Here is a 72,089-nt window from a genome sequence, read left to right on the forward strand (position 1 = left end):
GCCGAGTTTTCAGGCTGATGAAGAGGGGTGCAACGTAGACTACTAAACTAGCAGGTTCTAGTGTGAATGTGAAGTGCTTGAGGCTACGTAACCTCTATGTCTGGTTTACACAAATGTGAGGGGAGGATGACAGGTTCAGGGAGAGCCCTCATGGAGAGTAGTTAGCCTACTGGAGGGAAAGAAATATCCAGCTGCATTTGAACCTCAGCTTCAGATGTGCACCACTGAGAACATGACTTGACTGACCCTCAGTGTCTTTGACAGTTAAATGCAGATTATAATGTCTTACTCACTGAGCTAAAATTCACGTGGTTGGATTACATGATAGATATTTACTAAAAAAACTAATTAATAGCATCCATCTGTCTGAACTTCTGTAAGAACCCCTCAGGCCATGTGCTGCCATATACAGAACAAGGACCTGTTATTCCTGCCCAGTTGGATGTTTTTGAACTACATTCAGAAGTAATATTGATGTCTGAAATAGTTCATCAGGTAATATTGACTGAAGGCTGCTATATGGCCTTCAGCGATCTCAAACTATTAGAGGAGGTGGAAGGAGAGAAAGAATATACTAGAATGTAACCTACAAGGAGATGAAAGGTACCTGTTTGTGGTTTTATAGAGATAGAGAATGAAAAACACCTTCCCCATTGTGAAAGAGGTCACTCTTCCAGGAAGGTGTGGATTCTGGAGGAGGCATAAACTTTGAGCAAAAAGGAAATGTGTGTTTGTTGGGTGTGAGAAGGAACAGCAGATCAATCCTGTCTTAAGCAAAAGTTAGAAAGTAAGAAATAACACAACTGAAGCCTCCTTGGTGGCATAAGGGGTTAAGCACAGCACTATGAAACTATCAGCAGCCACTGCAGCACGAGTTCGATCCCCAGCCAGGGAGCTGACCCATATGGCAGCAGACCTCTCCTGTCTCCTTGCTTCTCCCCTCAGCAGTGTGTTTCAGTCAAATCTGCCTGTCTGCTCCTCACTCTGTCTCCGGTGAGTCCTCTTACCACAACCTACCTGCACCTCTGGCCAGTACCACAGTTCTTGTAGGCATGAATAAATAAATCTTGAAAAAAAATAAGCAGCATGTTTTTTGGAAAAGTCACTCCTCGTGGGTAAACATGAAGGAAAGGACCATGCATGCGAATGTTGGCAGGACCAGATCTTGGCAGCCCTTGCCTATCAAGGATGGGTGCTCATGAGATCCTCCTCCATGTTGGGAGGCATCTGTGCCAGCAATGAGGCCTCTAACAAGCAACAAGTTGCTTGATAAGATCACAGTCTCTGGTGCTGCAGTCTCTAGGTAGAAACTTGTGGGCAAGGATAATCTTGAAACACGTATTCCTTCCCCATGGCGTGATCCTTGCCTTTTCAGGGGAGAAAATACACATGCCCTTTATGATCATTAGACCCAACCAGTCGGTCTTGGCTCTATGAGAGCCCATTTTGGATGGTAATTCCAGGAGAGAATGGGCTGAGCATGAGACATTCACATTCTGTCCTGAGAGATGGCAGGCATGGTGGGGTTTTACAGTTATTTTGGGAGGAAAGTTTCATAATCATAGCATGGGGGTTGTGCTGTGTGATTCTGAAAGTTGTTCTTGGACGTTTAGTTGAGTGTCTATTAACAGTCTTCCAAAATCCCCATGTTACTGATTCTGTGGATTAGATTTCTTGCTTTTGAATGATCTTGAATGGATTCTGTTGCTTACAATCAATATCTTTGGAAGATGCTGTGATTAAACCCTGCACCTAGTTCCCTTATATATAAACTGAGAATTCTAAGTGAGTCCTTGGAGTAATTTAAGAAACGAACAAATTAATTCATTAGCTTCAAGCATACCAAATTGTCTTGTATTGTAACTTGGGAGAAAAGGGAAAAGGTAACTGATGTATTTTGTTGGTAACTGGTCTAATACTTATTTCAAATTCTAAGCACTAAATATATATCTCATCTGCATGTTGAAATGGTCCTTTTAGAAGGCAGACTTTCATTTGACTCAGCTCACTCCCACTTTTCATTAACCTCATCCTCCTCTACTTTGTCTCCCTAAAAGCTGGTACATGTGTTTAGAGAGAGGGTGCTTATATAGACTTATCTGCTGAGGGAACAAGTACCTGGTCTGACTCTTGCTTGTTCTCCATCAACTTCTCATAGTCCTTAGAATACTTGACTTATAAAGATTAGCAGAATGCTGGGGACGAATAGGGACTACAGACAGTAGGCTTTGATTAGTGGGAACTAAGGCGCCCCCAGCAATCGCCCCTGATCACACCACCAGAGATGACAGCAGACAATAATGCACCCCAAGAATGTACCCCCACACATGTACATTCTTCCACATACTTACCCATCTTCCCTGAACCTGGTTCTGAATAAATATGAGGCTTTCATAGATCAGGGCTGCAATATTTTAGGTGTAAGCCTCTCTAGGCTTCTCTCTACTTGGACTTTGATTATTCTTGCTCTCTTCCCATTCCATGCCCATCACTGCTGCCCCACACGGCAACATGGCAATGACATAGTCATATATAAATTATAAATAATTCTTTTGGGGCCCTCCCTGGTGGTACAAGGGGGTAGAAGACAGCACTATGAAGCTGTCCGCAGCCTCTTCAGCGTGAGTTCGATACCCGGCCAGGGAGTGACCCACATGGCGCAGAGGACCTCTCCCATCTCTCCACTGCTCCCCTCAGCAGTGTATTTCAGTGGACCCACCTGTTCCGTTCCCCACTCTGTCTCTGGTGGGTCCTCTCAGCCCCTGAATCTCTTGCCTGCACCCCAGTTCTTATATGCATAAGCAAATAATTTTAGATAAATAAATAATCCTTTGGTAGTATAGCAAAAGATGATTTAAATGGCCTTGACATTAACTGAAGATACTCTTTTTTTTTTTTTTAAGATTTATTTTATTTGTGCATACAGAACTGGGGTACAGGCCAAAGGTTCAGGGGCAGTGAGAGGCTTCACCAGAGACAGAGTGGGGAGCAGAACAGGCAGATCGACGAAGTACACTGCTGAGGGGAGCAGCAGGCGGGTCAGGAGAGGTCTGCCTCGCCATGTGGTCACCTCCGGGGCGGGCGGGAATCGAACTCATGCTTTAGCTTCTCAGTGCAGTGCTTTAACCCGCTGCGCCACCAGGGAGGGCCAACTGAAGATACTCTTATGAGATATGGGCCGGGCAAGGAAATGGGGGGCAGCTTTTCTTTTTGTCCCTCTGGTCTATCAGCCCCAGAGATGAAAGAGTGCTGTGATTTTGGATATTGTTGGACAAATCTCCTTTGCAGCTGGTCATTGTGAGAATTAAGAAGCTAATGTGTGTATATCTGGATTTCTGAAATAGCCTGAAGGCTTCCCAAACCTCATTTTCTTTGTTTTTATTAATTCTACTTATATGCACCTACTGAGAAATGTGGAAAGTGTAATTTTAAAAATAGTCAGAAAAGGGCCTCCCTGGTGGTGCACAGGTTACAGCACAGCACTAAGAAGCTAAAGCCACTTCAGCATGAGTTCAATCCCTGCCCCGGAGGTGACCCACATGGCGCGGCAGACCTCTCCTGACCCTCCCGCTGCTCCCTTTAGCAGAGATCTTCATCAGTCGGCCTGTTCTGCTCTCCACTCTGTCTCTGGTGAATCCTTTCACTGCCCCTGCACCTCTGGCCTGTACGCCAGTTCTGTGTACATAAATAAGTATATCTTAAAAAAATAAAAAAGTCAGAAAAATGAACAAGATGGCAGTGGAAAGTGTTCTGAGTTTCTAAAAGTGTCTTGAATCCTAAGCTATGATTGATTTGTTTTTAGATACTGAAGTTAAATTGTTCACGTACATTTTGGTCAAATTTTGAACTTTCCAAGTGACAAAGGCTCTTTCTATACTGTGTTACCTACTGGGCTAGAGGTTGAATCCTATGACCAGGGATTCCTATGTTGTGGAGTCAGAGATCCAAGCAGGTCTCAAATTTAGTGATTCCCTAAGAGAATCTGAGAGTTATTTGAGACTACTATCAGTAGTCATTTACCTTATTTATGCCCTTTGAGAACCTAAGATCTGCAAACAATGGGAGTTGTCTGTCATATCATCGCTGACAGTCCTCATTCACTCTGAACCAATAAACGTGAAGGGGAACAGGGCCAGAAAATTGAAATAGAAAATCAAGTGTTTATTGAGTGCCTATGACAAGCCAGGTGTTATGATGAATCCTCTCATTTGAGGAACACAGCTCACGTGGGCAGTTTGCATTATTATCCGGCTTTAAAGCTGAGGAAGCTGAACTCATCTCCCATCACATCACTTGGTGGCCAGAATGTGTCTAGATCAGACTGTCTATGATTCTCTACTCTGTGCTTCTGAGTAACCCCGTCTCAAGATGCCTCCACTGAGACCTCAACATTTACTCACAGGTTTCCCTTCTTTGACGAACAAAGGATTTGCCTCCTATGTAGAAAGGGACCATTCAATACGGGGAGTCTTTTTCAAGGTCCCATTCCCTCGGCACCCCGAAGGGTCTCTTGCAAGTCAGAGTTTTCATTTAACAATGTTCCATAACAATCTGAGAGAAACTGTTACAGGATCAGCAAAGATTACAAACTCAGAAATATTTGCTCAGTGAATAAATTAATAAATAAATGATCCCACCTATTATGTCTAGAAAATAAATCACATAAATGTCTTGAAAATGACTTGAGCTCATCAGTTTTATCCCATTAAGGTAGCAGAGATAAGGGTTCTCTGAGGTTGAATGCTGCCATCAACATCACTGATTTTTACGCTCTCTACCCCATGTCTCTGTCCTGAGGGCTTAGCCTGGACTGCTCTCTAAAGCTAGAATGCTAATTTCCAAGCCCTTCACAGTGCTTTCCCTTGTGATAATTTCAACATTAACATTCCTCCTTAGAAAGACTCTCCCTAGTCCTCCCCCCAGACACTTACCATTTCCTGCTCTTCAATGTCATTTTATTTCCCCCATATTTACCATTTTAAAGGTCATCTTGATGGCTTAATTGTCCACTCCTCTACATGGAAAACTTCAGATAATTAGATCAGCTCTGTCTAACTTTTATATTTCAAGAAAGTAGCTTACTGCTTGACCTAGTTGGGGACCTATGAATAAATGGTGAATTAATGGGTCAATATATTTGAATCAAGAAAGTCTTTCCATCTATACTATAGCCAGACACTTGGAAGAAATCTTAAAATCTAACTAAGACAATGGATTAACTGCCATTTTGACCAGTTTACTCAAATCTATGTGGGTTTATTTTTGATGTTTTCTGCATTTTTCCAAATAGCCTTTCCATTAGAAGCCCTAGTAAATACCAAACTTCCTAGTGAGATATTTGCATACTTTTATAATCAGGCCCCCCACTCCCTCAAATGTCAGCCTCCCTGAGTAGTTTGTGTCATCTGGAAGAACAGCTGGAAGAAGGAAGATGAAGAGATCAGATGGAATTCTACTCAAAGTTTCTGTCATTCCAGATGTTAAATAACTGTTTCTTTGTTTACATGAATCTAAACAGCAAGTGTGTGATGAGGTTTTAGAGAAGACTCCCAGACATGGAGAAACAGGATATCAAAATGAAAAAACAGGTGTTAGACTGATGTGACGAAAAAAATAAAGGCAAAATACCGTATCACTAAGTAAATTCTTGGCAATCTGTTAAATAACTAATGCTAGGGAAAGAAAAAACAAAAACAAAACACAACAGGGAACTCCCGAGCTATAGATATTTTTCAGTGAAATATTTTTTTGTCTAAGTTATATCACTTATGTAACTACAAGTATAGCAAAGGTTGAATGCATTTTTATTTTATTTTAAAGACTTATTTGTGCACACAGAACTAGGGTACAGGCTAGAGTTGCAAGGGCACTAAGAAGATTCATCAGAGACAGAGTGGGGAGCAGAACAGGCAGACTGACAAAGTACACTGCTGAGGGGAGCAGTGGGGAGACAGGAGAGGTCTGCTGCACCCCGTGGGTCACCTCCTTAGCTGAGGATCGAAGTCGTGTTGCCGTGTTGAAGCGGCTATGGCTAGCTTTGTAGTGTTGTGCTTTAACTAATTGCACTTCTAGGGAGGGCTCTGGAATGTATTTTTGAAGTGTTAAAATGCTCACAACAGGAGCCAACAGCTGTAGGGTCACAGCTTGTGACTAGAGATGTGTCTCCACATCAGGCTAGAGAAGATGTCTGGGCCTTGTGAAGAGCAACAGAGATATTTGTACTCTCGCTCTCCTCTCTCTTGACTTCTTTTACTAATTCTCTTTTAGTTTCTTTCTCTTCTTTTCTCTTCTTCCCTTCCTTCCCTTCCTTGCCTTCCTTTCCTTTTTCTTCCATCCCTTTCCCTTGTTTTGAATGCTAACTTACCTATACCCTGTCACCGTTTAAGTCCACCCAACAAAATCACTGTATGCCAGAAACACCACATTGAAGACAAATGCAGGCGAGTGTATGGTCATTTGTCCAGCCCCAGTGAATTCCTTTGAGTATAGCTTGCCACTTACCTGCTGTATTCACAGAACTGTGTGTTTAAGATGATGAACAAGCTTTTCATCAGCACTTTTGGAAGTGAGAAGAAACCAAGTATTTACAGAATGGCTTGCAAGTGACAAAGAATTTTCTTCTCTGTCTCCTTCCCCTGTGTTGACCTCATTAGAACTAGAATCAGCAAAATGAAGAAGGAACTCACTGGGCTGAGAAGGGAGAGGGCTTATTTTTCTTCTGCTTTGTGACCTTGGACAAGTTAGCCAACTTCTTAAGTCTCAGTTTCTTAATTTTGACATGAGTGAGGTTTGGGCTCCTACTATTTTCCTTTGTAAATATTCTTTTATTTTCTGGTGCTTTGATAAGTTAGTGATACTATTAATAAATAAATTTTATGTACCAGGCACATAAAAATGTAACATATATCAATTGCATTAATCCTCATAACAAATCTGGTTAGACACATGCATTTTTTTTTTTCTAGCTGAGAAAATGTGAGACAAGCAAAGTTGAATAATCTGCCCAAGGCTACTCAATTCTATAATGGAGACAGAATTTCAACCATGACATCTAGAACAATATTATGCTCTCATCAATTTTTAAGGAGCTTATTTCTATAATATCAGCTTTGGCTCTGATTCTTTAACTTCTCCACTTAGTTCCTTCTAGTTCCACTCACTTCCTTCTAGTTTTGAATAAGGTACTGGAGTGTGCCTCACTTTCTTCACCTGCAAAATAGAAACTGTCATATTTCTTTCCTCAAGGCCATTTAGAACAATTTAATGAGGTGATACTATTATATTAGACAGAACAGCCTGGCTTATGCTTGATTAACAACTAACTTCCAAATATCAGCGACTTAAAATTACAAAGATTTTTGTTTGCTTGCTTTGCTTTCCACTATACCTCCTACCCAATACAGTTGATAGGATTTCTGCTCCATACAGTGACTCTTGGACTCAGGAGAATGGAGGGTCTCACAGTTGAGGAGTCACTCACTATGTTGGGAGAAGGATTCAATGGAGAGGTGTGTGTTTTCCTTGCCTAATCAGAAGTGGACCCAGATCCCAGCCCCTGGTCAGACAAGTCCATGGGTTTGCCTAACTCTGCAAGAGCTAACATCGATGCAGAATAATTAAGATACGGGGTGATGAGCTACTACTCTTTTTATGGAAAACAAAGGTCTTCCGTAAGATTCCTGATAGGTGGTAAGACTCAACAAATATATACTATTGCTATGATCAACCTTGTCATAATCAAAGATCAAAGCAACAGAATTATTTCCCTGATTTGGAGATACTTCAGAACTGATGATGTCATTTGAAAGAGTTTAGGTTTATTATTCTTTAAGAAATACAGAAACATGTGGAAACTAGTGATGATAGAATGGGGGGGGCTTTTTGAACCCCAGCCTAGACGATATATGTTCTTCCACAATCATGGAATAACTTAGAGTAATTATTTATTATTGCCTACCCTATCAACAATAAAAGGGTGGGTGTTGACAAAGGAACACCTTGCCCATCTCATTGGCTGAGGAAATATATATCATCTATACCCTTTTATACCCCATCAGCTCATTTATAAGATATTGCCCTTCATTATGACAGATTTTATGATATTTTGTGATGATCAGCCATGGGGAGAAAAAGGTTTAATGCACTGACATCTAATTTTATTATCTCTGGTACCTATTCACTTCTTAGCATTTCTTGACTTTGTGCCAGTTTAAGCATGACGCTTTAAAAACTAGATGATGACAGGGTCGGGAATTAAACCTTTAAATCAGGACAGGATTGGAGAGACAAATCACAGAGACTTCAGTCATTTAGCATCCCTCTCAGCATGATAATAAGTGGTACGCACAAAACAGAAAGGACATCACATCTCCTGTGTTCCATAATAGGTATGGTATTAGGTGCCATTTCAGAGTTGGATGATGAGTTATTAGCACTGGTCCCAGATAAGGGAGGAGAACAGACAAGTATTGGGGTCTTCCTCTCCTAAGACACCATCCTGGTGCTTTGTTCCTATGATCTCTATCTTCAACAAATGCTACAAAGGACCTACGATTATCTACAAGTGAAAGTGTGGAGGAAAAGTGGAAGAAAAATAAGGAAAATTTAGACTTGCTTCACCTGGCTGGCCCCCTTTTCAAATGCTGCTTCCTCGGACTTAGGATGTGCTCTTCTTTTCGGGTTCTTTCTTCTTTCTGGTTAGAATAGTCTTTACCTAAGTCATTTGCATGACTTGCTTCATGGGCTCAATACATTTCTTGAGGTTGGAGCACAATCTTGGTTTGGAAAATTGCCGCCTCCAGCTGTTCTCTCTTACATCCTCTGGGTTTGTTGGCACTTTGTTTGTGTACATCCCATAAGAAAGGAGCTTGTTTGTATGCTTTGTGCTTATTAAGTCTTGCTCTTTCCACTATGGTTCAAGTGTATGAGGACAAGAGTCCTGTAGATCTCATTCACTTCTTTACCTCCAGAACTTAGGAGAATTACTGGCAAAAAGTAAATGCCTTGTAAGTACTATTTTCAAGGTAATCAATATACTTTATAGATAGAAGTACTGAAACTGTAACAAAAGAAGTCATTTGTTCCAACTCAGGAAAATGGCAGGGTTTGGATCTGGAATCCAAGTAATAGCTATAACACACAGGACATATAGAATGAAATTGCTTTTGTGCCACTTACCATTTCTTAAAACAGTGATTCAGATATATTAGCTCAGTTAATCCACATTACAACCCAATTATTTTTTAATTCCTATTTTGCAGTTGAGAAATTGAAGTAGGACTCATTTTCCTACTCAATGTCACCTCACTCCTTGTCAGCTCTTTTTCTTATACTGAACTTCTTGCGGTGTATTTTGAGCATCATACATTCTTTTGTTCGGCAAAACCTAGTGATCCTCTTTTTTTTTTTTTTTCCAAATTTTGCTGCCCAAGTAAGAGAGAAGGGACCAAGAATACACATTTTCTAATTATGTACAAAGCTTTATTTCACCAGCACCATGAGTGGCAAGCTGCTTAGCTATAGACACTCAACAGATAATGTGTTAATTTGTAGCAGTGAAATAACATGCATTCATAGAAACAGAAAATTAATTTCAGAGTCCTGGAAACTGGTTGATTGATTTCTGTTGATGAAAAATACATGCAATTTCAGGATATTATGTCATTTGAACTTGCCCCAGTTTCTGATAGCTGAGAAATGGATCCATCTTTTCCAGTAGTGGAAACTAAAACCCACAACTATGTGTCATTACACTTGTTAGTTTTCACTTATTCGTGAGGGTTAAGAAATTTAGAAAGAAACGAGACAGAACCAGATCCCCAACCAAGTATTGGTGCTGCCAGTGAAATTAGTACCTACCAAACTTCCATTGACTCGTCTCTACAAAGGAACTACCAACAATACCTGCCACACGGAAAAGGCTTATTAAAAGTCTTTATGTAAAGTTCTTAATACAGTGTCAATATATAATGGGAAAAAAATCATTCCAGTCTTGAGGGAAGAAGATAAGTTTAGATAAATGATAGACTTGACTTCATCTTAAGGGACTCTTGATATAAATAATGTGGCTTGGACAGGGGCATAAATATGGTAAATGGCATAGGTGGTAAATTGGTCACACACAACCACATGGGCACTCTGGATGTGGCCAGCAAGAAGGACCAGAATTGAAGAAGGCTAGACTGAGCTGAAGTCTAGTTCTTCCACTTATTGATCATGTGACCTGACTGATCAGTGACTCCCCTACGTCTTGCTGACCTTCAGATCTTTAAAATGGGCTTAGTGCCTGCAGAATAGATCTGTGATATGAGCCAACATGCTCAATATGAAACACAGTTTATGGTAACATAGTGGGTAAAAAACTGCTAACGAATATCACCAATGTCTTTTAAATAAAAATTCATAAATAAACACAGGTTCTACCTCTCACTTTGACTGTCAAGCAAATGCATTTGCTTGTTTTCCTGGTCCATATTTGCAAGTCTGTCCCTGAAAGACAAACCAAGACCTTATCCTAACAATTACACTCTGGTCATGTTGTTTAATAATCAGATTGACCTGTCACCTATCTTTGATCATTTGAAAGATAGTTTTGACTTGACCATATTGGTGTTTAACTACCTTAAGTAAATTAATTAGCTTTATGGGTCCCCTCGGTGCCATTAATTCATGCTCTATAAAGCCTCACACCTAATTGAACTTTTTAATATTGTATCTTTACTACCTGATATAAGTGTCTTTTAAATTTTAAGAATTGCAGTAGTTAATGCCTTATTAAATAGCTACACATATATGGGAGTATGAAACATTTCCAAGATTGCAAGGTAATCAAAACCCAGATTAAAACAAAGATGGCTTTATATCTCTTTTATTATAACTTAAACATATCAAGAGGTTTGACTCTGTAGCAAGAAGTAGTACAAAGGTCTCGTACTTCTAACTTGCAGAAAATACATATAGTGCTAGAGAAGAATCTGAGAGTTAATTGATAAAAATTCATTAACTAAGGGGCCCTTACTAGTGGCACAGCAAGTTAAAGCACAGCACTAAGAAGCTAAAGCCACTTCAGCGTGAGTTCGATCCTGGCCCCAGAGGTGATCCATATGGTGTGCAGACCTCTCCTGACCTGCCTGCTGCTCTCCTCAGCAGTGTACTTTATCAGTTGGCCTGTTTTGCTCCCCTCTCTGTCTCTGGTGAATCCTCTCACTGCCCCTGCACCTCTGGCTTATCCCCCAGTTCTGTATGCATAAATAAATTAATCTTTAAAAAATTAATTTACTTAAATATATAAACACAAACATTATTTTAAAACCACTAAGAAATACTACACCACCAGAAAAAAGGGTGGCTGTAATATAAAGGACAGATAATCACAAACACTGACAAAGCTGTTCAGAAATTACTGTCCTCACACAGAACTGGGAGGTGTGGTAAGAAATCCCATTCCTAGATATGCACTGAAAAAAGGAAAGACACATGTTAACATAAACTTCCACACAAAAGTTCACAGCAGCAAACAATAGTCCACAGTGAAAACAAAATAATTACCCCATCAAATAATGAATGGATGACTTAGAGGTGGTCTAACATGTAACAGAATAGCACTTCTATTGAATGAAGTTCTGATAAATGTGAAACATAATGAACTTTGAAGGTATTATCAGTTAAAGGAGCCAGTCACAAAGACCATACATTCTATGAGTCTGGCATATGAAATATCTACAATAAGTCAACTTTTAGGCACAGATGGTGGGTTAGTAGCTGTGCCGTGGGGGGGGAGGGGCAGGGCGTGATTAGAATGAGAAGAGAATGGCAGTTGACATGCCATTCTCTTTGGAATGGTAAAAGATGCTGCAAAATTAGATAATGGTGATGGTTCCAAGTCTGTACATAGACTAAAATCCACTTAGTGGTGAACCTATGTGGGTGAAGTGTATGATAGCTAAGTTATAAGTCAGTAAATCTGAGTTAGATTAAAATAATTGACTAAACAGATATTTGCAACTTAAGAAGGCAGGAGTGAAGTAGCCTGAATATCAATATGGAGAATGAACACTGTTGAGTGAAGTAGCATGTGTTTAAAGCCCATGAATTCATTAAGACACCTTAAAATACTTGTTGACTGCATTTTGAGATAATTAGGCAGATAACCATTTTTTCTAAAAATGGATTAAGAGAAGTCAAGTATCTAACCTGCTTTTTCTGTTCAAACAACATCTCAGAGTAATCCAATCATTGATAGAGAAATGTCCCATTGCTAGAAAATTAATCAAGAAGGAAATAGAATAACAGTAGCATTTTACATAGCAAAATAAGGAATGCGGGAAGTGGTTCTCCATGCCTACTAATATATTAAAAAGTGATAACACTACTAACTAAGTGCCCTCGGAGGCAATAACAACTATATATTTTTGTTTCCACAAGAACTTGTACCTGTGAGTTAAGATATACTCAAGCAAACAACAAAAGTCAGAGTATGAAGATTCTATTGGAAAAATAAGACAAGTTCTAAAAATTAGTGGCAAGGAAGGAAAATTTCTTTATTGAAAGAGAACGAACACTTTGTTTGAATTTTGGTCAAAAAAGCAAACTGTAAATACACATAATTGATTATCAGAAAAATTTCATTAAGGACAATATTCTATGATATTAAGTAATTACTGATAATTTTCAGTGGGATAATGATATTATGGTTATGTCTTTCATGAGTCCTTATCTTTTAGAGATACATATGAAAGTATTTAAGAATAAAATTATCTGATGTCTGTGATATATTTTTAAAAAATCAGCTAGTAGTAAGGTGAATTCCGTGGGAATATAGAGAATACAAGAGGATCATGATTTGATAATTGTTGGAGGTGGTTGGTGCTACACAGCAGTTCATTATACCATTCTCTCTCCATTGAATACATTGGAAATTTTTCTTGATAAAAGCTGAAATTACATGCATTTAAAATAGTCTTCATTATGTAAGAGTGCATACAAGTGAGAGAGATGCATTAAACACATTAGAAAAATTGTCTATTTGGAGAACAGGCAAAACATTACAGTGATGTCTAGAATCAAAGGGAGTAGAGTAAAATAAGAAAAAGATTGGAAGGAGATGATGACAACTGTGTAAAATGAAATCAAGAATGAGATTAATGTAACCCAAGTGCACCTGAAGTTCTAAAGGGACAATGCAGCGAGGATATGCCAAGTTGCCTCCATCATCAAGCCAGTTTTATGTGCACTCACATAGACTTTTTCACCTGGGAAGAAAGTTGACGAGGAACACCTAGGAAGAATGCACCCGCTGTGGGTCACTGTGATCTCTCCTATGCGCACAAAAACAGAAGGACACAACAAAACCACCTGTGACTGTGTAGGTGACTCTACCGTTTTCTTTCTCCTTTTCCTAATAAACATGTTCTTTTAAAATATAAGATATAGTAAGAAGTTGACATTGAGTAAGTGAGAGGAGACTGAAGATTTTTATTCACATGACTTAGTGTCATGAATTAGTGAGCTGTGTATTTTTGTAAGGGTTTGGTTCACCATACGTGACTTAGATTTTGCCTCTGAATTAAATTCAATCTGTTAGGGTGCAAATGAGGGGCACCCAGGAAACCCAACCTGTTAAGGGGTGCATGCTTTGAATGGGATTTGACCTACATATCATAGGTGAATAGTGGTACAGGATTTATGAGATAATGCATTTGGAAGCATTTGGAAATACATGACAAATAATAAAATACAGGAGACTGTTATCATCGTCATCACGATCATCATCATCATTTTAGTGTGTTGTGACCTTCTGTAGAGGATCCCACACTGTGCGTGCCCTCCTGGGTAAGCTCTGAAGATTTCTTGAGTTATGATTAATATACATTTGGCAGCTCAGAACTTCCTGCCTGAAACATATTAACCTTACTAATGTAATTGACCTAAAACAACATTCACAGTTAGAACAATGAAGTTCCTTTAGAACAAACAGTTGGTACGCTGACATGAGGAATGGGCAACTCTTAACTCAGCCTGGGGCATCTGGGAAAGAGAAAACATCCTTGTGGCTACCTTTGGGAATCAATCACTCTCTCAGTGGTAGATGGAGAAAGGAGTCACATGCTACCTTGGCCCAATTAACCTATAATTCCAGCATGTAGGGCTGAGAACACTATCAACCCCCAACTCCTGTTTTATTCCAAAGGATCAGTGGCAAACATAATTACTTATGTCTTTTTTGAAGAGGAAAGAGAGAAAATTGTGGAAAACCCAAGGACATGAAGTAGGAATAGACAAACATAATAGCAGTGGAGACAGATTCCGTCTTAATCAGTCATGATTTGTTAATGATGTGAGATAAAGAGGTGAAGAAGGGAAGGCTTTTCATTCATGAAATGAACTTGATGGTGATAGCAATCACAAGTAAGGAAGACCAGAAAGGGCATACTTTCTTCTTGGCTTGAAAAGGACAGCTGTCCTGCAATGCCAGTCTTTTGTCTTACTGGTTTACCTGTTCAAGGGAAGCATAGAAACCTTATCTTACATTAAGCCCTTTGCCTTCACCTTTATAACATAATCATCTTGGAAGTTTTTTTTCTCCCCATACATTTGGAACTACATCAAACAGTTAAAATGTCTGCTTCCACTATCAACACAATCTAGAACATTCTAGAGAAGTAAATTGTGTTTCATTGACCCACAATTTTTCTGTGTCCTTTCTTCTCCATATCCCAGGGCCCCCGGGGTCCCTTCTCTTATTATTTTCTCTCTGATGGGATGACTTCCTTTGGCTATTCTCTATGAGTGTCTCAATAGTGGTAAATTCTCTTACTTATCATTCCATGAGGTGGTCCTGATTCCCGCTTCATTCCTAAAAGGTAGTTTCAGTGGATAATTCCATGTGGTCAGTTATTTTGCTTCAGCAACTGAAAACTCTTGTGTTACCTCCTTCTGTCCCATGATTTCCTCCAGACGTCTACACCATCCTGGAGTTGTTCCACCTGTATGCACAGGGTCAGTTCCTCTCATTGCTGTGAAGATAGATTTTTTCTTTGCCTTTAGTTTTCAAAAGTTTAACTATAATATCCTGGGATTGATTTCTTTGTCTTTATCCTGTTCAGAGTTAACTCAGCTGTCATACGCATGTGTGTTTTGCCAAATTTGGAAACATATTAGCTAACATCTCACATGGGCGAATGATAGTTCATGGGTTCTCCAGCTCCCCAAGATTCTTTTTTAAAATTTCTCTCGCCAATCTGCTATTCAGACTGGGCAACTTCTATCGTTCTTTCATCAACTTAAGTAATTCTTTCAACTTCTTTCTCTTTGACATTTAGTCTATTTATTCTACTTTTTTAGTATTTTTTGTTTTTGAACTTTTCAATTCAAAACTTTTTATGTGGTTCCTCTCCTTGTAGTCTATTTATTTATACTACTTGTTTGCTGATATTTTCTATTCTTTTATAACTGGGTCCTCCCTGGTGGCACAGCACTACAGCACTCTGAAGCTGGCTGCAGTCGCTTCGGTGAGAGTTGGATCCCTCTCCCGGAGGTGACCCACATGGCGCGGCAGACCTCTCCTGACCCGCCCACTGCTCCCCTCAGCAGTGGACTTCATCGATCTGCCTGTTCTGCTCTCCACTTTGTCTCTGATGAGTCCTGTCACTGTCCCTGCACCTTTGGCCTGTACCCCAGTTCTGTATGCACAAATAAATCTTAAAAAATTATATCCAGTTGTAAGCATCTTTATAATGGTGCTTCAGTGTCATTGTGAGATGATCCTGGCATTCTGTTAGCTAGGGTGGCATTTATCAATTGCTCTTTTGCATTCATTTTCTCTGCCCAGTATCCATTCCAGTGATTAGCTCCAACTTATTTTTCAGATTTTAAATGTCATTTCCTGTAGGGGAGTTTTCCTGACACCCACACAAGTTTGGGTCAGATACCCACAGGAGGCATTGAATGTGCTTTCCTTTCTGTCAAAGTTTTTACAAGACTATCTTATTTCACCTCCTCACTTTGCTAGCGCTCCATGATCTTCTCAACTGTGCCTTATGTCCAGGGCTACTCCTGGAAAGTGCTGGGCATTCCCCAGATACTTTGTTGAGTAACTTTTATTTTGGTTTGGTTCAGTTAATTTCATTTTTTATATCAGATAAATTGCTTATGAATTGTGGAGTGAATAGACTTTCAAGCAAAGACTAGGTTTGGTGGAAGGGAGAGAGTAAAAGACATGATCTACAGAATTTTTGTCTATATGTGTTCATCGATGTCCCTCCACCACAATATGAGTGCTGGGGTGAGGGAGGGGTCTGCTAGGTCCTAGTGTCATCTCATGGCCCTTCCTCCTGCCCAAACATCCCACTTTTAAGTCTTATGTCTAAAAGACACACTATAAATTTTGCTTGAATTGAATATCTACCCAAATGTATACCTTGATTCACTGAAGTAGGGAAAAGAGTGGGTGTTTACATTCTAAAGTTGTAACAATTTATACTTGAAATACTTTATAAAGATGTAAATTATTTGCCTAATGTGAATAATATTATCTATGCTCTACCTGACTTATAAAGTCATTGTCCATCATTTGAAGCTAATTTCTTTACCGTCCACTTCCCCATCACACCAAGAGTTAGTTGTCTTTGACCGTACATTTGCTTTTGCTTTGCTATTAGAACTCTTTGAATGATAAGCAGCAGCATATAAGGTAGCTTTGCATGTTTAAAACTAAATGCATCATCACTGTTCATGTTTGTCAGTACCTTTTTCCCCATCTGCCATTCTAACAGGTGTTCCTTTGGTACATGGAACACTGACACATTTATTTTTAACTTTCATATCATACTCCACTGCTCAACTATTCATTCTCCCTCAATAAGCTTTTGATTTCTCATTTTTCCTGTTGTGCAAGAGTGGGTCAGACATTTTCGGGCATGTGATTTACCCAGGTGGAATCTCAGAGGCCAAGAGCTGACTGGGAGTTGCTTACTTCTTTGGCTTATCAGATCATTGCTGAACTGATCTCCAATGTAGCTGGAGTGTGGTGATGTCAGCAACATATCAAAATACCCCTTGTCAGACAGCACACAGCCACTGTGAGGACCTGAAAAGAGAGGGGGTAAGAAGTTTCTGGGACTGACTGCAGAGAAGAACACGGGGCTCCAGCAGAGGACCATGGGAAATCACTGTGGCACCCCCTTACCCAAAGTGGCATTCAGTCTTTGTAAAACTTTGCCACACATACATGTATATATGTTTGCCACGTGTGTGTTTGTAGAGAGAAAAGATGGGGGGCAAGAGATTTTACACATTTTTTTTAGATTGACTCATGCTTCTTGTGTATTAGGGTTTTTATTCTGCACATTTATTCTGTAACTCTTTGCTATTATGTGGAGATATAGTCTTCAATCTATACTCCATCTTTAGACTTTGAATTTCACGTCTTTTGATGAACAAGTTATTTTTAGTGTAGTTGTTTCATTCTTTAAAAAAATAGAGTAATCTGCTTGAATTTTAGTTGTTACTCTAAATCTCTTCCTCAGAGATTTTAGATGGTACTTATTATTTACTCTGTGAACCAGAAATGACCTCATACATGTGAAATGCTTGGCGTGTAATGAGTGTTCCAGAAATGTTAACGACCAGCTTTATTATTGTTATATGGTTTGTTTTAATTTGCACCAGATGTCTCAGTCAAAGTGGGGGTGCAAATTCTTGTGCAATCTCTTAAATTTGGGGGAAATTCCACACCAGCTTCATCTATATGAGGTGTCTCAAGCTTCACATACTGTCAGTTTAGGTTGTGTCATTCTGCTTAATGGACAGCAGTGGCCTTGCCTTTTGGGGGGGATCAGAGGCCTCTCTGGCCTCTGTCACTAGAGACCAGAGCTCTGCTGCAGTCCTGACAGTCGCCAATATCTCCCCACTGCCAGACCCCTGGGGTGTGGGGAGAGCTGTGCTCCCTAGTTCTGGACCTTTGCTCTGTGTAAAGTCCCCAGTCTGAGAATCTCTCTTTCAGATCCAGTGACCGCCCCCCTCCCAGGGGACACATAATGAGTTCCCCACCATTCTCTGACCTTCTCCAACATTCTTGTCTCGGCATGTCCTTCTGACTTGAATGTCACTAAGCCATTGGGGTCAATGGGCAGGAGGGTCTCAGACTACAGCAATCTGCACCCCTAGGATGTCTGACCTGTATGCTTCACTGTAGTGTCTGTGTGTGAGAAAATCTGCCTTCTTTCCCAGCAGTAGCTGGTGGGGTCTGCTTGCTTTGTTACCCCCCCCCATGCACCCCCTCTGGTGTTTCAGTCTGTATTCTGCGGGGCTTTGTAAATGCAGCTGCCTTTGGTTGCGAACCTGATCTTTCAAATTACAGAGCAGAGGTTTTTAAAAAACGGGAACATAACAAATCGGATCGTACTTTGAGATGAATAATGAGGAGTCCAAGGAATGGGTTTCTGGATCCTGAATGACACAATTAAAAATAACGAGTGTTGAGACGAAAGCATTATTCCAAAGGAGCAGCAGAAGGGCCGGTTGGAACACCTCAGCAGGTGCTCGGGTGTGTTCAGCCGCTTTCAACTGCGTGAAACAGGAAAGGGCTTTATTTTGAGGAGGAACATGTGTGGGGGGATGAGGTTCACATGCCTTCTCTGGGCTTGGTTCCTACCGTGTTTTCTTAGTCGCAAACTCGGATTGTGGGGGTCAAGAACCAGGTGGGTCTGGTGCTCATCTGCGCTGTTGCTGAGTCAGCTTCTCCAGCCCTTCATCAGCTCCTCACCCTTGAAAGTCAACAATCATTGAGAAGCATCAGCTCTAGCTGGCATAAGAACGGGCATTGCCTCCCTCCCAGTGCCTCTTCGCACCTGCTGCTGCATCTCCCAGCGTTCCAGTGCTTGGCCCTTTCAGATTCCTGGGTCTTTGACCTTTCTCCTCATCTCTAGCTGCCAGATTCTGCGACAAGGAGGACCTCTTTTTACTGGAAATTTCTTAACAGGCTGCATCCCTAGGTGATGCAGAATACTAGAATAAACTATTCTAAGCAAAGTGCTTGCATGTGTTGGAAGGAGTGGCAAAACCAGACCTGTTTCCTATGCCTGTGCCAGGTGGGGACGTTTCCAGCTTCTCACCATGAAGTGTGAAATTAGCTGTGATGTTTGTAGCTTGTCTTTATCAAGTGGAAGCTGTTCTCCTTTTTTACCCCTAGTTTCTGGAATGCAATTGATTTATTTTTGTCTGCTGTGTCCATATACCTAGGAGTGGATTTTCCATGGCCTTGTATATACATATGCTCGGCTTTAATAGAGAATTCCAGAATAACGTCAGCACGATAATTTTCCCCATTAGCACTCATACACTCATGCCAGCTACAATATTACAATCTGTAAAAAACTATAACTGGCCATTTAGATGATCAAAGTGTATTTCTCGTTTATATACATATTTATGCTCTTTAGCCATAGGACCTCGTTCTTAGCTCCAAACCCCTTGAGATTCCTGAGTGCTGAGAGTGATTGGTGTCTTTTGTTACAAGAATGAGGTGACTTGGAGGTGAGAGGGTGGTGAAAGGGTTGGTGCTTCGAGTTGCACCCCCAGAGTTCCATGGAGGGAAGAATGACTGGAAGTTGAGTTCCGTTGCTACGGCCGGCCTTCTACACAACCATGGTTCTAACGAAGCCTCCATAAAAATCCAGTGAGAACTTCCCGGATGAAGAACATAAGGAAATTTGGGGAGGATAGCATCCTTGGAGAGGGCAGAAAGTTTGAGGCTTTTCCTTTAGGCGTCTTTTCTGTTTCTGAATTAGACCTAATTAATAAATAGGTGACCTAACGGGTAAATGGATCTCCTGAGTTCTGTGAGCTCCTTGAGCAAATCTTTGAAACACGAGGAGGGGGTTCTGGAAGCTCTGCTCTCCAGTCAGTGTGCCAGAAGAATAGGTAAGAGCACGAGCTTGCAACTGACCCCAAGACAATAGGGCAGTGGTGGGAGGCTGAGTGTTTAACTGTGGGGTGCAACACTCTCCCTGGTGGAGAGCGTCAGAAGTTAATTGGATTCTCAGGCATTGAAGTATCAGTGTCTGAAAATTACTTTTTGGTGTGAGGAAACACACACATGGAAGTTGGCCTCAAGACACCAATTCACCAGCTCTTTGTACAGTCACTCTTCAAATTTCAGAGACCTGTCACACATTCATTTCCATTCCCCTCGGGCCAGGGGTGTTGAGACCTTCACAGTACAAGGACAGTGTACTATGTCTTGAATCCCCTCTTTTGTCAAGTGCCTGTTCAGATCTCTTGCTTGGTAGCTCTTGTTTTTATTATTGATTTCTTGTCGATCTTTATATATTCTGGATACATGTTCTTCTTAAAGACAAGTCATAACAATTTTTTCCTCCCACTTTAAGGCATGCCATTTTCTTTTGAAAATAATGTTTGTGATGAACAATCACTTCTTTTAGGGTTGTTTCAGTCTGGTTTTAAAGATCTGTCTACTGAAAGATCATGAAAGTACTTGCCTACATTTTATTTGCAACATTATTTTTAATAGAAGTTTATGAAAACATGTTCAAAACCTAGTCATAAAGAATTAACTTTGAAAATCAATGTATACGGTATGTAATAATCCATAACCACTTAAAAGACAATATAATATTGTGGTGCCAGGAGGAGAATTTACAAAAGTTAGAATAGCAGGTTATGAAACTTGTGATGAGATAAAATCGATGAAAGTTCATGGAGAGTGAAGACTCAAAGGATACATAACATGTTCTAATGTAATTATCTTTCTGCCGCCCTATTTTAAACTATGATTATTTTCTTTTTGTTGAGTTTTATGTTGCTTTATTTATACAAGCATATATTCTTTTTATAAAATAGAGAACATTTGTTAAAACTAAGGGGCAGTTACACTGAATTTGAAAACAAAATATTTTATCTCAGTTTTTAGATGGTGGATGATAAAAACATGTTATAAGTATCAGCTTAGCATTTAACTAGTAAACTGCCTGTGTTTATGCTTGTTTGCGGGCACAGGGGCAGAGAGGATAGTGGGAACAAGTCAACATTTTAACCTCTCAAAGCCAAAGTTTAAATATATTTACGGCGCCAATCAGCAATAATTATCTGCTGTCTGCTGATGTCTACATTTTCATCCACTGGCTACAGTCAGCTTGCAATTGCATATTTAATTAGCATATCAATGTGTTCACATTAGTGAACCTGTGATATAGTAAATAATTCAGAAGTTTTCCATCAATAGACACAGTCACACTAACTCTTCACCTTGTAGGCTGGAAGCCAGAAACCCAATGAAGATTGGATTTCTCTCCAGTGGGTTTTTCTCCTTTGGAAAACCACAGTAAAGATATAATTGATTAGATAATCTGCACTCTGGTGAAGATGAGCTATTCTTCCTAACACCCACAAATTCCAGAAAGTTAAAAAGGTCTTTGCAAATCTTTTGACTGAGAATCCTATCATTTCTAAACTACCATCCTCAATTTTACCTTTGTTGGAATCTCTCAAAACATTGCTCTACTTGCTGTACCTTGGACTTCTGTTCTCCATGTCTGTGGTCTTTAGTTGCTTTTAGAAGTCACCTCAGAAACAGTGAAAACCATGATCTGCACCTTCCCAAACAGGTGGAATCAAGCAATGTTTATGCAGTTAGCAGAGCGATGTGCTAATATCCACATGTCCACTCAAACCACTGAGTCCGAGGCAGATGCTCTTTCCTTTTTTTTTTTTAAAGATGTATTTATTTGTGCACACAGAACTGGGGTACAGGCCAGAGGTGCAGGGGTCAGGGGATTCTCCAGACACAGAGCAGGGAGCAGAACAGGCCGACTGACGAAGTCCACTGCTGAGGGGAACAGCGGACGAGTCAGGAGAGGTCTGCCGCGCCATGTGGGTCAACTCTGGAGCGGGGATCGAACTCCACTGAAGCAGCTGAGGCTGGCTTGTCCTTACCTGTGGCGTCACCCGAGTGGGCCCACAGATGCCATTTCCATGCAGGAATGTGCTGGTTCATGGTGCGCATGGCCTGCCTACCCTACGGCATGCTCAGTAGCAGGCAAAGGTTCTCCTGCCACGTCTGAGAGGGTGTTTCTGGGAGAGATGGGCATTTTACATGGTGGGAAGTGGAGAGATCTGTCCTCTCCTGCGTGGGCAGCATCTTCCAGTTGCTGGGGGCCTGAGCGTTCTAAAGGTAAAGAGCAAGTTCTTCCTTCTTGACTTGAAATGACCCTTTTCTCCTGTCCTTAGACATTGGTGGTCCTGGTTCTGGAAACTTCAGTTTCCAGGACTTATGTCATTGGCTTCCCAGGGGTTTAGGGATCAGGACTTGGTCTCAATGACAACACTGACTTTGCTGGTCCACCAGCTAAGGAGAGAAGCACTTTGCCTGTGTAAGCGTCCAGAGGTCATGTCTATTTCCTAGCTCCTGGTCCCTGCCTCTTCCAACATTATAGTCAACCTCTCTCTCGCTCACTCGCTCTCTCTCTCTCTCTCTCTCACGCACACACACACTCCAGCCTCCCCTTTCTGAGACCTTCTGATCACCTTGGGCTCACTGAGATAATACAGGGTATTTTCCTCTCAACATCCTCACTCAGTCTACCATGACATTTCATTCACAGGCTGCCAGATGAGGATGAAGATGAGCATTCTGCAGGCTCCATATTATTCCTACCACAACACTCTGCTCCCCCACCCCTCAGCATTGTTTGTTAGATGCTGGACCTTCTAACAGCTTGAGTTTCAGAGCTCAGCATATTTTCTAAATCCACACTGCTTTTGAAACTTAAATTAGTTGCCAAGACTTGATGCAGATGCTTTCAATGGAAATTTACCTTCATAGCGTCTCTTGAAGATGTGAAACACTAATTTGGGGACAAGAGTGGGTGGCTGTTGCCAGTGGCTGGTGGCCATCGTCCCGCCACCACCCCCCACTGTTCTACATCAGGTTCTCAGGGTGGGGGCCACATGTCCTGAGCGCTCAGCCCTTATCCTGGCCAAGGGCCACTGAGCTTGCAGTCCTGACCCTCGTTTCACTGTGCTCAGTCTTGTCTTGCTCTTTTCTATCCAGTGGGTTAAGAAAGCAATGTTGGCATACGTGCTCCTTTACAAAGCCATACGGAGACGTCTTTGAGTTTCAGAACAGGGTGTCTGCTCAGTTGGCGGACAGTCGACAACTCGAAGAAGCCGTGTACCAAGCTCCATCTCCTTCCACTGGACACCGAGCAAGGAGATTCTCAAAACCCCCAAACTAAACTGCCCTTATCCCCAGACCGTTAACACGCATGGGTTGTCCTGTCTGCCTTTGCATGTGCCGACAGTTAAGGTGGCCAGCGTCTTAACTGTTTGGCGGGATTGGGTTTGGAGATTGAAGACCCATCCTTGACCACCTCCTAGCCAGAAGCTGGGTGGGCTGTTCCCCGGGGGGCAGCGACCCATTCAGATGTTGGCTACCGAGCGTTGCTCAGGAATAAGGGACATCCTCCCTTGCTGATGGCTTTGTTTTGTACTTCATACTGTGTTTCTTTTCTACCAAGTTCAACTCTGAAGCCAAAGCCAACCTACACTGTGTTGCTGACATCCCAAACTAAGTTGTGTCCCAAGGTCCAAGAAGCACTGGTGGAACAGGAGCTTCACTCCTGCTTTCCTCTCCTTACAGGAACCCTCAGGCTGACCCTGCCCTGAGGACACCTGCAGGCAGAGGCCCAGCTTATGCCTCATCGTCAGCTCTCAATAAATCCTCACCCAGTGTTCGCCTTGGAACCGGTCACTCCAGAAGTCAGTTTTTACTTTTGTTCTCCAAGCCTTCTCCTTTATTCTGGAAACTGGGCCTGCTCTCTCTTGTCTGTCCTGGCCACAGAGGTGGGCATGTCCTCCAGATGAGGTCACTCAGAGTCCCTCCGTCTCACCCCCATGGGAGGAGTCAGGAGTGGCCCCGGAACCGGAGCCTAATGGTCAACGCGCCCTGTATTTGACATGGTTTCAAGTTGAGAAATCTTTTTCTGACTGTGAAGTTGATGACGGCTGGGCAAAGGTGAGTTACAAGCACGGTGCTCAGGGAACTGGACTTGAGGAAGCACCGACTCACCGGCTCACAAGGGCAGAGTCATCACTTGAAAAAAAAAATGAGCACTTCCTTCAATTGTGTCGGGACATCTGCCTCTCTAGCCTCAGCCTGGTCTCAGCCGATGAGATGTGAACCAGTAGCCACTTCTGCCACCTGGAGCTTGCACTCATTGGACTTTGATGAGAATGAAATCAATAAGCAAAGCAGGCCTGACACTAACCTTTGCAAGACCCAAGGCGAGAATACAAGACCGCATTTGTCTAAAGATTGAAGTTGTGTTAGTAAAACAGTAGCCCAGCTGGCATCTCTGCCAGTGAGCACCAGCCACTTCCCATGTCTCCTGTTCAGGATCAAGGGGTCACAGGGCTAAACCCCTGTCTCTGACCTGGCTTCCTTGCTACTGGCAAGCGTGAGCAGAAGCAGACTCCTGGGGCAGGAGCCCCCCAACCCAGTGCCATGCCCATGGAGAAGTAGGTGAGAGGCCAACAGGGGATTGATTCTGTCCCATTCTTGACTTAGAGTTGCAGAGTGTTCTAGAGGAGCAGTCCAGACAAAAAAAGGAGCAGGTGACATGGGACCCGCAGAAGTGTCTTTCTTCAAGAAAACCTGCTTGAGGATTCAGGATTCACATCAAGGCCTCTGGTCTCATCCAGTGTGCCAGACCTGTAGTTTCTGTGGATGGAAATGATCACGCTTCCCAATAAATTCTTGTAAGTCTGAAAAGAAAAAGGATTAAGCCAGCTGCGTCTCACTAGGCAACAGGCCCTGGTCCAGGACCTGAGCTCCAGGCTGTGTCTGAAGGAGCCCGAAAGTCAGAGCTCTAACGCTCAGGGCACCCTAAGGTGAAACAGCCACAGGAGGCCACCAGGGTAGAGGATCTGTGACTGGAGGCTTCTTTTAGGAAGGGGGTGCTGGGTGTGAGATTCTTCAGGCCCAGTTCCCTGAGACTGGGAGCACCCCCTGCACCCCCAGTGTCTTAAGGAATGGGTCCCTAAGCGCAGGGCTTCCTCAGTGCAGGATCCTGCCGAGTGCTGAGAGGTGATGTGGTGTCTCGGGAGAGCAAGCTGGCACAGCTATCTAGTGTTCTGGGCCCTGCTCCTTCCCACCGTGGGCATTTTCTCCTCCGTGCTGCTTTGTTAGCCAAACCGATCGATGTTTTTCACCAAAGTTTTTCAAGACCAATGCTGTTAATTCATATGAAATTATTATCAAAAATAAGGTGGTGTGATTTATAGCTCAGGATATGAGGTAACTTAAAACCAATTCACCAGTAAGTACATATAGGGGTAGGTTTTATTCCAGTTGAGAATATTCTAGAATACAGATTCTGTTTTACTCGCTGCTTTCCCATACAAAAACATTCAAATCTAAAGAAGCATAAGTTAATGAAATGGTCCAAAATTATGAAAGTGTGAATGTCATGTGTTAGAGATATACATTCCTATGTCTATTTGCATATCTGTATAACTAAATATAAATGTACCTCTATTTGTTTTTCAACACAGTTTAATCTTTCCCATAGATAAGTAACTATTTTATGATCAATTATGTCCCATTAAATTCCAGTGACTACACTCAGATTATCATTTACACATTTTCTTTCCACTAATGAAAACATTTACATGAATTCAGTACAAGAAGAACTGTGATTATTATGTAACTAAATCAGGATTCCACAAAGGGTAACAAACCTCAGGGTCATTTGGATCTCTAAAAGGTGCCCTAATTCAGAGCTTGAGAGTGGGTTCTCACTTGAGAGCTTGACCTGGTGCCTGTGATAAGGCATCAAAGGCTAGAAGGGGAGAATCTATATAGTTCTTCCAATTTACTGAAATAATGTAGAGAACAATTTTGGTAATGTTTAGTCATTAAATAACTATCAATTGGTCTTTTATTCTAACATAAAGTTCACAAGTGTTTGTTGAGCAAATACTATATGACAGAAAGTCTAAGTGACACAAGTCACCCTTAACATCAGGGGGTTTTCAATGTATTGAGCGAAAAATAAACAGAAACATTAAGTGCACAACAAGCATCTTGAAAAGTGTGTGGACATGTGATAGCTGTGCATGAACAGACCTCTGGACACTCCTGGAAGCCCCTCAAGAAAGCATCATGGGATCCCCAGGAAATCCCTTTTGGGTCCCTGAGAAGCTCTGATCAAAGATTGTGGTGGCTTCTCCTTAGGGGAGATCAACTTGAGTTTTATTTGTTGTAAAGATCTCTGTGGTCTTTCTCAGAAAAGACACTGAGTCTGCATGAGGCTGATGTTGGAGAAATTGACAGGACCTCCATCGTGTAAGACCTTCCAACATTCTAGCAGAGGGAAGAGTTTGCACATGACATTAAAAGGACATTGTGTGCACCAGTAAATCGTGGGTGGGTTTAAGGATAACTATTAAGGTTTCAGTCAAGCTCATGTTGTGGGCTGAAGCTGCAGTCAGTGGACCCAGCTCAGCTCCAGTTTGGACGAGGGTGGGGAAGGGGTCGTGCCAGAAAAGGAACTGAGCATGTGACATATCACACACCAAGCACACATATGTTATGTTTCTAACAAGTGTGTTGTATTATAAACCATAATACTATGGATGGAACAGATTTCTGCTCCCATGTTTGGGTTTTCTTCATTTTTTAAAATTTATTTATTTGTGCATACAGAGCTGGGGTACAGGCCAGAGGTGCAGGGGTGGTGAGAGGGTTCACCAGAGACAGAGTGGGAGCAGAACAGGCCAACCAATGAAGCACATGGCTGAGGGGAGCAGCGGGCGGGTCAGGAGAGGTCTGCCGCGCCATGTGGGTCACCCCTGGGGCGGGCAGGGATCGAACTCATGCTGAAGTAGCTTTAGCTTCTTAGTGCTGCGCTTTAACCCACTGCACCACTGGGGAGGACCGGTTTTCTTCAATTTTTATAGACTTTCTTTCCTCCCTTCTTTCTCTCTTACATTTAAATTCAGCCTGACTCTACCCACGGCATGGAGAAGGCCGGCTGAGGCAAGAATGCTGTTTTTTTCCATGTGAGATTAGAGGCAGGAAGGTTCCCAGGGTCCCAGAAACGGTCACATGGACTATTGGAGTTTTAAAAATGCCCCTTTAGACTGACTTCTGCATGAGATGAACTCCAAGAACAAAGACAGCATAGCTTTGGTAGATGGGACACCTTCTCAACCTCTCTTCCACTGATGACTGGATTTGAAATGTCATTGTCAAAACAACTCAGGAACAAAGGATGTTTCTGGAGACACAGAAGTCATGTTGAAGATAGTTACCTACCTAAACCAATCCACGGCTCACCAGCGAGGGCAGTGATGCAGAATTGAGTGTTCCTCATAGGGCCTCATCCCTTTCTGGGATCCTCCGACTTCCAGACACACTGGAAACCCCCAAATCATGTCTTTCATGGCTCAGTCATTTTCTGGTCGAGCTTTATACTCTATTCACAGAATGGACTAGAGAGTCCATCCAAGTGAAAGTGTGGTGCTTACCTAGTAGAATTCCTTTGTTCATTGTCTAATCTCTTCAGTTCCTACTGACCTTTTCTCTCTTGCCTCATTGATATTGATGATCTATTACTGTATGTTCACACACTACAGCACTTAGAAACTTCTTCAGACTGTTCATTCCACCCTATGTTCTCTGTGTTGGCTGAGCTCTTCTGTCTGTTTACTTCTGGTTGACTTGTTATGTGTCAGGCCAATGTAATGCTAACTGGTGTCTGGGTGGTCTAGGGTGACTTCACTCATATGGCAGGCAGGTGTCAGGCTGGTGGGTGGGCATCTGTCTGTCTTCTACAGGCTAAGTGGCTTTTGTCAAAGGGTGGTCCCCGTTTTCAAACTGGAAGAGGATAAGTCTCCATAAGCCAGGAATTGCTCAGCCTGTTTTGTGCCATTTTAGAATTTAGTTAGTTTTATGCCATGTTAGCAGTACATGGGCCAAAGCAAGTCATGTGTCCTGTCAGGTTGAAAGACTTAAGAAATAGATTCTGTCTCTTGAAAGGAGGAGTTACACATGGTATACATGGCAAGGGGTACATGGGAGAGGTGGGGAGACCTTTACATTCCATTTTCTTTTTCGTGATTTATTTGTGCATACAGAACTGGGGTATATAGGCCCAAGGTGCAGGGAGTGAGAGGATTCACCAGAGGCAGTGTGGAGAGCAGAACAGGCAAACTGACGAAGTCCACTGCTGAGGGGAGCAGCAGGAGGGTCAGGAGAGGTCTGCCACGCCATGTGGATCACCTCCAGGGCCAGGGCTGGAACTCATGCTGCAGTGGCTGCGACAGCTTCTCAGTGCTGGGGCTTTAACCTGTTGTGCCACCAGAGAGGGCAGACCTTTACGCACTATCAGAAATTTCTTCAAAGTATTTATGAAAACATTGTCCAGTACTTGAGATTTTTCTCGAAGACTGGCTCTGGAGATGCTGTTCCACCTACTGCCAGACTTGTATTTGCTGGGGTTTTAAGCACTTTCTCGGACTACCTAATGTTCAGTTGTGGATTTGCTTATATGGATTTATTGTGGCCTGTGCACTCTTGGGTACTAAATTAGAGCAGAGCATCAGAACAGTGCTAATTATGCCCACCATATGCAGGATACCTTCCCTGTAGGAGATGGTCCTTGACAAGCCTGATTCAAAATCCCCAGAACTCAAGACAACCTTTGCTATTGTGTGACCCCTAATAAAATGTAGTTTCGAGAGATTAGAATTATTTCCAATTTTGCGTTAGATCAGAGTTTTTGTACAATTGTATAATTCAGTTTCTGCTAAAATACAACTGCAATTATATATTCATAGACACAGTGAAAGTAAGATTATTCCTGGAGCTGCATAAAGTAAATTAATCTGACAATGTGAGTTACTACATATTGGGTTGCAGTGTGTTATCTCTTGGTATATAATATTTGATGGGTCAGAATAACTTCTTATAATTTCAAAATAATTTAATCATATTTTAATAAAATTCAAATAAAACATTTACACAATCCTTGAAATACTGCTGCTAAGAGGAGTATCATTTTGAATTCTTTGTTTTGGTTATGGTCTACTATAAGGCCACTGATGTCTTAAGGACAGAATTCATCTTATTTCTAAACCCTGATTCTATACTGATTCTCTTTATCTTCCTTACCTGAAATTTTATCAAAGCATAAAACATTAACAGTGTATCTATTCATAAAATATGTGGTTAATCATGAGATCCTAAATGGTAGTTTATTGTACAATAGACTCCTTAAAACTCTATAAATAGCACTGCTTATTAATTTAGTCAAGAAATGTTACTTTTGTATAGAAGAACTGGAGTGTAGGGCACAGGTGTGGGGGTGACAGAATTCCCCAGAGACAGAGTGGGAAGCAGAACAGGTGGATCTACTGAAATCCACTGCTGAGGGGAGCAGCAGGGAGACAGGAGAGGTCTGTTGTGCCCTGCGGGTCATCTCCCTGGCCAAGGATCAAACATAGGCCACAGGGATGAAAGCTCTGAGACTTAACCCCTAGGCCATCAAGGAGGTGCCAAGAAACATCACTGAGTCTATATCATACAGCTGGGTTCTGTGAGACATTTACTAGATACCATTGTGAACACAGCATAATTTCTCGAACAGGCAACTCATTTCAGAGAAGTGGTGACAAGCACCACAAATAAAATCAACACTATTGTCAAGATGTTACTTTCAAAAAATTCCCAGGGCTTACTTCCATGTCTCTTTTACTCCCATACTGCTGCGATGCTCCCCACCCTTCTGACACCAGATGTATCTGGCCTTCCCGTACCAAGCAATTCCGTCACACCAGATGTGTGTCCTACAGTTTCGCTCAATTCTGACACTAATGTCAACTTAGAAATAGTCAGTTTGCAATATAATCAAGAGAGCACTTTTTGGAGAACAGGGATCATGTTTTGGGTCCACAACCCGGAGCAATTCTGAGGGTTATCCTTTAGAGTCAGAGAGCAGGGGAGTTTCCAGGGGCTGTCAGGGATGTGGTCTAGCTGAGCTTTGTCATATTTGAGGCTTTGAGTCAGTCGACAGGAGTGTTCAGCTAGAAGGCTATAATGTGGGGTCTTTGTAGCCATCAGCAGCTGGCCTTCCTGTGGGTTTCCTAGTCCCCCATAAGGAGAAATCTGGAATGGAGGTTCTTCCACTGTCCCTGATGGGGGCATATGTGGAAAGGAGGTAAGAAAAGTTAACATTGCTGATTCATCATTCAGGACTTGTGTCCAAAGCTGTGCTCACCCCCAGCCACCCAAGTCATTTTAATTCTGAATGCAAAGTAAAATAAAAGACAAACCAGCTTGAGTGACATAGTTGAAAGAGTGCTCTACAAAGAAATGTGGGAATAGGAACGTTCCACTTCCTGTTGGCCAATTTATTAAAATACATTCCTCTAAAACCAAGAAATACAACGCAATGTTATTCAGCCATCATTTCTCATAACCACAATTTATTTAGAGTTACTACTGGATTCATCTGCAGAGACATATGAAGGCTATTTTTCAACTATTTCTGTTGATTGTGTTATCTGAGCATACTTTGCCCAACCAGTTCCAGGCCAGAGGAAAGTAATTCGTGTTGTCACTTGTATGCTAATTATCGCATTTACAAGACAATTTGAGACTCAATATGCCACTATTTGCTTTTTAGTGTGCAGAAATAACATAATTTACTACTCATTATATATTGCCTTACAGAAAGGCTGTGAGCATTTTGGGATAAAAAGTTTCAAAATACAGTAACTCAACATCTCTATAAAGGCATTTCAGACTTGAAAAGCTCATAGCATACATGTCAACATCTGGCTAATCCAGGAGCTTGAATTTGAACACTCTATTATGGGATTCTGGGCACCTTCCTACTTGAATTATTGTTCTGAGTGATGGAGAACTTGACAGAGATAAAGCACCTTTGGGACCTAGGCCCAAAACAGATGTTGTGATATCTTATCCCTTTAATTTTTAGAGTCTATGATTTGCCTGGGTTGGTAAAAATGGGTGTTGGTAAACTGGGGCTGTTTATCCAGAATTTAAGTCACAAATCTGTTCAGTGATTCATACAGGAAAATATCCCAGAGATGGGGGATGTAGTCTGGGACAGCTGTATGTAGAAATGTCAACAGCTGTTCAAAACGCCTGAGCTTCATGCAGCATAAGCCAGAACAGAGCCCAAGCTGATCTGTGTAGGTGAAAGCTAAATTGTTGGCGTGAAAGAGGCAACACAAAGTAACAGAAATTACCCAAAATTAATGACAGCCAGTCTGTATTCTTTGGAGACATCCACATGAGAAATGGTACCGTTGTAATTTTTGGAGCAGGTAACCAGATCATGGAGGACTCACTACTAAAGCAAAAACTTAATTGATGTTTGAGATGTTGGGTTATCGATCTATCATTCACATTTGAATAACAGGTCAGAAATCAAAGTTTACTAAAGGTTTTTGGAACCTTTAGTAATCTTTGATTAGCAAATCCAGAGGCACCATTCACTCTTCCATTACAGAAGACATTGCTAGTCAATTGGATGTTGTTGGCAAGGGACCCTAGAAAAAGCATGATTCTCAATGCCCTCCCTTGAAGCCCACTTACTATCCCCACTAGAAGAATCAGATCACAAGATCCAGTTCCTTTTCCCAAAAAGGGGAAAAGGCTACTGTTGAGTTATGGACATTACATTAACACCCACTGAGGGTAAATAGAGGAGCTTCTCAAACTCTGCTGGTGACAGGAAAGAGAACATTGTCTGGTAACTCAGTTTCTCCAAACAATACAATTGCCATGTCCAAAAAAAGTTCATTATAAAATGGCCTTTGGATTTAAATTATCCTATTGACTTAGATTACTTAGAAAGTCATTTTCTTCCTATTATATTGAATTGTATAAAAATAGCTGGATGGCATTTGTTATTTCAATAAAGGGTGCTTGTAAGTGATACGGGAACCTAAATGATATTGTTCTTCATAAAACCCCATTACCTCTGGACAAAGCATATTCTTCCCCGGGTAGGCTATTCTGATACAGGAGGATCCTGGAGCAAAGATTATTGACAGAGGACATCGTGTCCTGACTAGGCTACATTTTGTCCCTCTGTCTTTCACCAGTGAGTTTCCTTCTCTGCCATCATGTTCATTTGTTCTTCCATGAATTTTTTTTAAAGATTTATTTATTTACTCATATGGAACTGGGGTATAGGCCAGAGATGTGGAGGGTGAGAGGATTCACCAGAGACAGAGAGGGGAGCAGAACAGGCAGGTCGACGAAGTACACTGCTGAGGGGAGCAGCGCGCGGGTCAGGAGAGGTCTGCAGCGCCATGTGGATCACCTCCGAGGCAGGTGGAAATCAAACTCATGAGGAAGTGGCTTTAGCTTCTTAGTGCTGTGCTTTAACTCGCTGCGCCACCAGGGAGGGCCCTGTTCTTTAGTGAATTTTAACACTACCTATACACATCCATGTCTGTTTGAATAGAACCGACTAATTCCAGATCAAATTTTTCACCAGTATTTTAGCTGTATGTAGCCTTTAGGAATCTGTCATTGCTGTGTTATGAATTCAAAGATATACATCAGTAACATAAGACATTTTGTTGAATATGACCTGATCTTCTTCGAGTGTTTTCTTTACATTTCTTCATTTTCACTGAAGAGTAGTATAGAGAAGAGCTAAAAGCACGCATAAGTCATGTTTTTAAAACCTCAGTGGAGAACCTTGAGTGTCACCTTATGATCCCATTAGAGTGCAGAGAAAGATTGTGTCTTAAACATGCTTTTTGCTTCCTTTTTTCCTAAATGTCCTATGATTTTCAAGTAAGTAAATATGACTTCATATTATGCTGAGCCAATGTTTTTTGACTTAGCTTTATTCCATGTAAAATGCCGTGTCCCTTAAACAGATGTGAAAGGGTGATGAAAACATTGTAAGTAGACAAGCTGATGATGATGATTGATATGAATGAAAGTGTTCCTGCCTCCTCCCTTTTCAAGACTGATGTAGTTCTGGAATGGTGGCTTAGCCACATAATGAGAACCTCTCATGTTTTCTGTGATGCTGCCAACTCCTGCTTTAAGAGCTTGAAGATTCATCCCCAGCTGCTCTTTGTCATCAGTGAAATCCGAGGTCTAAAATGTTGAAAAACCTGAAATTGGGGGAGGAAGATGACAACTTCATGTTTAGCTTTATAAACTCTATGAGATAATTCATGGTGAATTTGGGGCTGAAGATGTAGCACTGGAAATCATCAGAAGCGGGGATCATTGGGATGACCAAAGAATAGAACAAAAGGGGACAGACTTGCAGGACAGACCCTAAGGTGGACAGAGGGAGAAGAGCTGGCAGTCACTGAAGTGCCTAGGGGAAAGCCAGGAGGTTGCAGTATCATAAAAGAGAAGACAAAAGCAATATTTCAAGGAGGCAGGGGGAGGAAGTGATTAATGAGGTCGAACAAAATAAGGACTGAAATGGACCTTGAATTTAGCAGCTTGGAAGGTTTCCACACCATCAAGAGAGTGGGGATTATTTATAGAGCCCTGATGGCTATGAATTCATGTGCAATCATAAAGTACTATATGAATATTCGTTACTTTTCCCAACTAAATAAAAAGCTCATTGAGAATAGGAACACATTTATTTATTTGAACCAGTATTTCCTACTTCACCTCATCTCAAATCTATGATTCACAAATATTTGGAGGCTCAATGAGTGAATGCAATATGCTGCATAAAGATTGTTAGGAAGGCGTTGCGTTCTATCAGAATACAGAAATATGTGTGTGTGTGTTATTATTTGACGTTGCATTCCCTGATTCTAAGTCATCTCTTCCAATGAGAGATGTCTGTGCTAGTCCTCATTTTACAATCATAGTTCCACAATTTGGTAACTTATAATTCTAAACAAAGGCAAATTTGAAAATATTGGCTCAAGTTTGCTTATTCACAATTTACAAACTGAAATGTCTACTTCAGAATGTACTTTGCTTTAAAGAAGACAGGTTCTGTGTTATCAGCTAGCTTCATCAGCATCCTATTCTTTTCCTTATGTAAATGTTATCAGAATAGCAGTTGTAAAAATGGAATTCATCATGTCGATAAAACATGAGAACCTTGGTAATTTTACTATTTTGGGACACTTTAATATATTCTTAGTGTGGGGGGCATTGAACACAATTTTAAAAACGAAGTGTAGTCATATTTTTGTTATAGACTTAGTAGAAAATATATAACTGTAAATAATGAATTGACAGAGGTGCTTTTTGCTATTCTCAGAACATTTACATAAAATATTCCACTGTACTTTATAATCTGTCTTTTAAATCCTTTTAACTCATAGTCAATACATTGAGAACATTATATTGGTCAATATATTAAGAACATTTTTCAATCAAGTGATTTTCTATGCAATAGACACACAGAGGCATATATGTATCGTGAATTAATTAAAGAGTCTCATATTAAATGTTTAGATCATTTCTAATTCTTCAATATGAGTATCAGGAAATTTATAGTCTTAAATTTGCACATGAAGTATATTTTAAATATAGAAAGAAGTGGTAAAATCATCAAAATTGTTTTTAATCCCACTCACCTGTCATTTAATGTATAGTTTTAGAGACTATGTCATTAAATATGCCAAATTCTTTCACGTGTGTAACCCTGATGGTAGATAATATATGTGGTAAATGATGCAAAACATGTTTCAAAATATGATATACAACATGTGAGGTAGATATCTAATATATAATAGATTCATTAATGAGCTACAGTTTTCTTTATCAGTATCCTACTATTGATCCTCTGTTCATTTTAAAATGAAAGTTCATGTTTTCCTTCTTATTATGGTAAGTGGAACATTTGTATGTTCTAGATAAATATTGTTACTACAGAGTAGTATATATATTTCATATATTTCATTTGTAACAATTCAACTTATTAGACTCTTTTAAAGCACTTAATGCTTTTCCAGGCAATATTTGTGGACTAGCGGTAAAAAATATTTTTCCATTTTTGTAATCGTCTTTAAGAAGTACTTTCACTTTCCATCATGACTTCTCTAAATCCTTCCATCCATCTCTCCCTCCTTCTCTCCCTGTCTATCTTCTTCCCTCCTCACCCTCCTTTCTTTCTTTTGCTTTGGGTAAAATCTGATGACTAGTGTAAATACTAGTGCTGCTTATGAGCGTGCCGACTTCACCCATTAGTTATAGAAGATAATGAATGTTGCATTTTCATTAAGTGCTGGATGAGAATGACTAGAGAATGACTAGATGAATAATTGTAATTTTTATAATTCAATCACAGTAATTTTGTTACATCTGGTATTAATGCAGTCATATTTAATTCGTGATTTTTTGTTCTAATTTGGTTCTAAGTATTTGCCTTTGGAGTTGCATGCTCCTGTGTGTGTGTATGTGTGTAGTACACATGTGTTTACACATGCACCTACTGTTTCAGATTTTGGTAACATGGAAACAGGAGACTTTAAAGTTTTAAAACCTGAATTAGCTTTTCTTAAAAACGGTGGAGGAGCGATGGTGGAGATGCTAGCCAAGCACTGCCCCTTTGGTTCGAACTGAACTGATGTCTCCGGGGCCGCCCTTCAAGCCTGTGAGCTATTCTCTCAGAGCAGCCAGAATGCGCCCACTGACCTGGTCAGAAGTTTCTTTCCTTTCCTCAGAGACCTCTCCAGAGCTTCCTGTCTCGCCACAGAGGATGAGAACCCTTGTCCCTTTCTCTCTTCTGCTCTCCTGCCCCTCTTGTTTCCTGGGTTGTTTCTGTCAAAAGTCAAGTACTCTGGGGTCAAGTACTCCCTACACCTTTCTCCTTGCTCCTGGGCCTTATTGTGGGTAAGCACCAGGAATCTCACCTGTCTTTCCTCAGGTAATCTGTGCTATCCATCACTCTATGGAGAAGAGATGGCACTCTATGGAGAAGAGAAACTCTCTTTGTTTTCCTTAAGCCAACAGATCTAGAATTTAGCGTGTGCCAGCACCATTTTAGATTCCCGGTGTTAACTCAGACCTTACATACAGGCGCTCCGTGGAACAAACACTGTCAACCCCATGTACAGACATCTGTGTAAACTTGCCCAAATTCACAGCTCCTGGGTACACCTTTGGGTCTGACTCACCTAGCAGATGCACTCGTGGCCTCTCCTTCCTTCCTTCTCTCTTACCCGTGCCCTGTGCCCACTTACCATTTCCTCCCCACCTGTCACATTAGGGTGCTCTAGCTGTCTGAGGAGAGCTTGAGCCCAGCAGTAATCCCAGACTCTGGTGCAACATTTGGCTTTCAGAGATTCCCAGAGCTACAGATTTATTTTTTAAAAGTAACACAACAAATAAAATGGATTAAGAAAACGAGTCGACTGTTGACAATTTTTTGAGGCAGTAATGCTTCTGTAATTTTTAAAGGACTTCACTGTAGTTATTACTCCAGTAATTGTCTATAACCTGAGTCTCTGTAGTCACTTCTTCCAAGGAAAACCAGTCTTCTAGAGCCTTCTCCTCCAAATATATTTGCTAGTATTTCAGAGTTGTCTGTTTCTCTGAAAGAATATCTCCCTTCTCTAGCTTAATATTATGCTTTGCAATGTGTCTGTTCATCTCAATTAAGCTCCAAGACTGTTATAAAGTAAGGATAAAGAACTAGTTTCTAAACATAGTCAGATTTTTTGGTTTCTCTTTTTACTAAAATTCTGTCTAATTGTTGATTCATTTTTTTTCTTGTATTTCCATTTTTATCTCTTTCACTTTTTCCTTAGGTAATAAATGAAATTACTTGATGCTGAGTTTGATTCACAGTGCAGTTTGGGGCACACCTCATAATGCTGATATCTGGTGTTTTATTGTTGTTTCCTAAATAACCTCTGATTATAGTTTTAATTATTTATTGTACATGACAGTTAATTAAGATTTTTTTTTAATTTTCCCAAAGGTTGGCAAAATCTTTTTCTAGTAATCATTTTAGATTAGCTGCTATGTTTGTTGCATGATCATCAGATAATATGGCTGATGCGATTTACGCCTTAGGGAAAGTTGCAAACAGCTTTTGTTTAGGGCTAGAGAAATGTGACAATTCTTCCAACTATTTCAAGAAAATGTGAAATTATTGCTTATTTTAGGGTTTACTCATCAATGTATTTTTTTTAATTTAAAGTTATGCACTGTTTTGTTTTTTATACTACTAAATGCATTATATTATTGAGTAACACCCTGTTATTTCTAGTAGTAATTGTAATGAAAGCTGTGGTACATTGAAAGCCCACTATGAGAGATATTGCTTATATTATTAGTTCTTCCTCCGGTCCCATAATGTGTTGCTATTTCATTGATGAGTGAATTGAGCTTGAAGAGGTTAATAAAATTCAAGATTGGCCTTCCCTGGTGGCGCAGCGGGTTAAAGCACAGCACTGAGAATCTAAAGCCGCTTCCGCATGAATTCGATTCCCGCCTACCCCGGAGGGGACCACATGGCGTGGCAGACCTCTCCTGACCCGCCCACTGCTCTCCTCAGCAGTGTACTTCGTCCATCTGCCTGTTCTGTTCCCTACTCTGTCTCTGGTGAAGTCTCTCACCGCCCTGAGCCTCTGGCCTGTACCCCAGTTCTGTATGCACAAATAAATAAATCTTAAAAAAAAATAAAATTCAAGATTACATGACTGACAAGGAGTAAAGTGACATTCAACCCCATATCTGACTTAATTTAAAATTTAAACCCTTCAATCCTCAATCCTCATTATTGCCATATACGATAGTTTAATGCTAAGTCCATCTTGCTTACTATGTATGAGGTCAACTGATAGGTTGGTAGTGGATTGAGTACTTCTTCAAAGAAGCTATATATTTTGCAAGAATGTTTGTGAATATTCCCTCCAAAATATGTATACATTGTATTCAATAATTAGATAATATCCTATTTGATTAATGCACCCCAATGTTTCATCAATCCCTTATAATTTAATTATATTAAATATTTCCAGCATTTTTGTTATTATTCACAGCCATTTGATGACCATCCAGTAGGTAAGGATGGGCCCTCCCTGGTGGTGCAGCAATTTAAAGCATAGCACTGTGAAGCTGTTGCAGCACGAGTTCTCTCCCCCAGAAGGGAACTGACCCACATGGAGCAGCAGACCTCTCCTGACCCACCCGTTTCTCTCCTCAGCGTATATTTCAGTCAATCAGCCTGTTCTGCTCCCCATTCTGTCTCTGGTGAATCCTCTCACCCCCCGCCCCCACATCTCTGGCTGGTACCCCAGTTCTTGAATGCATAAATAAATACATCTTTAAAACATAACAATAGGTAAGGTTTGCCCTTGTCTGAGATTACTTCACTTGATAAAATATTAGAAGCAAAGAGATAGGATTGAAATTCATAGGCATTGTAAATCTGTTCATTCTGTATTTCTAAACTTCTCTCCAGAAATACTACCCCATGTACCCCGATGTTGTCCACAAAATGACAACTGTTTCTTGCTTTTTTCCCTTTGACTCTAATTTTAACGGGTTTCCAGTAAGTTCAGAGGTAAAAAGTCATTTTTTTTTTTTTTTTTGGTAGATTAAGTCTTTCTCCTAGCTTTCAGTGTTCCCTGTATTTGGCATTGAAGGACACTGTCTTTTTCTCATTGAGTTTTTTTGTGTTCTAGTAAAGCTGCTAAGTCTCTGCATAGAAACTCAGCACATGCAAAGTTCCTGTTACCTTTGGATATTTCATGTGGTAGTACTGTTTAAAGGAAGTTTCCCCTATCAAACTTTCTAGTTGTTACTAATATGTAGGGATTTGATTGTCATTTCATATGTATTTTGAGTCCTGAAATCATTGAATCACCCATCTTAAAAATATTCTTTTATTTTACTCTAATTTTTATTTTTACCTAGGCTAATAATATCATCCATAGAATGAGAATTTTGTCACATTTAGTTAATCATTTCACTTCCTAAAGTGATAAAGACTTCAGAACATTACTAAGTTTAAATAGCAACTGGATAGTCATAATACTTCTATATTTATCTTCTCTTTGTATAACATTAAGTGTTAGGTTTAGATGATTTTACTTAATATAAATAATGGTAACTTCCCATGCTTCTATTATAATTTATTAAGAGAGGTTAATGGTAAATGTTATCAAAAGCTTCTTCTTCTATTTATATATAGACTTGATTTTATAGTGTGACTTTCTAATGTGGTCAAATAGATTTATGAATTTCATAATTATAAACTATGCTGTTAGTCCATGAGTTAACATAACTTGGTAATAATATAGATGCCAGTGAAAGATATGAAGCTAATATATATGATTTCTGTTCCTTTTTGCTGATTTTGTAGGCTAATATTTTCTTATAAATATTTATTCTGTATTATAAAAGAGATAGATATTACTTTAGGGGGTGTGTGTGCATGAAATGTTGGGTTCTGCCCTAAAATATGTACTAGTTTTTGAAATATGAAATAGACTTCATTCTCTCTATACGTTTGCTATTTTTTTCTTTTATTGGACAATGCAAAAAATAATTAGGATTATTTGTTCCTGCATTTTAAAATAATTCATCCAATAATTATACCTATACTTGGCAAAATAAAATAAGCCAACTGAAAAGAATGAAAAAACACAAAACATAACCACACATATGTGTACCTTTCTTAAACAGGCTCTAGTGGAGGTAATTTCAGGGAAGACGAGCTATTTAATAAATTACCCTGGTCATTTCTAAGCAGATACATATAAAAATGATCCTTAGACTCAACACAAAATTCAATTCCAGATAAATTGATGATTTAAATTAAAAAATAGTAATTTGACTTTTAAAAGATAGTTTAAAATATCATATTGAAATAGGGGATTTTGATCTATAAATAACAAAAGTGAGAACACATAAAGAAAAATATTGGATTGATGTAGTATATTACATGAGATGGTTTCCCCCCTACAAATATTAAAAATCTGTAAAGATGAAAACATAGGAGAAAGATAATTTTAGGATGTCTAACCACCAGGGATTAGCACCCAGAAACTGGAAAGAACACCTCTGAAGCAATTATAATGACCTAGCATTAGAAAAGGAAGCAGTCATATCCAGAAACCACAGTAACCTGGTCTCAGAATTACTGAAAGTCCTACCTGCAAGTCAAAACAGTGTGGTGCTGTGTTCTGCATGTCAGTGGCAAAAATTAAGGAGCCTGAAGATACCAAGTGCTGGCTTCTCTCCTTGGGGTGCAAATTGTCCCAGCCACTCTGCAAAACATGCCATTACACAAAGCAGGTGAAACTGTGCATCTGCTAATTCCAAAACCTGACTGGTGTATTATGCATGTGTTCACCAGGAAACAAGTGCAAATGTATTTAATATTAGAATAGTGAATGTTTGGAAACAGCCCAGAGATCCACCTGCAGTGGAATTAAACAGGGTAGATTTTTAACATGTATGTAACAGGATACTATGGAAGCCTAGAAATAAATGAACATAGAGTGAAAATCAAACACTTCATATTTTACAGAGAGAAAAAGAGAGGGTGATTCACAGAATTCTTGGAGTGTATCTCCATTTACATAAAGGTCACAATGGCAAACTGCAGTGTGTCATGAGGGTGTGTGAATGTATGAAAGCTTTCTTAAGGAGGAAGACTGACTTTTGAATGAAATGATGTGCACGAAAACAGGACAACTGTTTCCTACTGAGTTTCAAAATATGGTCATTTTTCTATTTCTTTAGCTTATTGATCAGTAAGTGGTTGTTAAACACATTTTCCTTAATATTTCCATTTCTATATAAGTTACTCATTTGCATGGCTTATTTATACACACATACATATATTTATGCCAAAGTAATCAAAACATGCAGATACAATAACCCATGGGATTATATAACAAGTTATATATGATAGTTAATAGTTACATCAATAGTTTCTTCTATTTGTTGATTTACTTTAATTTCCTCTCCCTATTTAAGTCAAATAAAATGTTAATCTTTTTCCCTTTTTTCAGAGATTTAAAGTTTTTCATTATGTAAGCTTGTTCGTACTGAAAATCATATTTTCTTTTAACGTAGCATTGCCTGTAATCTTAAGCACAACAGGAGCCAGTAGTATCATCAGATTTGGTCAGTAGTAGGCAGTTCTGGCAGACCTGCTTTCTTTGTGACCTGCTAGCGTTCATCTTTTAAAGTTTGCCATTTGGCTTGATTTAGATTCTTTTTTCATTCACAAATTTATTACACTGTGTTTGGAGAATTTTCTGAATTCAGTTTTTCAATTTGATATTTCAATTGCTAGTATAAGATATACAGAAAACCACACAGAGCAAATGGGGGTGATGAGGCAAATACTCATGACTGCACCTGCACCAGGGATCAGCTTTCTCAGCTGCACTTTCATCTGCACTTTCCCTCAGCTGCTCAGGAACTCACTCCTGTAACATTTCTCAAGGTGTGAATAGGATTGGTTATATTCCTGGGATGTGTCTATCTGTCTGTCTGTCATCTACCTAGATTTGGCAAGACCACAGAGAGTGTCATTCTTCATCCAAATCACATTTCACATCTTCTGAGTTGGTATTTTTGAACAAAAACCATTGACAAGGGAAATTGATGAAGATGCGGGCATCCTGAATTTGCATATGTGCTTGGCGTGATTGTCAACTGGGGCAACCAACCCCTGTGAGTAAAGTTCTGGGAGTTTCTTTTCCAGTAAACATCCATTTCAGTGAGAGCCAACAATGCACTCTTAAGAATTTACCCAAAAATGGAAAGAAAGCAAAGCTCACAAAAGGGTTTGTGCAGTGATATTTACAGATGCTTTAACCACGATTCTCCACTTGCCCCTCAACAGAAGGAAGAGTGAATGAGTTTGCAATATGCATGTAAATAAATACTAATCAGCAATAAAATAAAAAATCTAGTGATGCACACAACAGCAAAAGCGACTATAAAAATATCAAATTGAGAGAAGTCACCTTAGCAAGGAACACATTTTGCGTTTTTGTGTTTATCGGAACTTCTTTTAATGAACACTTTTCTTATTTTTGTTTCCAAATGTTCCAAATGTTTTCTGTCTTTTCACGTTTCTTTCTTTTTTTTTTTTCACCTGGGCATTTGAAATGTCACCCAATTTCTATTCTAATCATCTTTTCCTGTTCAATATAAAACATAAAATAACAAAGATTAAAATGTTATCTATTAGCTTTTTGGAAGGTTGAAAAATTTAAGAGGGTGATTGCATGTTTCCAAGTGTAATAGGTGACACGTGCTCTCTATCTGTGTGAATCTTACAGGAAGTCTCTTTAGTAATAACACATTGATATGTATGTGCCAGATGATTATTTGAAATGCAAAATGTGGTGTCATTGTTGTTTGAAACAACCACCAAAAATCATGATTCAGCCCATTGTTTTCATTAACAGTGTGACTTTGATGTGTTTTTGGAAGAAACCATGCAGGCCTCCGCTTTGGGACTCTGGTGGTACTTTAGAACTAAATTCACTTTAATTTCAAAGTATAAAGTGAGAATCTCACAATGATTATCCGGTGTTTGTTTCTCTGTGTTGGGCTGTATCAACATGTTTTTAAAAAAGAAAAAGAAGAGCAATTACCTAAATTACCTTGACTCCTGGTCCCCCAAATTTGGAAAACCTAAATTTTTTAGACCACTCAAATTCCCTGGTAGATGTGTGCCCCAAAAGTACACTTGACTGTCCCCCCACTTCAATTATTCACTCAGGTCTCAACTCGAGGTGGGATTTAGCCACTTCCCACTCAACTCCCACACGTTGTAAATCCTCCCTGTCGAGTTGCATAGCAACCGTTACTCAACCCCACCTGCAAAAGGTTAGTCCAACATCGTTTTTATCTTCAAATTTTTTTGAAAACTAGAAATAAGCAAACCAGCTGGTATCGTGCTCAACAAAGCCTCTCAGATTGTTTCCAGTACAATACAGTTGTCTTCCCGATTGTTGCAATGAAAGGATATAATAGAACAGATTATAAGGTTACAGTATTAAGTAATCATAGGCTGATTCTATCATATCACATATTATTATATATAGTATATTATGCAGGTCATATAAATTATGTTGTATATATGATTACATTCTATGATGACTATATTGTGATACTTGGATCGTTCTAAGAAGGCAGGGATGTGAAGTCTCAGCTCAGCTTGCCTGGGACAGGCCTTGTGGCCATGACCCTGTCCCCGTCCCCCTTCTTCACCTCGCTCTTCTGCTCTGTATAATGAGACAGTTTAGTGGCTCTGTCATTGCACTGCCTTCGAGTCTGGTGTCCTGGCCATGCTGTGACAGCAAAGCATGTCGTGCCCTACTTCTGGGTGGCTGTACGCACATCCTGGAGGCTGCTCCCTACACAGCTGTGTGCTCTGTACGAGGGGGTCTGTTGGGGCGGCCAGGGCATAGACATGTCCATGGATTAAAATGTGCAACTCGGCCCTCCTTGGTGGTGCAGTGGGTTAGGGCGCAGCACTGCAAGCTGGCCGCAGCTGCTTTAGTGCAAGTTCAAGGCCCGATCCCGGAGGTGACCCACATGGCGTGGCAGACCTTTCCTGACCCGCCCACGGCTCCCCTCAGCAGTGTACATCACTTGATCTTCCTGTTCTGCTCCCCGCTCTGTCTCTTGTGAATTCTCTCATCCCCTGCCACATCTGGCCTGTACTCCATTTCCTGTATACATAAATAAATAAATCTTTAAAAAAAAATGCAGCTCAGCCAGTCTTTGCCCTAGTCTAACTACATAGTCAAGGATCATGCAAGGCAAAATTTGAGGCTCAGTGCATTCTTTTATTATTTCCAGAGATTTTTAATATGTCATCTTTTTATGAAGATGTCACCTTGATATGAGTTTTTCAGAAATACCCAGTATTCTCCCAAATGCATTCTCCACACAGTGTCTTGAATGTTTCCACAAGAAAAAATGTGCTCAAATGATTGGTTACTAATTTGAAAAGACAGTTGTAGTTAATGAACCATGTTTACTCAAAGACATATTGGCTCTGGATTATTTTTGAAGTGAGATTCATGCATTCCCAAAAATAGGATCTCTACCTTTTATTTCCTTTGTGACTCCCTTTGCAAGTAATAGATGAACTCTGTGTTCACGGCAAGAATTAGCTCTGGACAAATCATACTTCAACCGTAGCAAGTGACATGCTACGTAAAATCTTTAAATTTCATAATGCATTGATGGCTTACCAAATTATATGATATTGATGTTGAAAAGGGGGGACAGTTTGACTTATTAACAGCATGGAAGGTAAAGCTATTCATTAAGTCTTTCCTGTTCTGGAAAGTGGGCAGAATTCCTTGTTCATGAAAATATTTATGTAACAATATTTGTTCTTAGAGAAAGTGGCTATATTTTCACAATTATCCCAATAAGGGCAACTTTTGTTTGTTTGTTTTCTCTTCTATATATAAGACCTAGACTCTAGAACATTTCTTGCCTAATAAATATTTGCTAAGAGAACTGATGAGTGTAAACACATCGTTGTTTTTAATTTCATAGTTTGACTAGTCTCCGAGACTTCAGAAACTACTTATGGAATAGAAAAAGCTTCTACATTTTCTGTGAGTGGAAATTATTTTGACAGGCACTTGAATAGGATAAAAATGTCTTGAAAACACATAATTTACTGTTTGAAGCATGTTGACTGGATTTTTAAATAAAAAGAATCTAGGCCCTCCCTGGTGGCACAGCGCGTTAAAGCACAGCACTAAGTAGCTAGGGCCGCTTCCTCATGAGTTCGATTCCCGCCTGCCCCGGAGGTGACCACATGGCGTTGCAGACCTCTCCTGACCCGCCCGCTGCTCCCCTCAGCAGTGTACTTCGTAGATCTGCCTGTTCTGCTCCCCACTCTGTCTCTGGTGAAGCCTCTCACCGCCCCTGAGCCTCTGGCCTGTACCCCAGTTCTGTAAGCACAAATAAATAAATCTTTAAAAAAAATCTAATAACAGAAGCCTCCACCCCTAAGTAAACCATATTTTCAATTCAGTGGTAGAAGCAATCATTTAATTTATGAATCATAATGAGAACCCCTGATTCAGAAACTAATTGAATTTGACCCTTGTACAAATTTGTAATATGAAATGGGCAAGAGGAGGTGAAAAAAAAAAAAAAAGACTTTAACACAGTGACCACATCATATTAATACTTTCAGACAGCGGAGACTCCAGCTGATAAATGAGCTCGCTCCAGCCTAATTGTAGCATTTCTGCTGCAAACGGAAGTTGATGTCCACAAAATAAAGCCTGATTAATTGTCATCAGAATAGCACCAGTGGATCAACAGCCCAAATAATGTCACATTTATGATTAAAATAATGACTAATTAGCTGTTCAATGTGTCATTAAAAAAAGCGATACCTAGCATGGTCAGTTGCCAGTTCAATTATGAATGGACAGACCTTCCATGTTAGACAGGAAGACTGAACAGTTGGTTCTTTTAAATTGCTTTTCCTTGGCATCTGGAGTAGATATTGTCAGTCAGAGAGTAATTTCAGATTTAAATCATTCTTACCAGATATTATTAGATCAAGAGTGGTAAATTGCGGTGCTTAGTACATTAACTTCTGTCAGTACAGAGACACCCTCCCTTAATTTCAAACTCCCCAGAAAGTGTCTTCCTAAAAGAGGAATTTGTTTAAAAGTTGTGGGATTTCCTCTCTAAAGAGAGAGATTGCTTCCTTAGGAGACTGCAGCCAGCCCTGTTTCATCACAGGACAAAGGGAGACAGTGGCCTCGCAATTTAGCCATTAAATGAGAGGCATCAGTGCATTCTGGCCCCATGTCCTTACCCTGAATTCATCCCCAGGTGTTCCCCTGGGCAGAAGCAAAACAGTTCCAGTTGGTCTCCTTCTCACAGGCTGGCCATCTGTCCTCTAACAGCTTCCAAGTTCTCATGCCATTGCACACAATCTTGCACCGAATCTAACCACTAACTACCATGACCCAATAAATACACTGAATTTCGATCATCTTTCTCTGTCTCTAGATCTTTGCTCCTATAGGTCTTTGTATCACTAAAAACTCTGAATTGCCCATGACAAAACTATTTGAAAATTTCTAATCAACAAGAAGCACTTAATCCATTGACATAATTTATTATTTCTTAGTATTTACAAGTTGCATAATATTTACTTGATACTATACATAAGCCAGATTAACATGCCTTTCGTGAAGTAAAAAGCAACATTTAGATATAGGAATTTTTTTTGAAAGATTTTTATTTATGCTTACAGAAATGGAGTACAGGCAAGAGGTGTACCAGAGACAGAGTGGGGAGCAGAACAGGCAGAGCTACTGAAATACACGGCAGAGGGGAGCAGCGAGTGGGTCAGGAGAGGTCTGCCATGCCTTGTGGATCAGCTCCCTGGCAGGGGATCGAACTCAACTATAGTGGCTTCAGAGAGCTTCATAATGCAGTGCTTTAACCTGTTATGCAACCAATATAGGAATATTTAATTTAAATCAGCATAGTTTAGATCAAAAAAGCAGATTGGACATCGTCAAATTATATCTGTCTTTGCCTTTACCAGGTTGATGAAAGCAATTTGAAATTCAGGCCAGTGTCCCGCTGTTCTATAAAACAGTGGAAGAATTTTCTCAACATTTAAATGTGTTAATATCGCCAGCTACATAGATCCAGATATAAAGCCGATCTTCTACAGAGTTTGAGGTAGCATCCACCATCTCTGTGAAAAGGTGAAATTACTTAGCAAGTCCAATTACATCTTTAGAAGAGGCAGATCAACTCATCCAAAATAAGAAAGTTTTCTGGAAGAAGCAAAACATTAAGAAATTTAATTTCAAACAAGAAGTTATTAAAAATGATATTTGTCCTGCATAGTTTATTCAATCCCATGCAGAAAATCTTGATCTCTTAATTAAAGTGTTCAAATGTAGTGTTTTCTGTCAACACAGGGAGATCAGGCAGTTAAAGCTCTATTACCCACAGTCTTTTCCCCTTTGGTTTCCTCTCATTACTACTGGTCCTCTTCTAAGCACCAGCTCCCCCCATAAGTGATGGTCGAAGTGGCTACTGGCTCCGTAACAGTCCCTACAAAACTGCAGGCTGAAAGGTCCTTGGCTTTCGCTGGCTTGATTAAATAATGTAAACCTTCTGGCGCCACCCAGATTTTTACTATAGCACCTCAAATTAAAGCAGGTACCTCTAAGCAGAAAAAGTAAAATACAAAATACACAGATCTGTAACTGTATTTCTATATAATGTTCGTATTAACCTAGTAGCATGCATTTATACTGCTATCTCCTATTCTGATCCATTACTCTATGGATCTTTCTGGTACCTACTCTGGCTTATTCATAGCTTCCCCCTCCCACCACCCACCATTGATTTCCTCAGCTGTTCAATGACAGTGTATGTGGAGAAAGATCCTCCTTGTTAGCCTACTATGCTACATGGCAGAGCGTGTATATACCTTCTTGAGCCTGGAGTCCGAAGGACATCATCTCTCTCTAGGCTTCTTCCACAGTACCTTTGCCTTCCATCCTCTTCAGTGAATTGCTTCATAGATGTGTTACACAATTAGATGGTTTTGTCACCTTCTGGTTTCCATCCTGGCATCTCCTGACCTCCTAAGTAACTTTTCAATTTGCATTCACTGGTCCTTTCTCTTCATACAGTAAAGCTCTATGTGTTTGGGCAGATAGATAGTGTCAGGCATCCCTGATTACAGAATAATATTATACAGAATGGTTTCTTTGCCACAGAGAATTCCTTGTGCTTAACTTATTCAACTTTTTTTCCATCTCATACTGAACCTCTAGCAGCAAATAATCTTATCTGTTGCCTTTCGCAGAATGTTGTAAATTAAAATCATATTAAACGTAACCTTTTCAGAGTGACTTCTTTCACTTGACAATATGTACTTAAGATTGATCTGTGTTTATTTTATTTATTTTTGGTATGTGGTTACATTTAAAGATTTTCTCCTTATCTCTATTGATTTCAGATCAGCTTTTTGCAAGTTGAATATGATTGTTTAGCTGACTTTTTTTGGCTTATGTTACTTGGATTTTCACAAGCTTCCTAAACAAACAGGGTACAAATTTTCCAAAAAAGTTTACCGAGTGGTAAATTACGCATTGAAATTATTTCTCTAAATCATCTTCCTAATCTCTGTTTGCACTTCAGCCACTAGTATGAAGCACTGTCAAATATCGTCCTGTGTGTCTCTGGGCTCTTTACTTTCCTTCAGGATGGTTTGCCTGTTATTTGATTGTAAAACTCTCATCATTCAGTTTTCAAGTTCCCAATCTAATCTGTTTGAATGCCCATTTAATATATTATTTTCTTTTTTGTTATTGTATTTTTAGGTCTAAATTTTTCCAATTTCTTGGATGGCTTTCACTTCCTTGTCATTATCCCCCTATTTATTCTCTTATTACTAACATATTTTCCACTAATTATCTGAACATGTTTTTAGCTAAATGAATATATTTGCATGCATTGGCATATTCATCTCTCTATTCAAAATGTGTACCCACTCAGACTTAGCTTCACCTTCTTGTGTCCAGAATGTGGGTAACAGTTTCCTTTTTCTTAACAGGTTTGAGCCATTTGGGGCTTAAAAGTCTTCATTGTAGATAATACATTATAACAATTCTGGATTCTGTTTTATTCCAGGTACTGTTGTTTTTACTCCATAGAGATATAACTAACTTCAGCCAAACTCTAAAATCTATCTCCCTCGCTCAAAGCAGGCATACTATCTTTACTGAAATTTTATTTACTTGATTGTTATCTCTCTAATTGCTTCTATTTTGCTTTTGTAACTAGCAGCCAATCAATGGTTTGGGTAAAAAATTTGTTCAGAAATCTCAAGAGAGTCTCAACCATCTGCTGCCTGAGCTCTGTGTGGGATGAGGAATTAACTGAGATGTGCAATTGATTCACAAATTTCCCAGTGCTTTCCTTTTCCCCAGATTTCTTCCCTCTCCTGCACAGACACGGTTTGGAAGTCAGCTGGAAACGTGTGAAGAGGATATGCTCTCAGCCCTTCTTCAGCATCCTGCCCCCAACATCTCCCAATAATATTTCCTACTACTCTGCCACCTATTCCACGCAGAGCTCCCCATCCCCAGCTAGTAAAACTTGGGGCTTATACGGTTCAATTGGGAAAGAAGGACATAATGCCAAGACGAGGGCTACAATTTCACCATTCTTACTTGAAACAATGTGTTGTCCATGAATAAACACTTCTCAAGTTGAGCAAATTACTCCATTTGCTCATTTTCATTTGTTTTAGAAATATTTCTGCATCATTTTATGCTTGTTTCCTGTGGAGGGAAATTGTTTGAAATTCTCTAGCCATCATACCTGTAGCAGAAATGATATTACAATGGAAAATACGTATTCCTTACATGGTTGCATATGCAATGAACATGTAGATCACCAAGAAAAGTATTCTTTTCAAATCTGTCTCCCCATAGCCAGCCTGAAAAACAAGCAATAAGTGTCAACAAATATGTAATCTTTTTAGGATGTTTTGTAAGTAAAAATGTACATTAATCTTATTTTTTGCAATTTTTTCTTCATATTTCATCTGTCTATCTGAAATAGCTCACTCATCTATATGGATAGATAGGAAATTGCTAAATCAATTTTTATGAGCATTTGCTATTTTGTCGGGCCTTACCAATCTTCTCTTTATAGGTTCTGACTGATTAATTTATTGATTAAATTTCTATTCAATTAACTTTATTGGATTATTTTACCCCAATATGGATTGTCCATGACAAATTTCCTATGAAATATTGGACCCTCTAAAACTGTATAAATGCTACATTTAAGGAAAAATTTTCAGTGATGAAGCTATATGTAAATATCAGCCATTTTGTTAGCAATATAAAGCATCTGAACAAATAATAAATTGTATTTTGATTAAAGGAAAATTTATGCTATTTTCTTCAGTGCTGTCTTCAGCATTGATCTTCTAAGACTGTAGTTCTCATGGAGTGTTCACATGTCCTCTGAGAGTTTCTGAGCAGAAGACAGAAAAGATACTTATGAAATAAGGAAAATTACAGAGCACATTAGTAACCTAAAGACACTGAATTCTTTCAAAAACAAAATCTACTTAATTCAATATTTTTCAAACTTTCCTGACAAGGAGGCCTTTTATTTTGCAACATAATCTTGCATATGAGTTCCAGGGGAACATGTTGGGTGGAATTTTTGACACGGCATTAATTTCTTTTCCTATTTTTACTATGATGTAGTCCATGTACCATAAAATCCACCTTTTAATGTGTGAAATTCAATGGTTTGAGTTATGTTCAAGAGGTCTTCAGTCATCTTCACTCTTACATCACCCCAGGAAACTCCCCACCCCTAATGATCACACTATCCCTATCCACCCTCTTTGCAAGCACTAGTGTCCATTAGTCTATGGATTTGCCTTTTCTGGGCAATTCATATGAATGAGCTCAAGCTGCATTTGATCTTTAGGGTCAGACTTCTGATTTCCATGATGTCATGGCTCATTCATGCATCAGTACTTCTTATAGGGCTGGATAATATTAACTTATGTGGATCTACATCAGCTTATTGTCATCATTTAATGGACATTTGGGCTATTTCTACTTTTTGTCTGTAAATAATGTTGCTATGAAAATGCATGTGCCATATGTGTAAAAGACTGTGTGTGTAAGAATGACCACACATTTTCAGCTCTCTTGAATATATTTTTAGAAGTGGAGTGGCTGGTTCAGTGGTAACTCTGTAATCTTCTGAGACCTGGTGTTGATTTCTATACCTTGCTGTACTAACATCACCACAGAGTATGGGAACAGTTAATGCTGAACAAGGAAATTGCTATTCTTTTTCATGCAAAATTTATTATATTTTAGTTTATTGAAGAAATGCCAGAGAAACAGAATTAGAAAAGGAAACAGAAAAACTAAGCCTCTTGTGTTTTACACAGCACGTATGCCTGATAAATAGAGGAGAATTGATGCAACTCCATTTTTCAGGTCTACTTCTGTGAATAGGAGTTCAATGATTTATTTTTGTTTCAATTATAGGATGTGGGTACCTTTTCCTTATGGTGTTCTTTGGTGTAGAGGCTCAATTTTATTGTTATTTTTAAAGAATGGTGACAGTGTGCTTTTGTTTGCAAAGAAAATCCTATTAGCTTGGATAAAAATACCGAGGAATGTTGCAATTGGTATGATTCTCTTTTTGGTTATTTTTCTATTTGAATCTGCACTGAAGAAAAATTTTTTAATTGGAAAGCTTTGCTATTTTGATAATAGCAAGCAATACTTCACGAAGCAAATCAGAATTGTGTCTAAAACAATAGTAATTTTGCATTGTGGTTTTGGCATAAGGTTGTGTTGTAATAGTTCATGTTCCAAGTGATTTTGATTCAGAGCTGTTGTGCTTTTTGGTTGTTATTCCTGAAAATATGTAGTTTAGGTGCAAATGTTTGCAGATGTTCTAAGCACAATTTATTAAAATGGTTTCATACAATTCCCTTATGCAATTAAATGCCTATTCATGTGTTCTTGTCCCAATGAAACATTGTTAACAAGTAGCTCTAATCCAGTAGCATGACAGTTAAGGGGAAACTTGGGCGCAAGTGGCTAATAGATATGAGTTAGGCGATTTGACAAAAAAAAAATCTACTTTTATATTTTCACTCTGATTTAAAAAATTCAGAAAAGGCAGAAAGGTACAGCAAAGCATTATGCTTTTAACCCCAACACCAGTAATAATATTTAATAGGTATTAATACCTAATAATACTTAATACATAAATATTTGTTTTCCTTACTGTTATAAACCTTGAAATTTAGTAATTTCACTCAGACTTGTCTTAATGAGATGAATTATGAATTTTGTTTAGTGATCTTTGAATAGCTTTCTGCCATGCTTACGGAAAAAAATCAGTATCATTAGTGAAATAGTCATAGCTGTTCATAGTTGCTCATTGTAATCTAAATAATTTGGGTTAATTTGATAATCATTTCTTTAAATTTGTATTTTAGTTTTTAATTTTTACAGATTGTATTATCGATGTAGAACAAATAACTTTTAAAACACAATTTATTTCAATGTTTATTTTTACAATTTACTTTAAATTATAGTTTCCTTTGTTAACTCCTTTGGCCATCGATGTCAAATAGGGAACAAATTTTATGAAAACCTTGACTATCACAATTCAGCCTGCAATTTTGTTGAAATTAAGTCAGGAAAAATATATGTCAAAAACTTGTTGTGACTGATACATTTGTCTAAGCAGAACACACAGACATCTCTAAGTGCTGTCCTAAGTGACGTGTGTGTGTGTAGGCCCCTGCAAGTGTATGCCTGCATGTCTGTGTAAGCACATGTGTGCCTGTATGCAGGTATCCATGCATGTGGTCTTTTGTATGTGCATGTGTGTATATGTGTGTCTGTGTTTGCATTTGGTTGTGTGTGCATATATGTACACATGTGTGTGTGTTTGGATGTGTGTGCACGCACATGTTTGTGTGTGTGTGTGACTCTGTGTTTCCACTTGGGGCTCTCACCCCTCTTAAAATGGAGCTGGTGCGGAGGTTCTTCCATGTTGAGACTTCTTACCCACGGTCCCCAACACGGAGACAATATTCAATATCCAGCATTTGGGAAGACATAGCCCCCCTTCAGCTGAAGTAGTCCAGCTACTTCAGCTTTGACATTTATACTCTCCAAATTCACAGCACTGCTTTTGTGTAGACCTCCTTTACCACGGCCTTCTCTCTTCTGAGGTGCAGTGACTGCACTATGTACTACAAGTGAATGGCTATCCACTCAGGGTTTAAATGAACACAAACAATTAGCTGTGTTAATGACAATTACCATGCTGAAAGAGCACTTCCATTATGTTCTCATCTGTTTAATGGCAATTTTCAAAATCTAAATATGTTTAAGGGGCATTTACATAGTATGTTTGATTAATTTTATGTTAACAGCAATTATCATAATTTAAATAAATTTGTAAATATGTGCTAGAAACCCTTCCAAGAGGTTATCAAAGACTCTTTGCACACACAAGCAGGTTTTAGACTCTTTAAGTGCCTGTGTTTTGCTATTTTTGAAGCCATACCTTGAATGAGTGTCAGGACAGTGTGCATCTAAGCCAACTCCCCCACACTGAATTGATTGGTCATTTAAATTTACAACTTGGTCCTATATTGGTGAATCAGCCTAGGAATTGGTAATGTTGTTCAGAGAACTCCACAGTAAAACCCATGTTCATAAAGCCCTGGGCTCACGGAGTTAACGGTTAGGTTAAGTCTGTGAGCAGGGGGCCAGCTCTGGCAAGGCTCTGCCTCGTGGAGTTCGAATCGGATGGTGAATTTGACAAAATACACAATTAGAAAGTCACTGTCCAGACCTGGCAGCAGGTTTTGGAAGAGTGCAGATCTTGGTTGGTAGCTGACTGGTGAGAAACAGGAAGGGAGCCAGTGAGGCTGCGAACGGCAGGCAGCAGGGGGCACGGGGCCCACAGAGACCTCACAAAGCCACCTCAGCCTTCAGTCGAAAAGGAACTGAAGCGATTGGGGGAACATGAGTTGATACTTGCCCTGCCGCTTACTATCACCAGCTTTCTATCACCCAAAGATGGCGTCCAGCGCCCCAACACGATTGTGCTGGGGAAAAAGAGGAACTGAGCCTACTGTCTCCTGTGACTCTATGTAGGTTGTGTTCAGTATTGTCCTGCAATCAAGCAAACCTTAAATGAAAATCAAACCACTGGAAAAAAAAAATAGTTTGAGGTGATTATTTTGCAGTTTGACAATTTTACACATTTTTCAGAGTAATCACATCGATTATCAAATGAACGTTGAAAACAATTAAGAGGCACCAAAAACAAACAAACAAAAAGAGTATGTGATCAGCTGTTCTATTTCCTTTCTTACTCTCCTCTCTCGATGGCTTGGTTCTACAACCAAGAACAAGTGCTGCCCCTTTGCTCTGCCTTCTCTGGATTGCATATGAAGGGTACGTGTGAGTCATTCTTAACACAAATGCCAGCTTAGAGCGCAGCACATTTTTATTTCTAAGAAGATCAGATACCATTTCAGATCCTGTTATTTACTTCATGCTTCTCGGTGTTTAAAGAGCATTCATGAATGTTCTGTAATATTGTCATTCTTCTATTAGGGGATATTTAAACTTCTTCCAGGGTCTTGTCATTGCAAATTGTAACTCAATATGCATCCTTGCCCAGAAGTCTTTTTAAACATAAGTAAGTGGATCTATAATCCTGAAGATTTTTTGATCAAAAGTTACAGGACTTGTATTTTCAGTATTTGATGGACCTAACTAACCTTTTCCTATTTTTATAATAATTGTGGTAGCCATTGCAAAAATAACCAAAATCAGATCACAGTGGCAAATGTGGCTTTGTAGATGCGTGAGGACTTAGAATAATCATGAAATCTACAGCTTGTTTATTTGCTACACCCCCTAAAGGCCATCAGCCGACCTACCCTAGATGTGTATGAAGCCCAGCTCTCTGCCTGGCAAGAGAGGAGACCGTTGTAGTCCATTTCACCTGTACAATGTTCCAGGAAGTAGATGCTGTCCTCTCTATTTCAGAGGAAAAGAATGTGAAATGCCAAGATGTCACAGGTATTGAGACTTAGATATTAATAAGAATGATGGCCACCTGGTTAGTAAGGCTGAGTTCTTACTAGTAAGTACTTGTTAGTAAGCTCACACAAAACTGTATTCATTTTTGTCATGAATTTGTTGAGAACTGAAAATATTTTCTTTTATTGACTTATCTATTCTCTCTATCAAATAAATAATCTGATATAAAATAGCGATACATTTCTTGATTTCTTCTCTAGCCTTGATTTCCTTAATCATGGACTTTTATTTGCAAGCATTTCAGTGACATTAGTATGGAATTTTGGAATCTTCTTGAAATAGATTTATCACAGTTATTTCATCCTCATTCTTTGATAATGCATACAATTGCTGTCGACATGCTACTTCAAGAACTTGGATTTAGTTTTCTGGAGCATTTTAATTAGTAATTAATTTTTAATTAATTAATACCACATTGTAGTCATATACCTCTTATTGGCATAAATGTATTCCTTATTCCTTTCTGCCATGACATATGCTTACCAGACCACATGCGTGGATCCCATATTTTCCCAGTTTTATGCTTTACATATAAAGTAATGAAGACCACTCTTTACTGTGTTCTTCTTCCCCTTACCTCATGTAAACCTATTCTTGATTCAGAACTGTCCTGAGAAACAAGTGATAAACTGTATCCCTTAGCCTTTTTCTATAATCAGCATTTTGGCACTGAAAGTGCTGAGTTATTTTCCCCATTTCTCACTTCCTAGGGAGGGTCTAAGATCTCTTTGATCATAAATTGGATTCCAGGTAGACTTTTAATTGTATCTTTAAATCTCCATTTGCGCATCCCAGTAAAGTTGTAGAGCCAAGATTTACAAGAAGTTCTGTCTACAGTCACAAATTCTCCAACCTCCCCTCCCATCCTCCTTTTGACCCTGTATCTCCCCTTCCCTTTATTCCTCCTCTTCCCCTTCCTGCTTAACCCTCCCCCCTCACTATTTTCACCTTTTCTTTCCATTAACCAGGATTGAAAACAGTTGGCATGTTTTGTGGGAGGAATCTCTATAACAATTTTCAGACATCTGATCATTGTACAAAACAATAAAATGCATTCTCTATCTCCTGGAGCTCTTGTTCCTGGCTTCACAAAGGAAGAATGACAAACAAGAAAATGAAGTAAGGTAGGCATTGCCTGAGTAAGCTCTTGCCCAAGAGAAATGCTTAGATCTTTGCAATTTCAAGGGAAAGTCATCACTGATGAAAAATCCTCCTGCACAATGAGCTGGTAGAGAGATTGATGAAGGTGGGCTTCTGTGATTCACTGCCCTTAGCGATTTAGATCCCAGCTTTGTATTCACCGAGAGACACTTCTCTAGTTTAGGATGCGCTGAGTCAGCTGATTTTTGCTCACACAGCTACCAAAAACGAAGCATGAAAAATAAACTGAGTACGTGCCGTTAGTAATATGGAGAATGAGCCTGAGAGAATAAAGGACAGGCAAAATCAAATCCTTAAGTCATTTTGTTGTGAGTTGAAATACCCACACTTGTCTTTGAAAGGGAGGATGAAGAGTAGACGCACAAAGGGCAGTCTCGAAGGATCTGAGGTCTAGGGTGCCGCCAGTGACGCAAGACCTAGGTGATCCCTCTTCCCGGAAAGCTGCACCGCTTCTCACCGCCTCTGCATGGTAGTTCCGAGTCACAAGGACAGGGCATGCTAGCACCACGTCCATTAACCTACAACACACCTGTGAACAATGCAAACACTCTCGTTTGGAAAAGCAGTACTAAAGTCCTTCTTATCCTGTAATTTGTAGGATTATTTAAAAGTGCTATATATATGCCAGCAGCATCCTGCTGCCTTTGGAAAACAGGACAGAGCAAAAATGCGTAATGGCAAAACAAAGAGTTGGTACTGGGGAGTACTGATAGATCAGAGTAGTGTATTGTGTTTTAAAAATAATTTTGGTGAAATACAACGCTACCTTTTATCAGTTATATTTCTGTGACCTCTGTGTTGTGTTAAAAAAAAAAATCAGTGTGACGAGTCCTCCCTGCTGATGCAACGGGTCAGGATGCAGCACTGCAGGCTAGCGGCAACCCCTGCAGTGCGAGTTTGATCCCTGCCCAGGAGGTGACCCACATGGTGTGGCAGACCTCTCCTTACTCGCCCGCTGCTCCCCTCACCAGTGTGCTTTGTCAGTCTGCCTGTTCTGCTCCCCACTCTGTTTCTGGTGAATCCTCTCACCACCCCTGCACCTCTGGCCTGTTTGCATAAGTAAATAAATCTAAAAAAAAATCACTGTGAGAATAGAACAACATTACACACTTGTTTATCTCCTACTCTCTGTCACAAGATAATAGGATCAAGAAACATTACTTTATGTGTGGGTAATTTGAACGTGTGTGTGTGCACATGTGTGTGCATTTTATTAAGTGGTGTATGGACACATACATATACATGATTTTGTAAATTACATGCCAGACGAAAAAAAACATGAAACCATAATCCTCTTATTTTTCTGTTGGGCCTGAGAACTGATGTCTGATATTATCTAACCCCTAATCACCTTGTACGAAACCCCTATTTTCAAGCTATTTTATCATTATCATTATTATCATCACCATCACCACCATTACCACTCTTAATATAGAGTTGGTCTAAGGTATATTAAGAACCAAAACCCATATAAAGCATTTTATATATATTCTATCAATTTCTCAGTGCATTTAATGTATTGCACTTCAAATATCCTCCCTGTAGTCATAAAGGAATATAACAGGAGAGCCTGTCAATAAATAAGCTATAAATATCAAATCACCATAGCTTATAAAACCTTTAGAGTTCTGCCTATAATAATCACAGTCATTTTTTTTGCTTAAAAGTATCTCAACTTTTAAACATAGTATAAAACAAAGACTTAATTTTCAAATAGGTTTGGATATTAATTGATGGGTACCCTCTATTGGTGGCAATAGTTTATCCACCAATATCCCCAATGCAAGCTGCACTTGCATTGCAAATCATTTTTATCAACCTATTAAAACAGACCCTCATTAAGCAGTGGTTGGCCTGCTTTCATTTAGTTTGTCCGTGTACTTGGATATTAAGAAATTATAGAAATCAATCATCTAGATTACTTTAAATAGTTTCTCATTATAGTGCATACAAAGAAATTCTATTTTTTGGGTTGGTTTCAGTATGTTAAAGATTAGTTTACAAGTAATACAGGGATCCTTGTATTATAGTTTCTTTTTGTTGGGAAAATATCTCAATGGACAAATTGGTTATAAAAATAAACCCTATTCTGAGACAACTCAACTATAGGCATCCTTTCTGACCACAAAAAAAATCTACTAGTCACTGCTGTTTTCCTGTAGAGCATCCTCAGTTTTTCAGAAAATATCCCTAAATATTTTGGGGTGCTCTTAGCTGATTCATTTCTGTGATCTTGTTGATATCTCATGATACTGGCGTTGTTCATGGTCAGTCCAGTAAGAAACAGATTTAAGAATCTACAGGTGATACCAGATTTTCCTCTGAACTTGAACACAAGAATGTTGCAAGCCAAATGTCCTCTAAAGGTGGGGTCAACAGAGAGGAACAAGAATCAACCACAGAGAAAGAAGAGTTCTGGTAGATGCTGGAAGTTTTGTGCACAACTCTGGAACCATGAACCATCATGGTTAGGGAAGAACATCCTTCCTACTCTTTGCTGGGGTCCACTTGATTTGGGCATTTTGTCACTTGAAAGAGATAACTGCATATTAACATAGGTGAGATTTTGAGTCTTCTCCTTGGTGGCTATAGGAAATGGGAATTTTGTACTTAAAAATATGAAGAGGAGAGAAGAGAAAAAAAAGATGCTTGGTAGGAAGAAAAGGGTCAAGTGACAAGGCTTTGGGAAGCAACTGGAAAAGTGCAAGATTTCTTGGAGCATAAGATGGCATCTGTCTTGTGCTAGCTGGCATCTCTCCCCATTCCCCAAAGTCTTGAACTAAAGTTGACCACACCAGCCACTGTATGCCTACTCCAGGCAGCACAGAAATCATCACTGATGATGGGGTGACTGAGAATCCCTTGGGACTGGAATCCATACAGAACTTTTACAGAAAGAATTCGAATGATACTAGACATGTTTGGGGTCTTATTTCAACTTTCCATCACACTTAAGAGGAGGACTTGTGCCATTTTGCCAAAAAAAAAATACTAAATTGATATTACAAAAAAAAACCTTCTAATTTCCCTTTTTCAATATAAAATTAATTTAAAAAAATTATTTGATTTCACCAAGAAAGAAAAGTAAGTCAACAAGTTAAAAATAAATGGATTGTGCTGTATTTATCAACTATTATCCGATGGTAGTCAATGGCAGCCTTCTTTTTTTAATGTGTTCATTCATTCTGAATTGGGCAGCCGTTAAAGGTATTTGAAGTATCATCAATCTTTCACACACCTCAATCTAAAAAACAAACCCAGACCAGTGTGTCCTATATAACTCACTTTCTTGTCCCGGGAGTAACAGAAGATTGTATAGAGTGCTGCTAATTGGCTTAGCATTCAAGCTCAGCTTTCCTGACCATGGGAGGGAGCTAACCATACACTCCATTGTGAAAGTCAAAGAAATTAAGCCAGTGGGTGCTCAGCCCAGTGCCTAGCACAGAGGATGTTGGACGGCAAGTGGGTCACAGGGCCGGGCTCTTCCCATTATGCATCACCCCAGCCTTTATGAGCTTATCTTCAGCATAGGTTTTATAAACTGGGAATTGTGGAAAGCTGGACTCAACTGCAAGTTCTATTATTAGCTAGCTATGGGACCCTGGGTCTTTGCATTCAACTCTCCTGGTCTCTAAAATGAAGGCTACTAGGCTGTCTCCCCTGTCTCCCCTCCACTTCTGAAACATCTGGGGGATTTCCCCATATCTGCATATGTCTGGGTTTGTACTTCTTCCTCTCGTGGTTGATGAATAGTCAACAAATATAAAAGACATTTTGATCAGTACCTGGAGTCTTTTCTGTCATAGCATGTTCTTCGTATGTGATGAGTTCTAGTCCATGTATTTTACACCAACATGAGAGAAGTGAGCATCTTGATCCACATAGCAAAAGAAGCTGAGCCCTAATGCTGGGGTCCCCGAAAGCCAAATGCCTGTCTCTGTGTTTAGCAGCAATTTATTTGTGCTCCTGGTAAAAGCTCCCACTTTCCCTTCTGCCACCTCTAATAAAAAATGTGTTAGGCACACAGAGAAGACAGAAAGAGAAGGGAGGCTGGAGAAATTGGAGCAGGTTTATGTTAAATTAATTTTCGAGGAAGCCCTTACCTTCTGAGCTTTCCCTACCCATTTTACATCTGCTTTCTACACCACGCCCCTCCAATTCCCGGGTTTGAAATAAGAGGAAGGGTTAAACCTTTTACTGCTGAAGAAGTATTTATGAGTATTTACGTGCATTTAGTGAAGAGAGAAAATATTTTATTAGCAGACTGCTGCTGGGGAAAATTGATCCGCCTGCTTTATGTGAGAAAGTAAATGTGTCCCTTTAACCTAAAATTGGTGCATCAAACTCTACAAACTCCAATTATCTTGACAAAAATGATTTAACCAACCCTGGAACAATAAGGAGATTGAAGAAGGGGACTCTCGAGGCAGGAAAAAATACTTTGAGATCTAAGCCTTGGGCTCCTCAGCAAGTGAAACCTCGCAGGTGAATCCAGATAGAACCAGAGAGCGAGTCTCTGGGGAGAAGGCTGTGCCTCACAATTAGTAATAATACAACTGTGCTGAGCAAAAGCAAAGTCTTATTTTCAGTTCAGTGAGATAGTTTCCATCATCTTGCAAACAAGAAGTGAAATCACACCTTAAGTACAAAAGAGCGCTTCCTCTGTCCACAGAGCTCTTCCTCAGCCTGGGTGCCCTAGAGTAGGAGCTACAGGAATGACTAATACAAAAGACAATTCCAGGCCCTCACTGGTGGCGCAGCGGGTTAAAGCGCAGCACTGAGAAGCTAAAGCCACTTCCGCAGGAGTTCGATCCCCACCTGCCCCGGAGGAGACCCCATGGCGCGGCAGACCTCTCCTGACCCGCCCGCTGCTCCCCTCAGCAGTGTACTTCATCGATCTGCCTGTTCTGCTCCCCACTCTGTGTGTGGTGAAGCCTCTGGCCTGTACCCATTTCTGTATCCATAAATAAATAAATCTTTAAAAATAATAATATATTTTTTTAAAAAGTCAATACTGCACAAATTTGTGAAGTGTAAAATTTGGCCTAAAAGCGATTTATGTTGCTATTGTTTATGTATTATTATTTTGACTTATTTATGTGTGCCCTCCTTGGTGGCGCAGCACTGCAATCTGGTCTCTAGCTGCTTCAGTGTAAGTTTGATCCCCACCCCAAAGGTGACCCAAAGCAGACCTCTCCTGACCCGTCCGCTGCTCCTCTCAGCAGTGTACTTCCTCCATCTGCCTGCTCTGCTCCCCACTCTGTCTCTGGTGAATCCTCTCACAGTCCCTACACCTCTGGCTTGTACCCCAATCTTGTATGTATAAATAAATCTTTTTTTTTTTAAAAAGGATTTATTTATGCATACAGGAACTGGGGTACAGGCCAGAGGTGAAGGGGGGGTTGTAACAGGACTCACCAAAGACAAGAGTGGGAAGCAGAACAGGCAGAGCCACAGTGGCAGACAGGAGAGGTCTGCTGAGCCCTGTGGGTCAGTCCCTGGCTGGGGATTCAACTTGTGCTGCGGTGGCTGAGGATAGCTGCACTTTAACCAGTTGCATCACCAGGGAGGGCCCCCAGAGGCTTTGATCCACCCACAAATCCCTGAGCTCTTGCTATAACTGCGTAGGCTGCTTGGTCCCTGTCTGCTAGCAAACATGGCGGGTGTGTCGCCGGCAGCATTCGGTAGAACAGAGCTCAAACAGCTTCCCTGAGTCGTCTCCATGGTGACGCCTGCTTTTTCAGGATGGCGCTTTGTCAATTAATATACCTAAGAGAGTAAGAAGTGAAACATACCCACGAAAGGGCTGATTAAGAAGGTTTTGTTGGTTTTTGTTTTCTAGGAAGCCCTGCTCTCCAAAACACTGCTTTACACTTTTAAAAAACCAACCAAATCCACTTCTCCTTGAGATGCCACAATTACATTTGCTTATCTCCAGCTGCCAGTGCTATTTAGACTTTCATCATCTTTTTACCTTTGTTAAAAATGCCTAAGATTCCAACAGAGCTTTGTTGGGAGTTTTGATTGTTACATTCTTCAGGTCAGAAAATTACCTTTTTCCCTCATTTTTGAGTCATAAGTCCACCAAATGACTTGAATGATAATATCAGGGATTATGATATGATTCCCTACTTTTTGCAGGTGCTCACTGAGCGTTGCTAGGATGATAGCTGTCTTTCATGTCACTCCTAAATATATTAATACTGAAACTGTGTATGTCGATAGTTCACTTGGTGAGCCTTCCCGAAAATGGGACAGTTCTCCAAAAAGTGCTTTCCAATTGCTCCTAACTCAGATATTTTATCTTATCTTTCCCCAAACAATCAATATTTAATCCTTCTTCTCATTTTCCCCAGCTTTCATGGTTTTTATAGTCGAACATCTATAGGCTGAAGCAATACGCATCCCTCAACACAGCCCCTAAGTATAAACAGGACCTAAAATAGAAAGCTTCATATGGTTAGTGCCCCAAAGTTAAGGTTTTTGAAAGCACTCATCAAAACATTTTAGACAAACAGTAGGCCTGAGGATTGTTCTCTGGCGTGAGAAGAAATTCACCATAAAATGTGCCTTTTCAGAACATTTCCAGTTGGAAAGTTCCTCTTCCGTCCTTGCAAATCTCCATTGATTAGCCCTTCCTCTCAAATGACTGTGTGCTTATTTATAATAAGAGGGAAAGGGAAAGTGTTCTTTGAACAGGAACCTTTCTCCCCCTGGAGCTTGGCTTTTGTTAAGCGGAGCCAGCAGTCTCTCAGTTCATGATGACTCTCACTTAAGCCATTAGCTTTATAGACTTCCCTCAACACCTTGAGAGGAGTGCTGCTTTGCAGGGCTGCATTGTACTAACGTTCTTATGCAGAATGCTTGTGCAAAGCCTCCTCGTGCATTTCCAAGGGACCTTAAAAAAATAAATAAATCCGGTGCCCTCCTGGGTGGCGCAGCGGGTTACAGCGCAGCACTAAGAAGCTGAAGCCACTTCCAGATGAGTTCGATCCCCGCCTGTCCCGGGGGTGACCCACATGGCGCAGCAGACCTCTTCTGACCCGCCCACTGCTCCCCTCAGCAGTGTGCTTCGTCGATCTACCTGTTCTGCTCCCCACTCTGTCTCTGGTGAATCCTTTCACCGCCCCTGCACCTCTGGCTGGTACCCCAGTTCTGTATGCACAAATAAATAAATCTTTAAAAAATAAACAAATAAATCCTCACCATCCTGCCCATGTACATGAATAAATTCTGGTGTCTGACCCTCTCTCTTGCTTTCCCTGGCAGGAGCTTCTCTGCACCTCTGTGCTGTGGGTCTTGTCAGAGAAAAAGACTGCCAGGTTTTATTATTTAGGGAATCATTTCATCTTCCTCAAACCTTTCCTAGGCTAATAATTCTACATGGGGCTAAAGAGATGCTGATGAAAATGGGTCACTCTGAAATGTATTTTCTTCCCCAAGAAAAACCAGAAAACAAATTAAGAACACTGTTAACCTTGATACAGACATAAGTCAGGAAGTATGTTTTAGACGACAGGCCAGTATAGGGTAGATACTGGACGTAATGGCCTGAGAGAGGAGGGCAGATGTCCTTCCGTTAGGAATCGCGGTGTCTGTGCTGTCCAGACTCTTCGGAGTGTGGCGCTGGGAAGTTGGCCTGACTTTTGCTGCCACACTAAATATGAATAAATAGTTAGTAATAATGAAAGTACTCAAAAATTGTGAATGATTCATATGCTAAAAATAATGAATTGGGTCTGGCTGTAGTGTTGATGCCATCTGTCAAGTGCATCGAATGAACGGGTGAATGGATACGTCGTAAATTCACTGGCACGCACCTGCTTCGACAGTGCTGGTAGATTCTAGCCTGAGAAACTGAAATTGGCTTATTCCAGCTGTTGGTTGTAGCTCACTCTTTTAAAATCAGCATCTTTATTATTTTCAGTCTTCATCTTACACACATCAACTGTTTATACGAAGATTTTCAGATACTAGTCTTCCCAAGAGGAGTCAAGGGACATTCCTCCCTGTGCCCAGAGCAGACCTCTGGTGACCCTGGCATGTGAACTAATTGTGTATCAAAGTGAGCTGAACCTCTGTTACTTTCATGTTTACATGCAGACTGTTTTGGGCTGGGAGTAGGAAAGCACTCAGATCTCAGTGAAGCTTTGTCTTTGTCTCAGGCATTTTTCCTTTTCTTAATCGAAAAAGCAATCCTGCTCTTCTCTAGTGTCTGGAAGAATGCAGCTAAGGGTCTCATGCAAGTGTAGGTTCCTGCAAGTGTAGGCTCATCAGTGTCTCTGAGAAGCTCTCAGCGGGAAGATAAACCACTTCCATCTTCCTGTCATGTGACGTCTCCCCCTCTCTTCTTGACCATCTCAGTCCTTCAACACAGAATAAATATCCCTGATTTGTTTCATTTTTCTTTTTTTTAAAGATTTATTTATTTATGCATACAAGAACTGGGGTGCAGGCCAGAGTGAGAGGATTCACCATAGACAGAGTGGGGAGCACAACAGGCAGACCTACTGAAATCCACTGCTGGGGGGAGCAGCGGGGTGGGTCAGAAGAGCTCTGCTGCACCCTGTGGGTCACCTCCCTGGCCTGCGATCCAACTCTTGCTGCAGTGGCTGCAGACAGCTTCATAGGGCTGTGCTTTAACCTGTTGTGCCACCAGGGAGGGCCCTGCTTCCTTTTTCTTTAGAATTTACCACCCTATAAATTCCCCATATGCACGTTATTCATTTGATTGATTTCCCTTTGCTAATCCACCTGTGCTGTTTTGACTGCTCACTTAGCTTGGAGGGTGGGGGAGTGAACAGAAAGGGCAGGGATTTCCCCCTTTTCCCTGACAAAATGAAGACAAATGCAACTTAAGTAGCAGGTGCATTAACTTCCCTCACTATTGGGCTTCTGGACAAATTAGGTGATCTTAACCAGGCTGACATAGATAAAACACCTTATTGATACCATCTCTGGACCTTGACTCTCTTACCCTTTCCTCACAGTGACTCATCTCTCACTCTATTTTGTCTTGCAAGCTGGGCCATTATAGACTGGTTATCTTGGGAGGATAGTAACCCGGGCCAAGCCAATCTGTCATTATCAGAACTTTACAAACTGGAAAGTGGGAGAGAAAGCTGAATGTTAAGTTGGAGCTCCTGCATCTTGGAGTGTAGATGTGTTCAAGGTCATTATGATCATCTTCTCCAGCAAATGGAGAGAGCAGCAACTTATCTAGGACAGCAGAGGTGAAAGCAGATGGGAGAAAGCGTCTGAAATGTTGAGCTATTGGAGGCAACAGGGATTGAAAAAAGCTTCCCGATTACACTGGTACCAAGTGCCAATTCTTGCTGAAATGAGTTTGAACTCTGTCGCGGACAGTCACGGGGAGTTGTCAAAGCAACTACATTGCATATTCCTTAAAGGTCTCGAAGAGTACACCTGCCTCACATTCACTGAAGCTTCCTTGCTGAACTTAAGGTTCAACCCCCTAAGGCTTGACCTGTCCCTCTGCTGGAAAGGACTCTGTTGTAATTAGCTTAGGAGCTAATCTTAGTGAGAGTTTTATCATTGGGTCCACTTTACTAATCTAAGTTCTCATCTCTGCGCCTCGAGAGAACAGCCTTCACGCTACCTTTCCTTTTGTACCTTTCCGGTTCTTCCTGGTACTTGGTCAGGAGAGAGGAAGAGACACATTTATTTCTCATCTACAACCTGATGAGACTGGCCCCCACCCTTTACCTTCTAAGTAGATCAAAGTTATTAAGCAACTGTTCCCCCTGTCTTTTGCTCAAGTCACTCTTTGTATAAGTTATTTTGCACGAATACTGTAAGTTTCCATAACTGCCTTTGTTTCACTAAAAATAATTTCATTTACATATGTATATATCCATAAAGTATATCTTATGTTTTATATATTTCTATATACATATGTCCATTGTGCATGTGACTGTTTTCTCCCAAGATACTTCTTTCATTCACAAATTTCAAATGTTTTTGTCACAACTTCATTACAGTTTGAGGCAACTGTAATTTGGGGGAAATGTTGCAGTAAATGGTTCAAATGTTGGAGCAAATATTGAACAAATGGTTCAAACACATTGTCTTAAAAGTTACTTGGTGACATGGCTAAACTAGTATCAGTTTGAAAAATGACTTAAAATAATAATGTTTATCCACTAGGCTCTTCAACTCAGTAGATCTGGATTGTGTTCTAGGCTTCCACACTATTTAAAACAAAGACCTTTATAGGGTATGTGCGATATTGCCCAGAGTTTTAAACACTACCTTTGAAATAAAGAAGGTGAATGAGAATTAGTTCCCATGACAGAACCTGTGGGCTAAAGTGTAATGAACAGAAATTCAACATGGGGAAGAAACAAGTCAGAACCGGTCAACAATGGGTGGAACCATTTGCTGTATTGCGATGACCTTTCCATCTACAATGAGCCTCATGCTTAGAGACACAGTTGGTTTGGGAAGTGGGTTGGGTTAGTCGCAGAGGCAATTCCAGAGAACCGACCATTGTGTGAGATGCCTGCTTCAGCTTCAGATAAGCTCCAGACAAGTCATGTGCTCTGAGCCACTTAAATTTTCTGAACCCCCATTTCTCACTGGTTGAGCCCTAGGATGATGATAGCTCTTTCACAGTATTTTTTATGGTGGTAAAATAAATCTTGCAAGGAAATATGCTTAAAAAACTGCAAATAAGTTCTATAAGTTCAAGTTCTTCCCACTAAGAAGAAGCTGGCTATGAGGACTACTTATGGTTAAAGGAGACTGACGTGAAGTAGGAACCAGCCTCCCACTTCCCACTGTTGCTGAGAAGCTTGTTTCTCTCTGCTTGTGGTCATGCATCCCTTTGAGTATCTGATGACAGACAGGTTCTCTTGCTCAACATTCCCCCAGGTATAGAAAGATGGAAAATTTGGATGGCGATTTATGGCTCTTATGGGCTAGTTTAGAAGACCTGTCTTCTCTTTTACTTTGCTACTTCCTGGATTGCTTTCCTCTTCATAACTTGAAAGTGAGTTTCATTGTGATAGGTTGTTAGCATTCTGCTCTGTCAGCCAGCAGCACCAACAGTACCTGACCTGCAGCAAGAACCACTAGCTGTGCACTAAACACCCCAGTGAATAAAATGTGACAAATACACATCTAGGCCCATAGAAAGAAAGATAAGTATTGCAGGAATCCCGCTGTCTGTGTCATGGAGCTATTAGGGAACATGTGGATGAGGACCCAAATGCTAAGGAAGTATCGATCATGGTTACACCAGCAGTGAAGCAACCTGCAGTTTAGACACACTCCAGGAGTTGACTAGAAGGTCAACTTTGAACCAGGTCTGGAATATGGGTCTCAGATGTAGAAAGATTTAGGGAGTGAAGCCAGGCAAAGTGTAGAAAGAGTCTAGTAGGCGGCAGAAAGCGAGCTTCTCTTCAATAAGTTTGGCTAGCTCATGGGCGTGCTCTGACTCACGGATGCTTTTAAAATGGAAAAATTTACTTGAAGAAGAGGAGCCATTGCTGGCCCCCTTGGGGGAGGCTTGCACTCGCTCCTTAGTCAAGGTCTCCCAGTGCCTTCCACTCCTCCATGTCCTTCAGTTATGGACATGGTGCACCTGTCTCTTAGGTGTTTTCAGGAAGTCAGAGAGCACGTCAGATCAGAGATGCCCACACCTTTGAGAAGAGGACCCTGATACACTGACCTCTGTGTGTGTGGGGGGGGTGATGAATGAACAGGCAGCATGGGCTGGCTGTGTAGACCAGCGGTGTTCCTCTGCAGTGGCTAGAGCTAATAAGGAGCCCTGAGTTGGTAACACTAGACATGCAAAATCCCATGGGTCTATAGAGTTGAAGTAGATGGATATAGTATAAATCAATTAAAACTAGCACATGGTGAAAATACTCCAGCAAAAGTGGAGTAAGTGGTGGCGCAGCGGGTTAAAGCACAGCACTGAGAAGCTAAAGCCACTTCCTCATGAGTTCGATCCCCACCTGCTCCGGAGGTGACCACATGGCGTGGCAGACCTCTCCTGACCCGCCCGCTGCTCCCCTCAGCAGTGTACTTCATTGATCTGCCTGTTCTGCTCCCCACTCTGTCTCTGGTGAAGCCTCTCACTGCCCTTGAGCCTCTGGCCCGTACCCCAGTTCTGTATGCACAAATAAATAAATAAAAATAAAAAAAAAAGTGGAGTAAGTGATCATGAATTGAAGATGGTGATGGAAGCAGCAGGGTGATCACAGGGGAGGGCCCAGCAAAGGAGCACATTCTTTTTTTTTGGGGGGGTGAGGGGTGATTAACTAGAAAAGATTGTGCTTTGTTTTAGAAATGACCATGCTTTCATGCCATGACTGCATTCAGCTGTCCAGCTCAGTCTCTACTGTACTGATTATCCTGTTAATTTCCCCACCCCACCCAAAGAATAAAGAAACCATACAGGTGAGGCTCACAGCCTGGTCCCAAGCAGGAGGGAAGACAAGACACAGGAGAAAGATTAAAAACCTCGGCAGTCAGGGCCAGAGGAAGAGAAAGTAATTTGCTTTGACCCAGGCAATAAATCTGCCAGGCAGTAATGACCATCTCTCGACACCAGTCCTGACATTGATCAAGTACTGAGTCCAGCTGCCCCCAGCCCCAAGCCATAGAGCCTCTCCCGATGGCCCGTGTCACTATTTATGAAGGGATGTCAGAGAGCAGAGATAAAGGGATGATAAAGGGACGTGGCTCTTTAAGTTAATGCGAGCCCTGATTGAAATCATCACCGATGATTCAGGGACCAAAGGGGGACACTCGCTTCCATGTCTATTTTTTTTTTTTCAACCTGTGAAATGTTCCTGGAACTTCATATTCCTCTTCAGAACAAAGAAACACGAAAGCAGAACAAGGGGTTCCCACGGCTCAGTTCCGAAGTTGCGTGGGTCAAGTGAGTGTGGCCAGAGAGAGGAAGCCCAGGGACCCCATTTAGGAATTTTAGGGCAAAGTTGCAAACATGAGGTGAAGTCTATTTTCTTCCCCTCCCACCTGGGGTGATTGTAGAAAGTCCTCTTCATGGAAGTTGTTATAGCCAGTGTCTCTGATGTTTCACCCATTTTATTTTCTGACGCTATCCATGCTATTCATAAAAGTATATTTAACCTGCAATTTTAATTGCAATTCTTGACTATGTACAAAGTGTATTTATATAACAGACAAGCATGAGGGAGCATGTAATATTTACAAATACAGCATGACTCAGTTGGACAGTAGCCCATTGGGAGATTCCAACAGACTCCAAGAAAGGGTCACGTGCTTGTCTTCCAGGTGGAGAAATAAGAGGTCTCCACCAACAAGCCCTGGCTGCTCCGAATTGTGTGGTCCAGCCTCTTTCTCCGTATAGTTATCCCACGTGGACCTGTGAGTCTGGGCGACATTTGCCCTGGCTTGCACGCTTCCGGAATTCCTGTGGCTAGAACCGCGCACATACTTCCTGCTACTTCCACTACTTTCTCCACCCTCCCCAGACTGCAGATTCAGCTTCACACTCAGCCTGTGAACCTCGTATGTCTGGGCCGGGGGTGGGTGAACTGACCCCTCGGGTCCACATGGAGGCCTCCCTCTGTATTTCACTTCATTTTCTGTGGCTAGCTGATTGAAAATGAGATCTCCCCCTCTCCTCACATTTTTTTTTCAATTTAATTCATTTATATATATTTGGCATCAATGTTCATTTTTAAACGGTGTTTACATTTCTTCCCCTCTCCAGTGTAGCTCCCATAGAAGTTTCTTCCCCAATTCACCTGTCGGTCACCCCCAAGTCCCCTAAGTTCCTCCCTTCCTCATTCCGTCTCCCCTCTCTCCCCTGCCCTGCAGGATGTCTCTGTTTTATAATTGTCTGTTTGGTTTGGTTTGGTATTGTTATTATTTCCGCTCCATGTCTTATTTGGTTCTCAGACTATTAAACATGGAGCTCCCATGTGACCCAGCAACTCCACTCCTAGGGATCTACCCAAAGGACACAAAAACCTTAATACAAAAGGACACCTGCACCCCTATGTTTATGGCAGCACTATTTATAATAGGTAAACCTGGAAACAACCCAAATGCTCCTCACATTTTTTGCAATAGTCCTATCATTGCATGCCCCCATGTAATATCTTCCGGGCTGCCTCTTGGCCTGCAATACCTGAAAATTTACTTTCTGGGCCTAGAAGAAAAAGTTTACTGACCTAGACTTGAGGGAAGGAGTATGTTGTAAAAGTTTTCTCTTTTCAAGTCACCCAGCCATGCCCTGTCTCCCCGAGCTGAGCCAGGGTCCACTGTTTCACTCTGTCCTCGGTAGCCACTGTCAGGTGACTCCCCGTGTGCTGGCCCTTGCTGCACAGATTCTCCCTCTCCTGACGTGGTGTGTGATCACATCTGCAGTTTAACCAGACAGCATGCACCTCTCAGGCCCCCCAGCTCTGCCCTTCCTCGCCTTCCATACTCCCTGCCCGGGGATGGTGCTGAGAAACCAGGATCAACAAAATATCTTATAACTGCATCTTAAACAGTTGGCACAAATATAACTGCTTAGAATATGTCTTCCAATTAGCTATCGCAGCCACAGAGAGAAGCTTTTTAAATAAGCTATAATAATAGTCTATTAATTTACCATAAGAAAATTATAGCCAACATTGTACAAACATTCACTTTTGCATGTGTGCCAGGTATCAATGTATGTTCATGATACTCAAATGTCCATAGTATCCTACTTGGTATGTATCCTTTAAAAGCACCAAAGGGAATGCTTTCTAATGAACTGCCACTGAATATAAAATGTCAAGGAGCAAAATGAAATTCCAACAGAAAGAGTAGCCAGAACAGCAGTCTGTTCTGAGTGGAATGTGATTTTTGTGACTCTCAAAGTAGTCAAGGAGACAAGAAAGTCTGACAATCAGGTTACAACCTCTAAAGACTGTTTTGCTCCCAGGACCATGTTCGTTCTTGCAAAGAAATTGCACTTCATCATGGAAATGGGAGCCAATCCATTTGGGGAGCGGTGCTTATGTAGATGGCTCTATTCAGAAACACTCTTATAAGGCTAACCCAGGAAGTTCAGCTTCCCTCCCCAGCTAGTGAATCTGGAATTATTTTTCTTGCAGATCAATGGAACAGAGAATAGAATTGGCTTCTCGTTGTTGGCATCCATAGCTCAGCTAGCCCCCAAGTGCTGTGTATAATGAAAAAGAGCAATGTTGGTGCCTTAATAAAACATCAACAGTGAGGCTGTCTTTTTCCCTGGCATGACTGCAGAAATGGATCAGATTGGGAGTCAAACACCATGAAGAAAGGTGCATTCTTTCATGTTAATATAGCAGAAAAGCACGCATAATGAAAGACTGATGAAAATTCTGAAACTGTAAACTCCCTTTTGCCCAGAGTGGGCAGAGAGCAAGACATTCTGGTTTATGTGATGTGTCCGTTTGCATCCATATACTCAGACTACTGGATGGGGGATGCAATGTGCTCCCTTGTGTTGTATTTGACAAAGGGATGCCTAGTAATTCTTCCTTGAAAAACCGTGTGGATAAAGGCAATAGATTAGATTAGTGTTTTCCTAGATGCGTGAAGCAATGATATTAACAGTGAACATTTCAGCTGAGTCCTTGGAGTGTGCCAGGTGCCAATTATTAACAACAATGGAGTAGTATCCACTATTTTTCTGAAAACATAGTAAATGTGGTCCTCTCATTCAATACAGTGGCCAGAATTTCACGACAAGACAGCATTTTCTAGTCATGACTCTGGACATCATCTCAGTTTACCAGTTCCATGTCAGAAGTGGCTTTATAACTTCAAAACCACAAAGTAGTTGTCATTGTAGGATGTCCTCATTACTGGTGTGCCAACAGTGTGTCATTCTTTTCTATAGATTGCTGAAAATAGAAAATGAGGAAGGTGAAATCTAAATCTAAGACTTTTTCAAGGATGTTGAGGAGGAGAATGGGATGGCTGCATTAGAAACAGGATGCAGGTGACGTGTGGGGTGTAAGTCTAGGAAAGGATGGAGCAGTGACTCTCTGCACTGGCAAGGGGAACCCTAAAGGTGGAGAGACTGCCCAGCATGGAGTTTAAGGGTATCTATCCTACCCCGTCTCAGACCTGGCATCATTTATGAAAAGGGAAAGGCGAATGAGCCAAGGGAAGGTGAAGACCTTGGTTTGTGCATTCTGGTTGGTTGTATGAAGGAAGATGGAGTGTGCCCTGCATGGGGACTTGCTTTGTCATGA

The sequence above is a fragment of the Condylura cristata genome, unplaced genomic scaffold (assembly GCF_000260355.1).
Source record: "Condylura cristata isolate star-nosed mole 26May11 unplaced genomic scaffold, ConCri1.0 scaffold00022, whole genome shotgun sequence".
NCBI lineage: Eukaryota > Metazoa > Chordata > Mammalia > Eulipotyphla > Talpidae > Condylura > Condylura cristata.